Source organism: Miscanthus floridulus, chromosome 2 (genome assembly GCF_019320115.1).
Source record: "Miscanthus floridulus cultivar M001 chromosome 2, ASM1932011v1, whole genome shotgun sequence".
Lineage (NCBI taxonomy): Eukaryota > Viridiplantae > Streptophyta > Magnoliopsida > Poales > Poaceae > Miscanthus > Miscanthus floridulus.
In genome coordinates this window covers 166,656,396-166,727,492 of record NC_089581.1, presented here as the reverse complement: position 1 = coordinate 166,727,492, position 71,097 = coordinate 166,656,396, and the positions used below count along the sequence as shown (strand labels likewise).

Sequence of the window (71,097 nt, the reverse complement as noted above, 5' to 3'; positions counted from 1 at the left end):
TAAAACTTTGTAGTGGATAACTTTTTCATTTGAATTAGTTTAGGGCCTCAAACAATCAATTTATGCTCAGTTTTGTATACTATGTGGGGAACCGAAATGAATTGTAAGCACAAGTGATCGTGATGTGCAGTGGTAGAGAATTTACGCGCGAGCGAGAGATTGCGGGTTTAAAACCCGACCGACGCAAGGTGTGCAAAAATCGTGAAAAAATGATGCAACGATAGAGTGGGTGTGTGTGGCTGTCGGTGGGGTCCTCCTCGGATTAAAAAAAAATTGCTACTTTTTTCCTTTTTTCGTGATTTTTAGAAATTGATTTGTAGGGGCGGCTGATAACACCAGCCACCCCTACAAATCAATTTATAGGGGTGGTCTGGGAACCGCCCCTACAAATCAACGATTTGTAGCCACCCTTTCGTAGGGGAGGCTGGCAAGACCACCCCTACAAAGGGTTACGAGCCGCCCCTACAAAGCATATTTCACCTAGTGGCGACCACATCCGCGCCCATGTCGACATGGCTGTGTCGTTCGAGGAGATGGTGAAGGCCGACCCACGCTTGGAAGTGATGGCAACGAGGCAGTTCGCACTCGTGTTTCAAGTAGGATTCGAGTCACCATGTTTTATATCCCGACATGTTTTGCAAAGAATATAGATGATTTGGAGCACAAATGGAGGGTCAACAACAACCCTTAAGCCCAAGGATCATGGGTAGACCAATAAGGGCTTATCTCTACATTTTGACATGATTTCAAGCGAGGAACAAAAGGTGGCTTTGGGCATGGTGAAATACTTGATTGACTCCCCCATATCGAGCACACAGGGTAGTGACGGCTCATGGACACATGGAGAAGCAAGAGTGGTGAGCATAAGTCAAAGAAATATCTACTACTCTCTCCATCTAAAAAAAGAACAATTCTACAATAATACCATGTCAATTCATTTTAACTTTGACCAAGTACATTTATCAATATTTATGATATTAAATAATTATTAATATTTTTATAAATATAATCAAAATTTAGATAATTTATTTAAGGACAGAATTAGAATTGCATTTTTTATGGTGGCATTTTATGTTTTCCCTTTCTCCTGTTATGTTGATACAAGAAGGCCGTAACTGTTGGGTCCAAACGCTGGGCTGTAACTTAGGCCTTTAGGACAGCCTGCCCGGCCCATATGGGCACCCCTCCCCCAGATCCCAATCGTGCGTGTTGTTCCACACTTCCACTCCTTAGCTCCGACCTCCACGGGCCCACGGGACCCGACGCCCAGCGGCTTTGCCCCAGTGCGCCATGGCCTTCTCTTCGTCACTGGCGCCCTTCTTCGCACCTTCTGGAACCTTCGGAGCCCATCCCGCCAAGAGGCTCCGGGCCGATGCACCCGGGAGGTTCGTGGCGTCCTCCTCGCCCCCTCCTGACGTCGTGGTGACGCGGGAGCAGGGAAAGAACGCCAGGCTCATCGCCGCACTGGTGAGTCTCCCAATGGGAAATTCGTCCATTGTGCTTTCTTGTGGAAATCAGCTGTTAGAGGTCCGGAGGGGTGGCAGGACGAACGGCTTGGTCGCTGTTGGTGCTGTGGTGTCGTTACTACTGACCAATTTTGATCAGTTTGGTGGATGACCTTCGGTGAATGTGTGCACAAGGACCAAATCGGTGGTTAGTTATACTATTTTCCATATACCATACCATTGGCGCTAGATTGGGGGACAATACTGATTTCCTGCACGAATCAGGAGTTTATATTAAGTTAGCATTTCCGAATTCCTGTGATTGAAAGGTGGCGCTCTTTCTTGGAAAGTTTTTTTTTTCCTTCGGTTCCATGTGATTCCTTCCCCTTTCATCGGTTTTGTGCGAAGCCTGATGGCCATACTACATTGCTGATTCTGATTAATTTTGGTTTCGAAATTTTCTCGAGATGACTTCAATCATGGTATTTACTCTTTATTAATTGATGATAACAAATCTTGTAGTTTAATAAAAAATTCTCAGAGTAACTTGAGCATGAATCTACTGGGTTTTCTGACAACAGTTAAGTTTGTGGGCTAGCCAAGTAGATAATAATCTAATATTTTTCAAATACTTTGGCTGATTGATGCCTTGCATTTACATCGATTTTCTAATTGGATTCTGTAGGAAAAGCATAATATACACTCTCTGGAACTTCCTCTTATTAAGCATGTTGAGGGCCCTGATACAGATAGGCTTTCAGATGTCCTACGTAGTAAGTGTTACAGTTTTTCCTTTTTGTGATCTGAACACCGCTCATCTGCTGAACTTCATTTACAGAGTTACATTCTTTGGATATGCAGCGTTCAACATTTTTGTTTTTTCACATTTGTTTCTTGTTTCATTTTCTCCTGCGGATATTATAGTTGTCCATTTCATATATACTCCTCTTCACACTTGCTGCATATAACTGCAAGGAAAATTCATGATGTAGTCAATGCTATTCTGCACTTACAGATGACAAGTTCGACTGGATTACTATAACCTCTCCTGAGGCAGCTGCAGTGTTCCTTAAGGGATGGAAGTAAGCATCAAGCATATATTGCAGTTATGTGCACAATCTTGTTATACAAGTAGTAATTATGCCTCAACTTACACTTCATTCCTTATAACTTTTCATGACATAGATTTTTGTTTTATTGGCTAACAAAATGCATGGTGTATGTTGGTTCTAGAGTTTTTTTACAGGCATATAATCCTTGATTTTATATTATTGGTGCATAGCATCACCAGCTGAAACATAATCTAAGGGTGCCATTTTACCACTCAAGTTACACAATGATTCAATGCCAGGGCTGCTGGAAGTCCTAAGGTGCGAGTAGCTGTTGTTGGAGCAGGAACTGCAAGGGTTTTTCATGAAGTATCAGAATCTGGTGATCAATCTCTTGAGGTTGCATTTTCACCTTCCAAAGGTATCTTACCTTGTAGTTTCAAGACTTGGTGCATGTGTATTTTCAAGACTTTATGCTCTTCCATTCATCTTCAATTATTTATCAGTGTTAATCAATCTGTTCCATTTCTTTGTTCATCAGCTTTAGGTAAAGTCTTGGCTTCAGAGCTTCCAAGGAGCAATGAGAATTCATGTAAAGTATTGTATCCTGCATCTGCAAAGGCTGGCCATGAAATTCGTGAGTCATTTTGGTGTTACAATGAGCATTTGTCTCTTTACTGTTGTTTTTTCTGCTTTCACTAAGACCACATGTTTCTCGTATTCAGTTTATCCCTAATGGTATGTTTTCTTGAGGATGTTTTGAATTAATTCTGATTTCTGAACCACGGTCAATTTTTAGGTTTCTAGTTGAACTATTATGGTTTTGAACTCTTAACTTGTTTTCTTTCTTTTTTATTTAATGGCTCTAGGCTTCATGATACTAAATTATTTGCAATGCAGAGGATGGGCTATCAGAACGGGGATTTGACGTGACACGACTGAATACATATACAACTGTAGGTTTTGTTTCACTTGTGCAGGTTTTTTTTTTTTTACTTTATCACCACATACACAGACAAACTCGTCATCTGCATCTTGTTGTGCTGCTTCCGGTAGTCTGTAGTGCCTGTTTTGAGTACGAGTATTTATATTACTAGCTTTTGCAATATTTATTTCAATTCTATGTTAGACATTGATCTTCATATGAAAAGTTTTTCAACAGTGTAGGTTAAAATTCCTGTAGTGAGCTCTAGAACTCAGTAGTTTTCAACAGTTTAATTATTCCTGTAGGTTAAAATTTTAGTGAGCTCTTGAACACAATGCCACTCTTGATCATCTATTCATTTTCTCGATGCTTAACCTCATGAATCATGTACTTCGAGCCTGACACATGATATTGATATATTCACAGCTTGCCTTTTTTTTCCTTTGGTAGTGGCATTTAGTTTTGTAAGTTGATTGTGACATACTTGACCAGAGTAGAGATTTTGCATTGAGAATCAGAAAATATTGACCATCGGTTTCATATTATTTTTGACAGTTTCTGTACAGGAATATTAGTCTTCTGCTAACATAGTAACATATGAAGGTATTATGTGTGTATGCAGATTCCTGTAGAAGATGTGGAACCACTAACATTAAATCTTGCTATATCAGCTCCAGTTGTCGCGGTAGCTTCTCCTTCTGCACTGAGGTAATTATACACTGATATTTGGATATTCTTTTTTACAAATTGTGTTCATGAATACTGCAAGGTAAAGCTGTTGTGCAATAGATCTGGAGGTATTAGTATGTAAGCATCAAATACTTTTGGTGGAGCATAGTTTCACACTATAAAATAGATGCAACCGACATTCCTTAATTAAATATTCCTTGGATCGCTTTCCATTTTGCCACTGTTAGTTTTTATGTGTGGTTCCAATGGTTCCATTGTTCAGTTTTTTTTTTGGTTATCACAGGGCATGGTTAAATCTTATTTCAAAAGTTGATAACTGGAACAACTCCATCGCTTGCATTGGTGAGACCACTGCATCAGCAGCGAAGAAATTGGGCCTGAAGAGCATATATTATCCAACAACCCCTGGACTTGAGGGGTATGCATACATCACGATGCCCTTTGAGTAACATTATCCAATTGCCATGTCCACGTCACGGATATTGAACATTGAGAACTGGTGTACACACCATATTGTACATCCCTTGACTACTACCTAATCTGCATGCATCTTGTCATTGCACTTCACAGGTGGGTTGACAGCATTCTTGAGGCGCTCAGAGTCCACAGGACATCAAAAGAGGTTCTGCTCTTTCCCTTGCGGTCAGTGAGTACACTTTCGTGTTTTTTCCTTGGTTTCTATCGTCATGGCATTCCCTCTTTCTGCTGTAGGCCCCAAAATGTTGAAAACGGGCAGCCCCTTGTACCGGACGTCGGAGCTGCTTCTTGACGTTGGTATAGCCGGCTGTATGTCGAAGAATTCGTCGCTTCTTTGACTACAATCACCCCTGTTGTTGTATTGTCAGTGAAACCGTGTCGTCAGCTGATGTAGATGAAACTACTTGTAATGTGAGGTGTTCAGTGTAGCATTCAACAAGTGCTGAATCGCGGCTCCATGATGTGGCGAGACACAAGTTTTGTTGACCTGTACATGTATAGTACAGTAATTTCTTTTGTCAGAAGAAAATCAGATAAGCTTGTGCATGCGGAGCAAAATCAGTCCGTACTCCGTAGGGAGGCGGTGTTGTCAACGCATGGCTTTTCCGTTGGCCCAAGTTGTAATTGTTTCCCGGGCCGAAAGGCCCATCTCTGTAGTCTGCACTTGTAACTCACTTCCTGAGGTTGCACCATCCTAATTGCATGACTCCATTTCATGTAGGTTAGCAGTGCCGTCTCCGTTTCCTAAAAAAAGAAGCAGCAGTGCCGTCTCTGTTTCGCTAATTGCGTCTTGTCGTCACGCTAAGGGCGGCCTCGTTCCGTCGTTCGTTGTACTTGTGGGTGTTGACGCAGACGATCGGATTCTTTTGCGGTTTGATTGAGTAACGCTAGGAGATTCAGAATATCGGCGAGGCTATCTGGCTATGGAATCTCCGGCCTGCGCCCTCCACCAAAGATTCCCTGTCGTCTTTGAATTTTAACACATGGTGACCAATCACAGTTCGCAAGAAAACTCTCCGGCATGAAATTGTTAGCCCACACGTTAGTGGCAGTTGGCGACGATAAGAATAGCGATATTTACCCGTACTTATCATGTTAGATTATTATTTTTCTTTTCTTTTATTTACCCTTGCGGATCCGGCACATATGGGTGTCAGCGTCACGAGTCATCGCTCTACAGTACTCTTTTTTTTTTTGCTAATAATATATAAAAAAAAAGTCTACGGTAGTGCATATTTTTACTGCAGCCGGTAGTAGTTAGCAGTCCCATTGGTTGGAGAAAGTTCCAAGTCCAACAACGGGGCCAATCGCCATCAACGTCCCTGTTGCAGGTTGCAGGTCCAAGCAAACTTACCCTCTGCTATGCGTGGCTAATTAATTACTAATTAACTAGCATACTAATCAAGTAATCAGTATAATCACGGCTGGTCAAAAGCTGCCTGACGACGGCGAACGCTTTGTGTAATGCACGGGCGGGCGGGCGGGCAAGGTCACCGTCGCCGACGCGAACGAGCGGCCGGCGCCGAGGCCGAGCCGAGAGCACCCCCCTGGGCCCAGGGCGGCAGGGCCCCTACCCACCCACACCCACTCTAGAAAAACCCCAGGACTGCGAATATGCGCGCCTCGAAATCTATGGCGAATTTTGCCATCTCGTCCTTTGCTCCATCGGGAAAAAAGCGTTCGCCGTGGAATGCTTGTTGGTGTTGTTACCTCCATCGGGAAAAAAGCGGGAGAGAGGATTAACAAAGGCTTTTGCAACTTGTTGTTGTTGTTAAAACTGCGTATACGGAGTATTAAGCTACTGGTACCACGTGGAATGCTTAATAATTAGTTAATTAAGAATGGTGGTAGATTCTACTAAATTACTAGTGGTGGAAAAAGTAGTACGAGTACTTTGTACTGGGATGCTAGCCTGCTACATAGATTAGCACGGCCTGACCAATGCAAAAAATAAATAAATGAATGAAAGAAATACTAGTAGTGTTTTTTTTTACAAGAGCTAATCAAGCTGGATCGAGAAGAGTGAGGCGACGAGATTCTCTAGACTAGTGATGATCACTCTTCCTGTTGTTGGTGGTTCACACGTCGCGCGTATGGTGGAGACTGCCAGGCCAGCCGCTGCTACCTGACGCTGGTTGGAAATTGGCCAGATCTCAAGGAGTTGGAGTTGGAGTTGGGGACATCGATGAGCTGCCTGCTTCATGCCTGCCTGCCTGCCGTTTCTTCGCGTAGCCCGAAGATACATAGGAGTGTCTTTCTTGCCCGACGACCTACCCGCGGTTGTTTGATTGTTGTTGTTGTTGGCAGTTTCTGTGCACTTGGCAACGAGGACCCTCGGAGTGTGAGAGCAGTAGCTAGCTCAGAACATGAGCTGTTGGCGGAACAAGCAGGCAGCGATGGAATTGAAGCCGATCGAGTCCGGAAAAGCTGGCCCAAGCAGGAGTTGTGTTGTGTGCACTGTCCAGTACGTACAGCACAGCAGGCTACTACACTACCGAGCTGAGTACTCCTAGTACTTGCAGAGGTGCCGTGTCGCCATGCCAAAACGCTGGAGATGGACGGACAGCCCATCCTAAAGAGTAAGATGACCAACTTTAATGATTGCATGGCTTTCGTAGTAGTAGATATCTATCTTTCTAGCTGTATGTACGTATATGTATACGTGTTGTACCGTCATCTTCCAATGCAACGTGCACGGTGAGAAACTGAGGGTCCCGGAGAGCCGCCAGCAGCTGCACGTCCAATGTACGGGTACAGTATCCGTTCGTCGTATGCATATGGAGGCTGAGCTGAAACCTATCCATCCCATCTCCAGGGAGAGGGACCACCGGGCGCAAGCAGCACGACGAGGAAATTAAGGCTTCATTTGGCACATCACAGCTTCATAGTGAAGTAATTTTTTAAAAAAACTTCACGAGCAGCTTGTAGCCGTGCCCCCGGCGACCGTGTCCCTTGTAGCCGTGCCCCCGGCGACCGTGCACGCGCCCTCCCCGAGCAGGGGCAAATCAGTCTTCGTCCATACTGGGTCCATATGTGGAAAGATAAAATTATAAAAAGCTAGTACTATTTTCAGCTTTACCTTACTTCAGCATGTTTCTAGGAGGAGCTTCGCCCATAAAGCTGTTTGCTAAAAGGATTTTCGGGGAAAAAAAAGCCCAAAAAAGTTCACGAAATTGTTCCCTGATTTGGCTTGGGATCGGATGCCATGCGTGCTAGCTCCCGGTTTATCCTATCGCTACACTCTCGTGCTATACACAAGTAACACAACTTGTGTTTGTGTACGTGCGTATGAGGAAGTGCGCGTAGCTACTAGCTAGGTTGACACTTGTTGCATAATGCATTGACTAATGACTACTACAAGCAGTACTCTAATACTAGCTAGTGCGTGCTACGATTTAGTGGTATATAACCACTCCATCTTTTCAATCTTATTAAGAGCAGCATGTCACCCGAGCTGATGATCCGAAGAGGAAAAGATAGATTATTACAGTAGTTGATGTAACAGAGAGCTACCTTGGCTCTTACTGCCGACTGCTAGCGTTAGCAGTAGCCTTTGCCTTGCAAACAATCTGTCTAGGCCGCGACGACTTGCTTGTCGCCTGTTGGTTGGTTCTATCTATTAATCTATTAATTAATCCTGTGCATTTAGCTGTTGTGGTCACTGGGATTGCGTACAAATATCGCAAAGCCTCCCCATTGGATCGGTAGCTCTAGTAGTAGGAGTATGTTTGTTCTGCTCTTGCGCTGGCAACGAGCCAACAAGTACTCTCTTGCATGCTACTATGGTGTGTGCCTGTGTATCAGTGATAAGCGCGGGCGCTCTTCAACTGTATGATCGTATCAACCATATTTATCAATTATAATATAATATTTTTTTCTCATAACAAAACAGCATCAGTCGATATATAAGACTCAGGCGGTAAACGCAGATGTAGAGTTTGGAGCAGCGTGGCAGCGGCGCCGGCCCCTCCTGGTCCATGCTGCTGGTTGGTGACTGGTCACGCCTGATCCTCGGTAGTCAAAAAGGTCGTTCGACCGAAGAAACACATGATCCCCGTCTGTGTGATGCTTTGGCTGTGTTTAGTTGGGTAAAATTTAGGAATTTGGCTACTGTAGTACTTTCGTTTTTATTAAGTAATTAGTGTTCAATCATAGACTAATTAGGCTCAAAACGTTCGTATCGCGATTTCCAACCAAACTGTGCAATTAGTTTTTTTAGTCTACATTTAATGCTCCATGCACGTATCGTAAGATTCGATGTGATGGCTACTGTAGCACTTTTTAGGAAAACTTTTTGAGCGCGTGTTTAGTTCCTACCCCAAATTCCCAAAAAGTGCTACCGTACCCATCACATCGAATCTTGCGATACGTGCATGGAGCATTAAATGTAGATGAAAAAAAAAACTAATTGCACAGTTTGGTTGAAAATTACGAGACGAACGTTTTGAGCCTAATTGGTCCATGATTGAACACTAATTGCCAAATAAAAACGAAAGTGCTATAGTACCTAAATTCCTAAATTCACCCAACTAAACACGCGAACTAAACAAAGCCTTTGCTTCTTTGGTGACGACAGCAAGGGCCCCTTCGGCACGGATTCATCCGGCTCTGGCTCCTGCCTGCCATTTTCCTGCACAACACTGTTTATTGGAGCCATATTTGTCTCTCACAGAGTTAGTAGGAGCCGGTTGATGCAGCTCTAAAGTCTAACACACGTTACTACTACCGCTCAAACTTTCTTGTCAGATGTCGTCATTCTAAGTGTAATAATTTCAGTAATCCAATATTCAACTCTTCAGTTGGCACTCGCACGGGCTCCTGCATGCACTCCGAGTCCCTGAGAGCATGACTGCAGCCTGAGTGATCTGAATATCTGATGGACGAGGAGGGAGTTCAAACAATGGCAAACCGGTGATTATGCTCCGTCTATAAGCCCTGTTTACAGGATACCCCTCGGACCCAGACCGAAAACGACACGGCACCGCCGAAGGAGGAGACGCCCGTGCGGCCCGCCGTCAGATTCCGCGGGCCCGACCTCATGGGCCCACAGGCACTATCCTCACCGGAATCTTTCTCCCACCTGCTCGCCCGAGGGCGCACGGAGGGAGGCGCACACAGGACACAGCCACCCCGCGGCGCGCCACGGAGGTGGGTAAGGAACGGACCGGGTGCGGAATCCGCCTGGACGGCGACAGCGCCGCCGCGCTCGGGCGTGGAGATTCCTGCCGTTAGATCGACCGTTAGGTGGACGCGTGTCGACCCCTCGCCCTCAGGGGACTGCCGCTACAGACGTGGTGCAAGTGCAGTTGCTTTCTCCACCGCTTTCGCCTGGGATTTTTTTTTTCCATTCCGGAGTTCCTGTTTTGGGCGCCTGAATCGGCACGATTGCAGCTTGGGACTTGAGCTAGCATCATGCAAATTATGGGAGACTGGAATTCCATTCTCTCCCTCCAAAGCTAGGTAGGTAATCATGAGCAACATTCGATCGAACTACACAAACTCAGGGCTTGTTTAGTTTCCAAAAATTTTTACGCAGTATCCATCACATCGAATCTTGCGGTACATGCATGAAGTACTAAATGTAGACGAAAAAAAACTAATTACACAGTTGGGTGAGAAATCGCGAGACGAAACTTTCGAACCTAAGTAATCCATAATTAGACACTAATTACCAAATACAAACGAAAATGCTACAGTAGTCAAAATTCAAAATTTTTTGCATCTAAACACGCCCTCAATCTCAGAGGCTCTTGAATCCGGGGGAGGCCGCGTTGGTGAAAAAGAGGGAGACAGAAGCGGTGTCATAAATACAAAGAAACTCTAAGGAAAATAAATGGACCGACGGACAGATTAGACTCCCAGCCTATTCGGTTAGGCTGGTTCATATCCTTGTTGGTTCGTGAAAAAGTACTGCTGGCTAGTTTATGTGAGAGAAAAATACTGTTTCTGGTTGAAAATTTACGATCATTTACGACAAGCCACAGTCAAATGAACAGGCTACTAGAAATCGATGATTTGTTTTTCTAAGAATCTATTTATTCTGTGACAGAGAGAGTATGTGTCATTCATCAGCATATTCGTTTGCTCGTATACGATCGTGAATTATAAGCTGGAATAGTATTTTTCTCTCACATCAAACCAGCCAGCAGTAAATAATCCACGATCGTTTACGACCAAACGAACAGGCCGCATATGGGCCTATAAATGATGTGCCTAGGGAACTCTTATCTAGTTTTCACTCCCGATCACTTTTTTCTTGAGAAATTTTTCTATTTGACACTAGAAACACTTTTCCTTTTCCATTTGACACCTAAACTTGAAATCCTTCCTATTCATCACTCCTTTTATTTTTATTTTTCTATTTGACACTTCCAAGTTTCGTCAACTCCATCAGCTAGCACCGTTAACTCTCCTCGTATGCCAATTGAAAAAGACTAAAATGCCCTTAAGCCAATAGACCAAAACGCTCCACCTTAGAAATTTATTCTGAGATCACTAGCTACTGCACATTTTGACAATCACTGACTTATACATGGAGCTAACCGGTTTCAACTGGGATAAAATTTGATTTCAACCGGCATCCTTGCACAGGAGGAGAGCCACCTGTGATGTGCGCGGAGCACGAGCTGACTTTTGTTTATGATAAACATGATGACGTTGCTTGGCTGGTCGATGCGCTTATATTTTTCAAAGATGGAAATCTTCTAGTGAAATATTGGCCCCGCAAGACACGCATGATCCAGACATCTTTTGCCAGTGCAGTTCGGTCCCAGGCTTCCCCAGGAAGTTGACGTGAGAGATTAACAAAACAGCCAACACAGATTTAAGGCTTTTTCAGGCCTTGTTTAGTTCCAAAAAGTGCTACAGTATTCATCACATCGAATCTTGCGATACGTGTATGAAGCATTAAATATAGACGAAAAAAACTAATTGCACAGTTTGGTTGGAAATCGCGAGACAAACGTTTTAAGCCTAATTAGTCAATGATTGAATACTAATTGCTAAATAAAAACGAAAGTGCTACAGTAGCCAAATTCCCAAATTTTGCCCAACTAAACAAGGCCTCAATTCCTTCTCCCAACCAATAATGGCAGATTTGGGAACCTTTTTTAAAAAGTGGAACCTTTTCAAATGGGGTTATTCTAACACAAAAGACTAGTTCAACCAATGTGTTTAGGAGGCGCTGTCAGTAAGCAAGCTGACATTAGTGGCGGGCACGATGCAGGCCAACCACGACCAGCAGCTGTGCCTTTTTCTTCGCTTCCTTTTCCAGGATCAATCAGCTAGCTCCTGCCGAAAAAAGGCGTTCTGGTCCCCAGGACGAAGAAATGGAGGCCTGGTGAAAACTGATTTCGACGTATATAGATAGTTCTTTTTTTTTAACGTATATAGACAGTTCTTAGACCATGGGATCCTTGGATTTTCACCTAACCAGCAACTAGAAATCTTTAGAGCATGACTAATAATTTACTCGGTTGATGACGTTTAGTTGGTTGAGTTTCTTACGATGAAACATGTCCACCTGAGTTCAATTCATCGACAACGCTATTCTTTGAGTAGTAGGCTGACATTTATCGCTCCAACTCGGTCCTTCAAAGGTGTTCATAGTCCAAGAGCACTCGTGTATACGAGTGTCTGCTTCTGTAAGTGGGTTGATATCTTATTCTAGTGCCATATCGCATATAGACAGTATGATTAGTGTATAGTTGCCCTCTCTATAATAGTTAGATATTGATACCTACATCATTAATACATGGTCCACACTATTCTCTCATAAAGTTTCTTGATGGAGTTGATCTTCTCTCTTCTCTCCCCTCTCTTCCTTCTTACCTAGGCTCCGTTCGTTTGAGCTTATAAGGCTGTATCAGCCCTACTTTTTTAGTCATGGAACATTATTTTTCTCTCACAATAATCAACCCTACAAATCAGCCGCAGCAACAATAAGTTCTGCCGAACATCGCCCTAGCTAACATGGCAACTCATAGTTTATTTATCTTCTCAGTCCTCTCTCTTTTTCCCTCTGTTTCGTCTCAACACAGTCGACACTGCCGTAGATTCCTTCGTAGATCCGAATTGACAAAATGAACAACAATGCTTCAATGTGCAGCATACATAAAGAACACACTGCCACGTCAACAGCAGCCTGGAATTGTGTCTGGGCCACTCGTATACGATTTGAAAAAGTCTTTCCATACAAATATGCTCTCGCACAATATGTGATATACCTTTCAACTGCAATAATAATAAGTCATATAAAATATAGATTTATTGGTGTATCTTTTAGAGCAAGTATAATAGCAGGCTGTAAGCCGACTAAATGCTGATATGGAGGAGAGAGGGGAGGAGAGAGAGGAGAAGCAGGCTGTAAGCTTACAGCCGGCTTGAGCACAAGAATCAAAAAAATCTGTGAGAGAGACAAGTGAGTCATATATTAACTGTAAAGAGCTAACTATTATATAAATGGGCTAAGAAAAGGCTGTAAGGAACCTCACAGCCAACAAGCCAACTGTATTATTAGGCTTTCTCTTATTCACGGAGCAATCCAATACTACACGGCACGTATTATACCAGCAACCAAAAAGCAGTTGTAGGTCGTCACATTCACCAACCAAGTTTGTCTCTAGCCGCTCTTCAAAGCGGGCCTACAGTCCTAACGACACACCTCTGCCTTGACACCTAGCTCGCGCCGCCTAGCTACGACAGGTCACCTGTCGTCCCCTCCCCGGCTGGCCATGCTTATTCTTAGGCCCCCTCTCCGACGTGCAACTCTCCATTGACGATGCTGGATCACGGCCGTCTGACAAAGAGCCGTCACCGAGCATAGAGAAGGGAGGAAACGGCGTGTCGCGAGAGGAGAAGTGTGACGGCGCGGTTCTAAAAGAAAGGGATCGCTACGTCCCGAATCTTACAGAATATTCCCATATAGATGCTCCTGGGTCTCCAAACCAAACACTAAAAAATCATCCGATCCCATCTTCCGAACCAAACGCCACCTTATACCCAAAATGTGTATAACGTGCTAATGTAGAAAAAAAAAAGACAAGATAATTTTGTGTCTAGGTCACTAATATAATGTGATTTAATTTGGAAAAAGGTGAATTGGCTGTTCGTGTGAATCACGCCGCAAAGAACCCTGCTAAATCGTGGCCTGTGAAATATTTAGCATTCGTTTCCAAATTGTTTGGCATTCTTTTCCACCGCCTTAATTGGCATGGAAGAAAAAGCGCTTACAGCTTAGCTACGGATAGACACGTCAAAGCCACACCACGGCTACAACGCATTGTCATCGTCGGGTTTGTGTGTGTGTGTGTGTGTGTGTGTGTGTTGGGCCTGACTGCTTATAGGCTATAGCCAAAATAGATTGAAACTAAAAACTGAATTTAACGTTGTTCTGCAGTTTTTTATGACCGCGCTCCTTTCCATAGTCCCATTTACACTAAAACGCTTCTTTGACTGATTTGTTATGGTTGTATTTTTTCCCCCTATCCGTACAACTTCTCATAGAACCGTGTTTTTTATGGAGCTGTACCAAACAGGGGTCGATCAAAATAGAGCCCAAATATTCGGGATTAAAGCCTGAGGAAAGCATCGTTTTTTTTTGTACCTATACGTCATTTTTAGTAATAAGTGGTTTACACATTTTTTTTCCTAACTTATGTGTCATTCCAGAGCAAGTGTGGTCGAGACATAACTCTAACTAGTTGTGTGACCACATTCTTCTACTGTGAGCAGCCATCAATCAAGGACAAAAATTTCCAAAACAGTTCAAACAACACTTGTTTTTGTGAGTCTAAAGTGTACTAGGGGAGACACAGGTGTAGAACAGGGGATAGATGGACCAGCAGTGCTAGCATCCGGACGTTCGAACGGACGCCTGCGCCTGCACTCTGCGTACGGCCCTGACCCTACGCATCGCCTGTGCTCCACCCGATCTCACGCGTCGTCTGTGACTCCGCCCGACCCCATGCGGTGTTTGCGCCCACCTGACCACGTCTACGGTAATACTATGTGCAGGGCGTCCGTTCGTTCGAACGCCCCTTCCTAGTCCGACGGACCAGCCCAATAGTGCGTCCCTTTTTTTATTACAGTGCCCACGTCCATCCCTTCCACTGCGCTGGCCGGATAAGGAAATGAGAAGACGAGACCTTCCATGCTCATTGTCCATGGCGTTTCCTTCCTCTCCTTCCCCAAAAACCTATCGTTGCCACCTCCACTGCTTGAGGCCCCACGCCGAGTGGGGCCCTGGCTTCTCGTTCGCGGGGGTCCAACATGGGTCAGCTGGTGACCGATTCTAGCTTCTTAGTGGTCAATCCATATAGTTCTCGGGTCCGTTCGACCGGTCCCAAGGGCTCGTTACCTTTCTTCAAGGAAAAACCATGGACTGAGAACCGACCAAGACTGAGAACCGACCAAGTCTTCAACATGAGCTGGGATGACCACGGCGCTCGTGCGCCCGGGTACTAGCCGCTAGTGCGCAGAGGTGCAGTGGACCAGCACAGACGCGACGACGATGTGACGGCAGCGGCAGCATCACGACGCTAGGAGCAGTGGCGGACGCGTCGGCAGCACAGCGCGGGACGGGGCAGGTGGCAGCAGCAGCGGCTCCGCACGACGGGCCAACGGCAGCCGAGCCATGGCCAAGCCAGAGGCAGCCACGGCTGGCCACGCGTGGCAGCGCATGACCAGTGCAACGACGCTGAGAGCCCGAGCGCGGTGATCGTGGCCACGCGACCAACCAACCTGAAACCGGTAACGCGCACAAATTTTAAAGCGTTCAACATGACCAAACGGCTGCTTTAGGACCTAAGCCATCTCCACCATGCTCAAGATGGCACATGAGACTACCAATTCGAGCTATAACACTACACCACTCCTTAACCCAATCTCTCGTTTAACTGTTGACAGACTCAAAAATTCCTAGGTTTTTTAGCTGAATTTGATTTCCATTTACGATTTCTAAGCTAATGGAAATATTAGCTAGTAATATCATTTTTCGACCACAAGTATTTCATTGTCATCTACAAAGTTTGTACTTCAAACTTTATTTAAGTAGCACATACATGTTCTATATCATTTTTGCTTAATAAAAATATGTTTTAAACCCTAAGTGATACAACATGACTATTGAATCAACTTTCGTTTTGCATTTTAGTTGATCGTTTCGAGTTATAGAAATTGATCTACACACTTTATCACATGCATTAACACATAGACATGATGCTCATGACATGTTTTAGTAAATGATTTATGGTGTAACACCGAGGGTGTTACATCCGTGGCGCTCGATCTCTCGCTCGAGCTCCGCGTGTTCCAGCTCGAGCTGGAGTCGTGCTTCTTCAGGCTCCTGGTGCCGCGCCCTCAGCTGCTCTACCCACAGGCGAGGTGGGGCCCCTGCTGTGGCAGAAACCACCCGAAATAGCATACTTACGGAGGTGCTCGTCTTCCACCAGACCCTAAGCACTCCAAAAGTAACTACAACGAGCGGTATCCGTCGGGCACACCCCGAGGGAGAACCCGAAAGGACCACATTTATCCTAAGGATCCAATAATGAAAACGAGTTACAACACAAGTCCATCTCATACATTAGAGTTTCTTAAAAGTACATTATTACAATACCAAATACAGAGTGCGGAATGATAAACAGCGGAATATTAAAAGATAACATCTAGCGATAAGATAACGAGGAGTCCGTCTGAGCCCACCAGATGGATCCTCCACACAAGACACTCCTCAAGCGTCACCTGCCACAGGGGTAAGTAAACCCTGAGTACACAATGTACTCGCAAGACTTATCCGATAGTGGGAATACTTTCCCGACTCCAAGAAATATGCTAGGCTTTATGATTGCTGGTTCTCTTTTAGCAAAAAGCAATATTAATAGTGAGTCCTTATTGATACATTATTATCATCAGCCGGATTAAGTTTTCATCTAGTCAATCTATATAAGCACCTGTTCTACTTTCAAGCAAGGGTTGAGCAATCGATATGGTTCCTTCTCCTTTTTCACTTCCAGTTCTTACTACGGTGCTAAACCGCAGACAAGCCGTACCGGATAACCCGGCGATTCGTGAATCAATGTACCCAGCTGGGTGCCCCGAAGACACACGCCCCGCTTGTACCCCAGGCACAAGCAGGACTAACCCACCACTCTCCTGTCCCGGGTGTCCAGGTCCCCGTCCAAACTTGGACTCCAAGCCCCCGCCTCTGAATCCCGGACTCAGTGCGGCGCAAGGACCTCCACCACCTCCTCTTCCCATCAGTCGGTCCGGAAAGAGCCGGATCCGCGACAAGAGAGCAGCAAGTCTTCCCTGCGCCCATACCCAAGTATGTGCTCGGGACAATAGTCTGTGACTTGCCTAGAGTCATATGCAACGACCGGTCCTTAATCGACATAGACAGGGAAAAAGTGTAACCGAGCTATGCCCTGTTGGCCGCAGGACACAACCCCTCACACCCACCAGTACCAACATCCACATCCCTGTCCGGTCACTATTTTTCCTTTCCATTATTCCATCATGATATCATAGTGTAATCACCTATTTGTGAGTAACGGCAGGTTACTCACGCTACCGACATCCTGAGCATAGCAGCTACTCGACCTGCACTAGTATGACTCATGGTGGATATATCTATGCATGTAGTTTCCATAAAATGCCTGTAACATAAATGCATATCATATAATATATTCAGTGATCATTTAAAAATAGGGGTTATGCACCGGGGCTTGCCTTGGGCAGGCGCTGGGTCAGCAAAGTCAGCACCAACAGGCTCCTGGGCTCCCTCCTGTACGGGGATCTCCTCCTCGTACTCCTCGATCACCTCGTCGTACTCCGGCTCGTTAGCGGGCACGAAGTCTATCAGTTCGTGATCTACGAAACAATGATGCAATGTTTAACAATATGACAACATCAACTCTTAAACTAAAAGTGCATCAATTTAATTACTAAGCTAATGCTACCGACCACGGTGCTAAGTTGTCTATTGTTATCGTCAACAAGTATGAAGTATGTCATTCATCATTATAGCAACTACCGGTATTTTTACTCCTAACGCTAATTTACGCTATATACAATAAAACAAGGGCAATAGCTATTTTATTTCGCAATACCTCCTAATGCTACAAAATTTACAGCAAGCACCTAATACCCTGGTGAGCCTACTGTAAAATTTTTAAAGCTAAAACTATTACCGATTTGCCACAATAATTCCTACCAATATTAATCTATATAAAGCTAAGCTTTCTAATTAAAATTTATGAGCCTATCATCATAACTGCTAACTGCAATCTAACTGTACTAATAAGTAGATGGTATTTTTGTGAACCTAATAAACTTGGTTTCACTATTTTTGGACATCTACACCATTTACTATCATTTATCAAAGTTGGATTCATAACTAAAATAACTAAGCATTTCTATTCTCAGGAAATAAAGAAACCGAAACATGCTTCGCAGCCCAAGGCTCGGCTCGGCAGCGGCGGCGCAGCGCAGGCCCAGCGCGGCGCAGCAGTGGCGCGGCCCAGCGGCGCGGCGCAGGCCCAGCAGCGCAGACGCCAGCGCGGCCCAGCGGCGCGGCGCAGGCCCAGCAGCGCAGACGCCAGCGCGGCCCAGCAGCGAGTGGCAGCGGGCGCGTGCGCGCGCAGGCGCGGCAGCGGCAGCGGCTCAGCAGCGTGGCAGCGGGCCAAGCGCGGCGCAAGCGCAGCAAGCGCAGGCAGGCCGCAGCGGGCGCGGCCCAGCAGCGCGCGGCGCAGGCGCCAGCAGCGGTTGGCAGGCCGGCAGCAGGTGGCCAGCGCGGCCCAGCGCGAGCAGCAGGTGGCCAGCGCGGCCCAGCGCGAGCAGCAGCCCACAGTGGCGTATTTCAACGTATTACGACTTTATTTTCCTACATGAAAGCGGCCACAAAACACGTGTGACATGGGGGTGACGTCATGGTGACGTCAACAAGCTAATAACAGCAGCGCACCATGCTTGCTCTGCTCTGCTCTGCTCGGCGATGTTCCGCCAGCCACGGAGAGGATACTACTGGGCGGTGGAGCTTCGAATGAGTGGGCAGAGCGATGCACAGCTGAAGAAGAAGCTAGCAGTGCGGTGGATTGAAATGGCAAGCTATGGATCAGTGGCTGGACGACGGCACAGACCACTATGGTCTTATGGAGCCGGCGGAGCTGCGCTTCCAAAATTGAAGCACAGTGAGGCGCTACAATCGGCGAGGTGTTGTCAATCGAGCTGCGGGCTGACTCACGGAGCCAAGGATGCGACGAATTTCATTAACGCGCTACGGTCACGTCGAATTGAAAGCGAGAGGTTCCGTCGGCCATGGCTTCAATTAAGACATGGACTCTGTGCGGCATGGTTAGGCACCGCCATGGTCGTCAACGTACGCACCCGTGCACAAAACGACGGACACAACGAGGCGATCGTTCCGCGTGCGTGCAGCCAGAGCGAGTAAATGACAGCAGTACCAGCGCGGTGACGGCGGCGTATAGCGCGACCAAGGCACCGCGCGACGCGACGGCGAGGCAGAGCTGACATGACTCGTGCGCAGAGCTTGCGTGCGGTGGTAGGCAACCGAGGCACAGAGGTGACCGTGGTCAGTGATGGCTTGTCCGAAGCAGGTGACGTGCACGGGTTTTTCTACAAATTACCAAAAGTGGCTTCGTCGACCCATTTATAGCTTACGCGAAATGACTTAAACTTCGAACGGTTTCGCGTCGAATTCCAATTCCGAGCTACCTGTTTCATTGTCGACTACTGAGTTCGTACTACAAATTTTATTAAAGTTCACATACACGATCTACATCATTTTTATTTAATAAAAATCCATTTAAAATACTGAACAATATAAAGCGACATGAAACTTAACATTTATTTCCCGTTTCAGATAAACGTTTCAAATGTCATATATTGATTTATACTTCAATTTACACACATATGCACAAATACATGATGCTCCTGCGATGTTTTAGCAAAACATTACAATATAACACCGGGGTGTTACAAACCTACCCCCCTAAAAGAAAATCTCGACCCGAGATTTATGTGCCTAGTGTGAGAAAGGGACAGGGAAATATATTTGGCGCAACACTAACTATCCGACCCAGAGAGGAGATGGGGGTAATGCTTTGTTAAGTAGCTCTCTTGCTCCCAGGTGGCTTCGTCCTCTGAATGGTTTTGCCATTGCACCTTGTAAAACTTTATCACCCTGTTCCTGGTCACTCTCTCCTTCTCATCCAAGATTTTTATAGGATGCTCCACATAAGACAGATCAGGTTGGAGCGGAAGTCCTTCTATTTCCACAGATTCTTCAGGAACTCGTAGGCATTTCTTCAGTTGCGAGACGTGAAATACATTGTGAACTGCCGAGAGAATTTCCGGGAGTTGGAGACGATAAGCAACGGGTCCACACTGCTGCAACACCTTGTATGGACCCACATACCGAGGGGCTAACTTGCCATGGACACCAAACCGATGTACCCCTCTCATAGGAGATACCTTGAGATACACAAAATCTCCAGCTGCAAATTCCAAAGGTCTTCTTCGCTTGTCTGCGTAAGCCTTCTGTCGACTCTGAGCTGCCTTCAAGTGTTCACGAATTATATTTACTTTCTCTCGGGCCTCCTTTATGAAATCAGGCCTGAAGTACCCACGGTCTCCTACTTCAACCCAGTTTAGTGGCGTCCTACACTTTTGTCCATATAAAGCTTCAAATGGCGCCATGCGAATACTCTCCTGATAACTGTTATTATAAGAAAATTCTGCCAGCTTTAAACAATGATCCCACTTCTCAGGAAAAGAGATGGTACAAGCCCGCAGCATATCCTCGAGCACCTGGTTCACCCTTTCAGTTTGACCATCAGTCTGTGGGTGGTATGCCGAGCTTCTGAGAAGACGAGTACCCAAACACTCCTGGAGTTTCTCCCAGAAACGAGAGACAAAAACTGACCCTCTATCAGAGATGATGGTGAGAGGAACTCCATGTAGGGTCACAATCCGATCAAAGTATAACTCCGCATACTTCTTTGCATTGTATCTAGTGTCCACCAGAAGGAAGTGGGCAGACTTGGTGAGACGGTCCACAATGACCCAAATAGAATCAAAGCCAGAGGAGGTGCGGGGTAAACCCACAATGAAATCCAGGGAAATATCCTCCCATTTCCAAACAGGAATGGGCAAGGGCTGCAGATATCCAGGAGTACGCATATGATCTGCCTTGATTCTACCACAAGTGTCACACTCTGCAACAAACTGGGTGATATCTTGCTTCATATAAGACCACCAGTACAGTTGGCGTAGATCATGGTACATCTTGTTGCTACCAGGGTGGATAGATAGCTTGGAATGATGGGCTTCTTTTAGAATCTTCCTTTTTAGCTCCTCATTAGACGGAACCACCAATCTATTCTTGTATCTCACGACTCCCATCTCATCAATGCTAAAATGAGGTCCACGTCCTTCAGCTAGCAACTTCTTGATGTGAGGAATCTCCTCGGGGTCTTCCTTCTGCTCCCGAATAATTTGCTCCAGCAATTCTGATGTTAATGCAATATGAGCTAGCACCTCTGTGTGGTGAAGTGACAAGGGTATTTCCTCAACCTGATGCGACTTACGACTTAAGGCATCAGCTACCACATTGGCTTTTCCTGGATGGTAGTGGACTTCCAAATTATAGTCCTTGATCAACTCTAACCATCTCCTTTGTCTCATGTTCAACTCAGACTGAGTGAAAATATACTTAAGGCTCTTGTGGTCAGTGAAGATGTGCACTTTGTTGCCCAACAAATAATGCCTCCAAATCTTCAGAGAGTGAACTACAGCAGCAAGCTCTAAATCATGGGTAGGGTAGTTCACCTCGTGCTTCTTCAGTTGGCGTGAAGCATAAGCTATCACACGCCCCTCTTGCATAAGCACACACCCCAAACCCGTCTTCGAGGCATCACAGTAAACATCAAAGGGCCTCTCAATATCAGGTTGAGCCAATACAGGAGCAGTGGTTAGAAAAGTCTTCAGGGACTGAAAAGCTTCTTCACAAGCTGGACTCCAAACAAACTTAGCTTCTTTCTGGAGCAGCTTAGTCATGGGCTGGGCTATCTTGGAGAAATCAGGGATGAAACGTCGATAGTATCCAGCTAGCCCAAGGAACTGATGGATCTGGTGTACAGACCTAGGAGACTTCCAATCCAATACATCTTGCACCTTGCTGGGATCCACAGAAACGCCCTCAGGTGTCAACACATGTCCCAAAAAACTGCACTCGATCAAGCCAAAACTCGCACTTGCTGAATTTAGCATACAGCTGGTGCTCTCTGAGTCGAGTCAGTATTATCCGGAGGTGACGGGCATGCTCTTCCTCATTCTTGGAATAGATTAAGATGTCATCAATGAAAACTACCACAAACTTATCCAGCTCCGGCATGAAAACTGAGTTCATCAGGTACATGAAGAAAGCCGGGGCATTGGTGAGACCGAAAGACATCACTAGGTACTCATACAACCCATACCTAGTAGAGAAAGCTGTCCTTGGTATATCCTGTGGCCTGATCTTGATCTGATGGTAGCCCGATCGGAGATCTATCTTCGAGAACACCATGGCACCAGCTAACTGATCAAACAAAGTATCTATGCGGGGCAAGGGATACTTGTTCTTAACTGTTACCGCATTGAGAGGGCGGTAATCCACACACATCCGCAGAGTACCATCCTTCTTCTTCACGAAAATTGCAGGGCAACCCCATGGTGAAGAACTTGGGCGGATGAAACCCTTGTCCATCAACTCCTCCAGTTGTTTCTTCATTTCTGCCAGTTCTCTCGGAGCCATGCGGTACGGACGCCTGGAGATAGGAGCAGTACCAGGCTCAAGCTCAATGGAGAATTCTACCTCACGGTCCGGTGGCAATCCAGGAAGATCTTCAGGGAAAACATCTGGGAACTCACATACTACTGGAATGGAGGTAAGATCAGGAACGGCTTCAACATGGGCAGCAACAGGTAAGACCGGTACTGAGGGTATGATGAGAGACATCCTATCCTCAGAAGACGGAAGCCGTAACTCTACACTTCTTCTCTTCATATCCAATACTACCCCATACGCCCGTAACCAGTTCATTCCAAGAATAACATCAATGCCTTGCCCAGGCATTATCATGAACTGTAGACGGTAAGTGTGGGTGGCTAATACCAAACTTACTGTATCCGTGCGGGTATTGATGAACATCTGAGAACCCGCAGTACGGATCTTATAGGCATACGGTATAGCCATAAGTGATAGGTTGTGCCGCTCTACAAACCCCATGCTCATAAAGGAATGTGATGCACCAGAATCAAACAACACCAAAGCTGGATGAGATTCGATGGTGAACATACCAGCCATGACTGTCTCCTGCTGCACAACTTGCTGAGCATCCGTGAAGTGCACCTGACCAGATCTGCTGGGCACCTTCCTCTTGATGAAAGTCCTCTTAATCAGCCTAGAATTTGCAGATGGCTGAGACGGCTGAGCTGTCTGCTGCTGAGGACACTCCCTGGCATAGTGGCCCTCCTTGCCACACTTGAAACAAGCACCAGGCTTGTTCCCGAATCCCTGACGAGGTGGGACCTGCTGTCCCTGAGTCTGCTGGGGCTGCACCTGCTGCTGAGGTGCCTTGTACTGAGTAGCAGAAGTATGTGATGTCTGCTGGGGTGACCGGAACGGAGGCCCGCCGGATGGTTGATAGGGCCCCCGCCTAACAATTTGCACCTTCTGAGTATGAGGGTGGCTGGAGGATCCAGCTGCCACCCTCCTCCGCTTCCAATCCGCCTGAGATGCCCGCTGAAAACCCTCAAGAGCAATGGCGGCGTTCATCAGAGCCCCAAAGGTCTGATAGTTCCCCAGGTATAGTTTCTCCTGAAGAGCAGGAGTGAGACCGCGAAAGAAGCGATCCTTCTTCTTGTCATCCGTGTCCACCTGACTACCAGCATACTGAGCCAAGTGGTTAAACTGGGTCACATACTCCATTACCGTCCTGCTCCCCTGACGCAGCTCCATGAACTCGGTCACCTTCTGGTGGATAACACCAGCAGGTATGAAGAACTCGCGGAAGGCGGTGGAGAACTCCTGCCACGTTGCCGGGTGATCCGGCAGCTCCGCGGCCAGGAAAGTCTCCCACCAGGCACCTGCGGACCCCAAAAGCTGCTGGGACGCAAAGTGCACCTTCTGCTCGTTGGCCACTCCGAGCAGCCGAAACTTCTGCTCCAGCGTGCGAAGCCAGTGCTCCGCCTCCAAAGGATCGTCCGACGGCGTGAACGTGGGTGGGTGGGTCTTGAGGAAGTCCTGGTAAGAGGACTGTCCCTCAGGACGGCGAGCACCACCCCCATTCCCACCGTTGCCCCCGGGGCCTCCACGGGCGAGACCCGCGACGGCCTGTGCCATAATCTCCATGGCACGAGCCGTCTCCTGACGAGCAGCCAACAACTCCACCATGACCTCCGCGGCGGACAACGGCGGAGGCGGTGGCGGCGGCGGGAAAGGATGAGGAACCAAAGGTGGAACCTCCCGAGCTCCCTCGTCGTCACGCTCAAAAGCCCGACCACTGTCACCATGGCCCTCGTTGGCCGCTCCCGAACTAGTGCTCCCACGTCCGGACCTCAGATTCATCTGTAAGAGAGGCGAACCAACCATTAGGACACCTTCCTGATTAGGATCCAGGGATTAAAGAAATGGCAGCACATTTATTAAAGCATTCATTAAGTTAGTTCTACCAATTTACTACTTTCATTATACGTGCAGGGGGATTTCTGGATCAAGTAAGATGCTACTATATGATGCATGCTTCGACCTATACGTTCACTCAAGCCGGAATATAGCGGCATTCGTAACATTTTTGGCACATCGCACACTCACTTTCCGTATACTAAGCGATTTCTTACGCCACGTAAGTCAGTGTACCTGCAGAAAACTGATTAGATAAAACCAGTGCCGCTATCCTAGATACACCATATAGCTAGGGCTTATACTTATATAACTTAACTTAATCGCATCCTACTTTTCGCAAAACTTTTGTTGGTCAAACTTTTAGTTTTGTAAAAGAGTGAGGAACTCATGACCATTATTGGCTCTGGTACCAACTGTGGCAGAAACCACCCGAAATAGCATACTTACGGAGGTGCTCGTCTTCCACCAGACCCTAAGCACTCCAAAAGTAACTACGACGAGCGGTATCCGTCGGGCACACCCCGAGGGAGAACCCGAAAGGACCACATTTATCCCAAGGATCCAATAATGAAAACGAGTTACAACACAAGTCCATCTCATACATTAGAGTTTCTTAAAAGTACATTATTACAATACCAAATACAGAGTGCGGAATGATAAACAGCGGAATATTAAAAGATAACATCTAGCGATAAGATAACGAGGAGTCCGTCTGAGCCCACCAGATGGATCCTCCACACAAGACACTCCTCAAGCGTCACCTGCCACAGGGGTAAGTAAACCCTGAGTACACAATGTACTCGCAAGACTTATCCGATAGTGGGAATACTTTCCCGACTCCAAGAAATATGCTAGGCTTTATGATTGCTGGTTCTCTTTTAGCAAAAAGCAATATTAATAGTGAGTCCTTATTGATACATTATTATCATCAGCCGGATTAAGTTTTCATCTAGTCAATCTATATAAGCACCTGTTCTACTTTCAAGCAAGGGTTGAGCAATCGATATGGTTCCTTCTCCTTTTTCACTTCCAGTTCTTACTACGGTGCTAAACCGCAGACAAGCCGTACCGGATAACCCGGCGATTCGCGAATCAATGTACCCAGCTGGGTGCCCCGAAGACACACGCCCCGCTTGTACCCCAGGCACAAGCAGGACTAACCCACCACTCTCCTGTCCCGGGTGTCCAGGTCCCCGTCCAAACTTGGACTCCAAGCCCCCGCCTCTGAATCCCGGACTCAGTGCGGCGCAAGGACCTCCACCACCTCCTCTTCCCATCAGTCGGTCCGGAAAGAGCCGGATCCGCGACAAGAGAGCAGCAAGTCTTCCCTGCGCCCATACCCAAGTATGTGCTCGGGACAATAGTCTGTGACTTGCCTAGAGTCATATGCAACGACCGGTCCTTAATCGACATAGACAGGGAAAAAGTGTAACCGAGCTATGCCCTGTTGGCCGCAGGACACAACCCCTCACACCCACCAGTACCAACATCCACATCCCTGTCCGGTCACTATTTTTCCTTTCCATTATTCCATCATGATATCATAGTGTAATCACCTATTTGTGAGTAACGGCAGGTTACTCACGCTACCGACATCCTGAGCATAGCAGCTACTCGACCTGCACTAGTATGACTCATGGTGGATATATCTATGCATGTAGTTTCCATAAAATGCCTGTAACATAAATGCATATCATATAATATATTCAGTGATCATTTAAAAATAGGGGTTATGCACCGGGGCTTGCCTTGGGCAGGCGCTGGGTCAGCAAAGTCAGCACCAACAGGCTCCTGGGCTCCCTCCTGTACGGGGATCTCCTCCTCGTACTCCTCGATCACCTCGTCGTACTCCGGCTCGTTAGCGGGCACGAAGTCTATCAGTTCGTGATCTACATGAAACAATGATGCAATGTTTAACAATATGACAACATCAACTCTTAAACTAAAAGTGCATCAATTTAATTACTAAGCTAATGCTACCGACCACGGTGCTAAGTTGTCTATTGTTATCGTCAACAAGTATGAAGTATGTCATTCATCATTATAGCAACTACCGGTATTTTTACTCCTAACGCTAATTTACGCTATATACAATAAAACAAGGGCAATAGCTATTTTATTTCGCAATACCTCCTAATGCTACAAAATTTACAGCAAGCACCTAATACCCTGGTGAGCCTACTGTAAAATTTTTAAAGCTAAAACTATTACCGATTTGCCACAATAATTCCTACCAATATTAATCTATATAAAGCTAAGCTTTCTAATTAAAATTTATGAGCCTATCATCATAACTGCTAACTGCAATCTAACTGTACTAATAAGTAGATGGTATTTTTGTGAACCTAATAAACTTGGTTTCACTATTTTTGGACATCTACACCATTTACTATCATTTATTAAAGTTGGATTCATAACTAAAATAACTAAGCATTTCTATTCTCAGGAAATAAAGAAACCGAAACATGCTTCGCAGCCCAAGGCTCGGCTCGGCAGCGGCGGCGCAGCGCAGGCCCAGCGCGGCGCAGCAGTGGCGCGGCCCAGCGGCGCGGCGCAGGCCCAGCAGCGCAGACGCCAGCGCGGCCCAGCGGCGCGGCGCAGGCCCAGCAGCGCAGACGCCAGCGCGGCCCAGCAGCGAGTGGCAGCGGGCGCGTGCGCGCGCAGGCGCGGCAGCGGCAGCGGCTCAGCAGCGTGGCAGCGGGCCAAGCGCGGCGCAAGCGCAGCAAGCGCAGGCAGGCCGGCAGCGGGCGCGGCCCAGCAGCGCGCGGCGCAGGCGCCAGCAGCGGCTGGCAGGCCGGCAGCAGGTGGCCAGCGCGGCCCAGCGCGAGCAGCAGGTGGCCAGCGCGGCCCAGCGCGAGCAGCAGCCCACAGTGGCGTATTTCAACGTATTACGACTTTATTTTCCTACATGAAAGCGGCCACAAAACACGTGTGACATGGGGGTGACGTCATGGTGACGTCAACAAGCTAATAACAGCAGCGCACCATGCTTGCTCTGCTCTGCTCTGCTCGGCGATGTTCCGCCAGCCACGGAGAGGATACTACTGGGCGGTGGAGCTTCGAATGAGTGGGCAGAGCGATGCACAGCTGAAGAAGAAGCTAGCAGTGCGGTGGATTGAAATGGCAAGCTATGGATCAGTGGCTGGACGACGGCACAGACCACTATGGTCTTATGGAGCCGGCGGAGCTGCGCTTCCAAAATTGAAGCACAGTGAGGCGCTACAATCGGTGAGGTGTTGTCAATCGAGCTGCGGGCTGACTCACGGAGCCAAGGATGCGACGAATTTCATTAACGCGCTACGGTCACGTCGAATTGAAAGCGAGAGGTTCCGTCGGCCATGGCTTCAATTAAGACATGGACTCTGTGCGGCATGGTTAGGCACCGCCATGGTCGTCAACGTACGCACCCGTGCACAAAACGACGGACACAACGAGGCGATCGTTCCGCGTGCGTGCAGCCAGAGCGAGTAAATGACAGCAGTACCAGCGCGGTGACGGCGGCGTATAGCGCGACCAAGGCACCGCGCGACGCGACGGCGAGGCAGAGCTGACATGACTCGTGCGCAGAGCTTGCGTGCGGTGGCAGGCAACCGAGGCACAGAGGTGACCGTGGTCAGTGATGGCTTGTCCGAAGCAGGTGACGTGCACGGGTTTTTCTACAAATTACCAAAAGTGGCTTCGTCGACCCATTTATAGCTTACGCGAAATGACTTAAACTTCGAACGGTTTCGCGTCGAATTCCAATTCCGAGCTACCTGTTTCATTGTCGACTACTGAGTTCGTACTACAAATTTTATTAAAGTTCACATACACGATCTACATCATTTTTATTTAATAAAAATCCATTTAAAATACTGAACAATATAAAGCGACATGAAACTTAACATTTATTTCCCGTTTCAGATAAACGTTTCAAATGTCATATATTGATTTATACTTCAATTTACACACATATGCACAAATACATGATGCTCCTGCGATGTTTTAGCAAAACATTACAATATAACACCGGGGTGTTACACCTGCATCCCCCTCGACCTTATCATCGAGGTCGTCTATTGGGGTAGACCCTCCCTCGTGTATGCTTTCGATGTATTCCTCGGAGGTACCTGCCATGAAACATTATCATGAGAGGTGATGGCTCCCCCTGCTAGAGTCAGAGTCAGAGGGCGACTCCGATTCTCCCGCGAGAAGGTCATGGAAAGATTCCGTGACGTATTTGATCATCCCCATGAACTCATAATTCGTAGGGGATGGCGGTGTGCGCTGCGCCACAAAGTGGCCAACGAACGAGAGCGCTGTCGGGGCGCTTCGGATGAGGTATTCCAGAGAGAGCGGCTCTCCCCCAACAAGCTACGTCATGACATTGGCAAACAAGAAAGTGAGGCGGCGCATGTCCTCCCGGGACGCTCGAGGTCCCAGGAAGGCGCTGAGCTGGCACTCTAGCCTCTGGTATTTGAAGCCAAGGAGCTAGTCGCTCCTAGGGGCATGGGCCTCTGGTGCGTGCAGCTGCAGCTCCTCAAGCGTCTTGGTGATCGTGTTGAGGCCGCCAGAGTGGAGAGGCTGGACGACGACTGGTGCCTACGCCAACTCTCCCTCCGTCGTAATGATGAAGTCCAGGTTCCTAAAGCGCACGTGCGCACCTAGGACCTAGCTGACGCTGTGATTAGCCATCTGAGGCCTAATGTGGATGTCGAGACGCGCAAAAAGCCCTTACCTGGCATGCTAACTGTCGGTGTTTTTAAACCACCAACGAGTAAATTTGTATTTGCGCGTCTGGCTCAGATGGTGCGCTCAGAGGACATAAGGGTTTATATTGGTTCGGGCGGAACATCCCTATGTCCAGTTCGTTGTTGCTCATGTTAACGTCACTTGGTTTACAGTATGGGTTACAAACAGGCGAGAGAGGGAGAGGATCCCAAGTCTCTAGTGGAAGGAGTGAACGGGTGTTGAGAGCTTGCTTGCCACTCAGCTGTGTGCTCGTGTTGTGCTCTTGTGTTCAGATCTCTGTGTCGATATCTCGATCCCCTTTCACGGGACGCCATGCTTCCCCTTTTATAGGCGAAGGGAAAGCGTAGGTTACAGAGGAGGAAAATGAGAAGAACGAGAAAGAGAAGAATGCTTCCAGGGCTGTCGGGTCTTTCTTCTCCTTCATGCGGGTCCCACCGATCCTGTAGATGTCAACAGGGGCGGCTCCATGTCGTGGCCCTGTTCGTCACTGGCGCCATGCGCAGGCGTCATCTGCCGGCCATGGCATTCCACTCCGTCCCAACGAATGTCGTGGTGAACTGATGCGTCTATCAGCGTTTGTACGATGATTAGGCAGAACAACACCAGTACGCCTGATACTGTTCTTGATGTGAATCACCAGGTATGGCCCGTCATGGCCACGGGTTACATCGAGGCGTGCCAGCCTCTTCCCTGGCGTCAGAGTTTTGACCCAGGCCCATACGCTTGGACCTAGAGTGGTTGGCGGCGGTATGAGTCCCCGTCGGACGAGACGGAACCCGCGTCCTCGAGGTCAGGTGAGATGGAGCCCGCAACCTTGGGCGAGATGGAAACCGCGTCCTTGGGTTGGGTGAGACGGAGCCCGCGGCTTCGAGGTTGGGCGAGACGGAGCTCGCGGCCTCGAGGTCGGGCGAGACGGAGCCCGCGACCTTGTGGTCGACCGAGACGGAGCCCACGACCTTGCGGTCGGGCGAGATGGAGCCCGCGGCCTCGAGGTCGGACGAGACGGAGCCCGCGGCCTTGGGGTCGGGCGAGATCTTTTAATACGTCTCAAGCCATTTGGAGAAGTCAGCGTGGGCGCTAACTTTCTTGCTTTGGGTATTCCTGATATCGATATCCGACAGTAGGCTTGACTGCTTATAGGCTAGTTCAGAGAAACATGTTTTCTAGTGGAGCTGTACCAAACAGGCATCAATTAAAATAGAACCTAAATATTTAGGATTAAATTTATCAAAAAAAATTCAGGATTAAAGGCCGAGAAAGCATCGTTTTTGGTACCTATACGCCACTTTTTTTTAGTAATAAGTGGTTTCTACAATTTTTTTTCCTAATAACTGAACTTATGTGTCATTCCAACGCAAGTGTGGTCAAGACAATAACTCTAACTAGTTGTGTGACCACATTCTACCATGAGAGAGCAGCAAGGACACAAAATTTCCAAAAAGTTGAAACAACACTTGCTTTCATGCTTTGTGACTCTAAAGCGTACTAGCGGGGAACACAGGTGTAGAATTAACGGGGGATGGACGAGTGCGCGGAGCTGCGGCCAGTGGTTTCTTTTTTTTTTTTCCTCCACAAAGTCGATCATGATGATGCATGGATCTCGCACATCACAACATGCGCGGTCAATTGTCTTTATAGTTGAAACATTCTTATTCTCGGTCCTCGGCTGGTCAGAACTCAGGTTCCCCTGCCGCCGCCGGGTCACGCTGCCATTCATTTTCTTTGTTCTTTTTCAGTCCAAAAAGACGGCTTCCACGTCCAGATTCATCATCGGGCGTCCAGGTTCACAAATCACAGGCGCTGCCCTCTTCCCAACACGTCTCTCCGTTCCAATTCCAACTCGCGGTCGACTTCCAACAGAACCAAGGAAAGCAAGCAGCCAGCCGTTCCTTTGTTGACCAGACCAATCAGATACGCCTATCATATATTTGTTCTGTTCTGTCAAATAAACAAAGAACACATGGAGAAACATCCCTGCCACGACGATACCGCAGGCTGGGAATGGCCGAATGGGACTGTGTCGTGTGCCTGGGCCACTCGTATCATCTACTGTAGGAGTAGTATATATAGCCAATCATGATGTGCACTGCATGCATATAAAACGTACACAACCGTCCTATCGAGGACGTGCAGGGGACGACGGAGCCACGGGTTCACGTCACGGTACGTCATTGGCCGGGGCCCCTCCAGATACGTGCAGGGAGGGAACCTGCAGCCAGCCCGGCCAGCTGCAGGAGCGTGATCTCGACTCCTGGAGCTTCCTCAGCCGTCAGAATCGGATCCCGATTCCCATCCCATCCCAGCTACTGCATGGACTGGCTTATTTTCTCCGATGTCCGATCCTCCTCCCATCATTTGCCGGCCGCCCGGATTGCAGTGTGCCTCATCGATCGTCGTACGTGGCCGCGACGAACGAACTCGGCATGGTATGCATGCGTGATGTGCCTGGGACACACACACCGTACCAGGGGCGGCGCCGACGGCCGCCGCCATCCACATGAGGGTGGGAGACGAGCGAGACCGAGACCGATGTCAATTAGAGGTGACTGCCAATCCCGAGTCGTCGTTTCCGTGGTTTTCTTTCTTCCGTTTTTTTGCTTGAGTGTTTGTTCCGTTAATCCTTCTCTTTCCTCCTCGAGAAAGGATTGTACGAGATGAGAGCGCTGACTTTATATGAGATTTGGTCATCTCACCTGGCTCGTTTATTTCAACCACATTCATTCTTCTCCAATCTCATCCAACCAAACAAGGTCTGTGAGACGGGAATTTCGAGACTTGGCACGGCAACATGGAGAAAGGAATAAATAAATAAACATGCTATACTTGGAGAAGAATGAATGTGGTTCATTTTCTATGTAAATAAACGTCCCTTCTAAAACACTATTGAAGAAGAGACCATTTCCTATTTACGACACAGAAGGAGAACACACGTCTGAATTCTCTAAGGTGGTGTTTGGATAAGGGTTGGGATAGGGATATGGAAATATAGTTGGGGTAAGAATGAGGGGGTATGGGTTTTGGATGTGATGTTTTATACCCATACTCATGTTTGGGTTGTCCATGGTTTGGGTTAGGGGAAATGCTGTGGGGCAAAAAAAAAAGAAAGAAAAAAAGGCGATACCTCCTCGCTTGTGGTCCTAATCTTCTCGTTGTCCCTTTCATTTTTCTCCTCCCTACCATCGACTTTGGCCCCCCTGCCTGGTGGACAACGCGGCTACTGTGGAGCGGCGACCTCGCCGCTACTCCGGCAGTGCGGACGACGAGGCCAGCTCCACCCGTGGGGGCGGTTGCTGCTCCGGCAACGCGCACGGCGAGGGCGGCTCGGCCTCCTACGCCATGAGCGATGGAGGCGGCTGCAGCTCTGGTGGACGTTCTCCACATCCTCCTCCCTATCGACGACAATGGCATGTGTAGCCTTCCTCGATCCAGCACGTCCACACTCCGCAGCCTTCCTCGATCCAGCAGGCGGCGATCGGCCGGTGTTTGGTTCTCCCCTGGTGGACGTAGTCAAGGCAGTCGATGAGGGTGGCGGTCTAGGATACGCAGTCCACCGCAGGCGCCGAGGTAGGGGAGTGGGAGCCCGCACTCATGGCGGAGGTAGCGAGCGCCAGGAGGATGCACGCCACAGCGGCGACGACGACACGGGAGGTGAGGGCCATGAATCAGCACCAGCGCTTGGAGCTTCTATCCCGGCCACAACCCACCCCTCACTGTGGGATAGGATTGGTGGGATAGAAGCACCTTATTTCCCTTTTCATACCCTCCCTATTCCCTTTTACTGATACCAAACGTATTTTCCTATCCCACCTACCATAACCCACAATCCAAACGTCACCTACATGTGCACGTAGAGTGCGCGTGTGTGAGACACTTATTAGATGACCGCAAGTTACTAGTGTTAACCTCCCCCCCCCACACCAATCGTCGCTCTTCTTCATTTGCTTATTTGTCCACATCCCTAGCCTGTCTCACCACCACCGTCTCCTAACTCGTGTTAGTGCATTGTTGAAAAGCGTGACAATACGCATCGAACATAATTCGAGTGTGCGTGGTGCGTGCGAGGTGTAAATATAGTTGTACTCAACAAAGAGGGGAAAACCACATTCTAAGTGTTCAACACCATTGATGGAGAACATTTTCTATTTATGACAATGAAGGAGAACACACATGCCGAGTTCTCTAGATGTGCGCATAAGGCATGTGTGTGTGATGTTTATTAGACAACTGCACGTTACTAGTCGTACCACCCCCAATCATAGTTGTTCTTCCTTTCCTTCTTTGTCCGCATCCTAGCCACTTCACCACCACACCCCCTCCCAACTCATGTGAGTGTGTTGTTGAAAAACGTGACAACATGCGTCAGAATTTAGGTATGTGGTGCGTACAACACATAAATGTAGTTGTACCCAATAAAAAGGACCTAATAAAAAGGAGAAAAACAAATTAGGGGCATGTGTGAGGCGCTTATCAGACGATCATCCGTTACTAGCTGTATCACCCATAACTGTATCTCGTCTTCCCTTTTTCGCTCCCTTCTTTCTCTACAACCCATCTACCCCACTGCCACCTGGCCCTCCCCTAACTCATGTGCGTGCCATCAGATATCGTGACAAAGTGTGTCAAACAAGAATTTAGGTATGTGTGATGTCCACATGAAGGCGCGTCAAACAAGAATTTGGGTGCATAGGAAGCATGTGGTGCGTGCAAGGCGTGACTACGATTGTATCTAGTAAAGGCGTAAAAAAACCCTCAGTCTAGGTGTGAGCATAGCATATGTGTATGAGACATTCATTCTATGATTGTGCGTTGTTAGTCTTACAACTCTTCAATGTCTCTTCTTCACTTCCTTTTCCTCTGCGCCTTCAGCCGCCCTAGCGTCTCCTGTACACTTCTGTAGGTGTGCTTGGATGTCTAGTTTTAGCCCCAACCAAATCCATTATAATGTAGCCCACACATGATTGCATGACTGAACTAGCTACAAGTCTGTCCTGCTAACTGCAAAACCATCGTCCGCTAATTGGTTTTCGTATCATGGTACCCTGGCTCTCATTGCACACTGGCCAGGTCTTGCACATGCAGCCTTTTGTTTGGTTGCCCACGCCCAGGCAAACAGGGCAGATGCGGAGCCTGTTTGGTTGCTTGTGCCCTGCCATTAGTCAACTTGTTTTTCCGACTGCACACCTGATCCCCTGCGCTTGCCTGCACAAAGAGAGCTTGTATCACCAAAATGTAGAATTTTCGCACAGAGCGAGCCCGCCCGGAGGACGGCTTTTGCACGGAGGTGCCATGGCTGAAACCATAGACTAGGAAACTAACCGTGTGAAGGTTACATCTGGTGGGTTGGGTTGAGCCTCGTACAACCAACCAATCACGCCCTTAAGTCATGCTTGTGTACTGTTAAAAAGCATGACGATAGACGTCATACAATGTTTTGGATCTATATGGGAGCAATTGGTTTCCTTCTCGGCGTGGCCTGGCTCTCATCTGCCATGCAGGCTCCTGCCGGCCAGGTTGTTTAGCTACGACGACCGTTTGTTTGGTTTATGTGCTGACGAGGCTCTTGACGGCCAAGTTGTTCAGCTATGACAACCATTTGTTTGGTTTATGTGTGGACGCAGCCAGAATGCATGGAGAATATGTTTGGTTGCACGTCTTCCATGGTTCTCACTCTCACAACCACTCTCCGCACACGTGCCGTCTGCACCCATTCTATGATTGTGCGTTGTTAGTCTTACAACTCTTCAATGTCTCTTCTTCACTTCCTTTTCCTCTGCGCCTTCAGTCGCCCTAGCGTCTCCTGTACACTTCTGTAGGTGTGCTTGGATGTCTAGTTTTAGCCCCAACCAAATCCATTATAATGTAGCCCACACATGATTGCATGACTGAACTAGCTACAAGTCTGTCCTGCCAACTGCAAAACCATCGTCCGCTAATTGGTTTTCGTATCATGGTACCCTGGCTCTCACTGCACACTGCCAAGTCTTGCACATGTAGCCTTTTGTTTGGTTGCCCACGCCCAGGCAAACAGGGCAGATGCGGAGCCTGTTTGGTTGCTTGTGCCCTGCCATTAGTCAACTTGTTTTTCCGACTGCACACCTGGTCCCCTGCGCTTGCCTGCACAAAGAGAGCTTGTATCACCAAAATGTAGAATTTTCGCACAGAGCGAGCCCGCCTGGAGGACGGCTTTTGCACGGAGGTGCCATGGCTGAAACCATAGACTAGGAAACTAACCACGTGAAGGTTACATCTGGTGGGTTGGGTTGAGCCTCGTACAACCAACCAATCACGCCCTTAAGTCATGCTTGTGTACTGTTAAAAAGCATGACGATAGACGTCATACAATGTTTTGGATCTATATGGGAGCAATTGTTTTCCTTCTCGGCGTGGCCTGGCTCTCATCTGCCATGCAGGCTCCTGCCGGCCAGGTTGTTTAGCTACGACAACCGTTTGTTTGGTTTATGTGCTGACGAGGCTCTTGATGGCAAGGTTGTTCAGCTATGACAACCATTTGTTTGGTTTATGTGTGGCCAGAATGCATGGAGAATATGTTTGGTTGCACGTCTTCCATGGTTCTCACTCTCACAACCACTCTCCGCACACACGCCGTCTGCACCCAGCGAGCCAGGCTCACCAGAAACGAACCTCAATTTCGTTTCCAGGATGCTAGGTTGTGCGGGCCATTTTGCATCGTTAGGCCCTGGCAAGTCTACAACCTGGCAACCAATCACATATGAACTGCATCGGATCAATCAGGCTCGGACAAATACGTGACATGGACACGGTTATACCAGGGGATAACATCTATATAAGAAATTTCTGCAATTTCACTGCTTTTCCTACTTGTTGACGATTATATAGTATGAAAAAATTAGATACGGTGTTATCTTTACAGAAATGAGCCCCGGAATCGAATTTTCTGGTTACGGGTTTCATCCCTACTTCCAGTGTTCCACCCACTCAGGAGACCAAAAAAAGGAAACAGGGACAAAACGGTCAATTCCAACTGCAAAGTCTCAGATTTTCTTTCGGGACCAAAACCAACCTACACCCAACGCATTGTTGTTTTCCTCCTTTTCTTTTCGCCTTCCTTCTTTTTCATTCCCCCCGCTGCGGCGCTGCCTGCCTCTGTCCGTCCCCTCCTCTCCTTTTTCTATTTTTTTTCGTTTTTCCATTTTACGCTGTGGATTCCCATGGTCACCACAGTGAAGTCTCGACCGCCGCATGCTTCCTTCGCCATGAGCGGCCGCCGCCGCCGCTCTTCGCCGGCGGCGCCTTCCTGCTCCTCCGTATCCGGGTGAGTTCCACTCCTCCCGTTGTCATCCTTTTTCTGTCTGTTTCTTGCAATCCTGAAGCGAACGAACTGTTATTTGTTTTTTTTTCTCTGTGAAGTTGTGTTGGGTAGTTTAAGCTTGATCCGTGCTTCAACCGCTCAAAAGCATCTATTTTTTCTCTCTAGGTTTTTGTATGCTTTATTTTATACTGAGGTTTTGTTTGGCGATGAGCTGCTTGCTATTCGTTATATCACTTTCCCTATTCGGCGATAAACTGCAGCCATGTGCTAATTCTTTTGCGGCCGCGGCGTGTTGGGTATCTTTTGCAGGGGTTCGTTGGTTGCGCTATGCTGCTTGACCTTGATGCTCCTTGCTTTCTCCGTGTCGGCCGCGGCGGCGGAGGATTGCGCTGACGAGAGTGACGGCGCTGATGGCGACGGTCGCTGTCTCAGCTTCCGGGATGGCTGCGCAGACCGGAGCTCCTTCTGCTTCTCGTCCTCGGTGGCTCAGATGCTGCTTGCAAGCGAGGATGGCACCAAGGCGCCGGATTTGGAGATGTCAAGGGACCGGGGACCGACCTCTCTGCCATTGTCCTTCCCGATGTCCGGCGGCGGAGGCATGGTAACTTGCTCTTCTGTTGACTCGTCGCTCACACGGGCGCGCAATGGATTGGGGAAAGACAACGATGCTAGAGCGAGGTATAATGTCGCGTCGTGCCAGGCGCCGCTTGTGCCTGACAATTGGATGCGGGCATCAGCTGGGGTGGCCATGGAGGTGGATGGCACGGCCACAGATGCCGACCCGAGTGGTCTTCAAAGTCCCTTGTCGATGAATGTGGAAATTAGCCCCCCGGTTCTGGATTGGGGCAGGAGCGACTTGTATGCCGCAACCAAGGCCAACTTGACCGTGGTGAATCTGAACAACAACAGTGTCCTGCGTTTGTATGAGCCATTCAGCACTGATCCCCAGTTTTATGTGTATGGTTATGAGGATCTGGAGCTGCAGCCTGGGGATAATGCTACAGTCACCTTCGTTTTCTTGCCAAAGTTGTTGGGCTCTTCATCAGCACATCTAGTTGTGCAGACAAATTTTGGTGGATTTATTATACATGCAAAGGGCATGGCTGTCAGTTCGTCCTATCAGATACTGCCATTGACAGGGATAGATGTTGTGATTGGTGGACAGCTAGAGAGGAACTTATCGGTATACAACCCATATGATGATACTCTCTATGTTGAGGAAGTGGCTGTTTGGATGTCTTCATTGGAGAGCACAAGGTATTCTTCTCACCTTGTTTGCCAGCTAGACCCCTTCGATGGAGCATTGGAGCTATCTTCTTCAGGTAGCAACTGGTATACAGCAAGCAGTGAGGAATTTGGATGGCCAATGGTCTATATCAGGCCTAGTGAGCAATGGGAGGTGCTTCCTTCAAAGAACAACACTTTAATAGAGTTAAAACTGCAAGCTGTTTCTGAAGGCAAGGTGTTTGGTGCTATCTGCTTGAAACTGCGTAATAGTACTCCTAGTACAGTTCATACTTTTGTGATACCTATTGAGCTAGAGGTGCATACGCGAACTTACTATGATTCCAGTGGCTTAATTGCTGTCACATTTGAGCATATATCGACTTGTGATGAAACTGGGCCAATATTTTCACTTTCCTTACGGAATGATGGACCAAAGTTACTGAGGATTATAGGTGTTACTGAGGATGACATAAATGGCCCAATGATCTTTCAGGTTAAGTACCTGAATGGATTGATACTCTTACCTGATACTGTAACAGATATAGCTTTAGTAAGACATACTTCTTCAGTTCCAGAGGACATTTCATCTGACAGCTGCAATATAGTTGTAGAAACAAACAGTACCCTTGGTAGTTCAATCATAATACCGTGCAAAGATTTAGTGCGTGCATCTCTTTTCTATATTAGCAATGCTATTGTTGCTGAATCCGATGGACTGTTTGCTAGATCATTATATGATGAAGAAATCTCTGCTAATGCAAGGACGAGAACATTGGGCAGCATGCTGCAAGTAGAAGACTCATATGATGTGAAGGTATTCCTCCTTACACTTTTCTTTTCACCAAGAAATAGAACCTTCATTGATTACATTGATATTAAATGCCTTTTCTTGTTGAAGTGCTAAATGCTTACTAGGAGTTGTACTTGACATATGGCCTGTTTGATATGGAGTAGTTATATCTAGCCCACTGTATTGTTCTTTTTTCTTTCACGTCACTCCCACATAATCCATCGCGTGTAGCTTCAATTTCCCTTCGATGTCTTCATCCCTTAGCATGAAACTGCATGGTGTTGAGTCTATGCTTAACTGGCAAGTAATTGGTATGCTAGGTTTACTCACCTGGAGCTTGCTCTATAATTATTATTGAAGAGAATATGTTCAATACCTAAACCTGAGTCTTTAACTTTATCTGATCCTAAAATGGCTTGATGTTCTAGAGAGAGAAAAATGTTTTTAGTAATCCTTAATTTTATCTGATCCTGCTACTAGTAATAGATTATTCTGGTCTTGAGATTGATGCCTATAGCTGTGTATAAGCAGAGTACCTTGGTAACTTGATTCCTGTTATAGTAGTTAAAATCGTTCTTCTAAATAGAACTTTACCTTCCAATTGTCTACATTTTTTTGTTATCCTTGTGCTTAAGTGCTGGCACCTGTTTGATTGCTTATTTCAGTTGGATAATACATCAGTCTATATCCTTTTGCTTGTAAGTCTGCTGATGTAATATCATAAAATTATTTGCAGCCAATGGTCATGAGAGCAGTCAAAGCTGATGATAGAATACTTAGACAATGGAAATCTCATGGAACAAGTGACGGGATTTCTGTTCTTATGGATCATGAAATGTTGTTTCCCGTTGTGCAAATTGGTTCACAGTTTTCTAAATGGATAAAGGTCCATAACCCAAGCCTGGAGCGTGCAGCCATGCAGCTGATAGTGAACTCTGAGGAGATCATTGACCAATGCAAAACTGTAACCGATGTATGTGAACTCACATTCTCAAGCAAATCTCCAGAGATTAACTCAACTGAGACTAGATTTGGTTTCTCATTAGGTGAAGCAGCAATCACTGAGGCCTATGTTGATCCTTCAGAGACTGCTTTGCTTGGTCCTGTTGTCTTCCGTCCCTCGAATCACTGCATGTGGTCAAGCATGGTTTTGATCAGAAACAACCTGTCAGGCGTGGAGATGCTGCCTCTCCGGGCATATGGCGGACGGCAATCTATTGTCCTTCTAGAGGAATCTGAACCTGCTTGGAAGCTAGAGCTTAGCCTTGGATCCAATGTTCAGAATAAATCAACAATGGCCAAACAAGAGGTCCCAAGCTCTTTGTGCAGTCAACAGTTAACCAAAGAGATACATGTTAAAAACAGCGGTGACCTTCCTCTCCAAGTGACAAAGGTTAAAGTTTCAGGAGCTGATTGTGGTGTGGATGGATTTACTGTGGACAACTGCAAGGGATTTAGCTTAGCGCCAAGTGAATCAATAAGAATGCTCATTTCTTTTCAAGCTGACTTCTCTTCAGCTATGGTTCAGAGAGATCTTGAGTTGGTCATGACTACTGGCATCTTTCCGATCCCTATGACTGCAACTATTCCTGTCTGCATGCTTAACCAGTGCAGAAAATCTTATCTCAGATCTGCCCACTGGAAGCTGTTGGTAGTCTTCTTTGGAGCTTTAACACTGCTTATTCTGGTCTTTGTCCGATATGTCCCAGATTCTTTGACAGTGGGCTCTCAAGATTACATCAAGATCGATGACCAGAAAAGTACCTTTGAGAACAAGAAAAGTACCATTAGCAAGACTCTTAAGCCTTCTTTCCTTCACCAAAGCAGCAAAAAGTCCAGGTAAGTTTTGACCAGTGCCTCTACTTTTTCCCAAGTCCACTTCATTTTTTTTCACATTTATTAAAGTTTGATCATTTGTGGTTTGTGTGCACAGGACAAATAAGGAACACAAAAGAACTGAAGAGGCTCTTGCTGAGAAATACGCTGCCAGTGTTATTGATAGCTCAAAGAGTACAGATGACAAGAATAATCCTGATGAACAACTGCATACGACTTCAACTGTATCCGTGTCCCGAGCTAATCCAGTGGAAGACAAGGCCTCAAGAGAAGCTCCACAGACTAGTGAAAATCTCACCATCAGGATTGCCCGAGACAAAGGGAAACGAAGGAAGCGGAGAGTTGGTGCAGGACTGGCAGGTAAGTTTGAGGTTTCTAGCAGCCACAGTGGGAACTCAACACCGTCTTCACCATTGTCACAAAGTTCAACCCCAAAACAAGGTTGGTCTTTTTCCGGAGCACCATCAGACTCGAAGCATGGAAATAAACTCGAGACTGGGTTCGATGTCGAGGCAACCACATCATCAACTGGCACTAAGCATGAGAAGAAAACTTGGTCGCAAGTCGCTAAGGGGCAGCCTCGCTCGCGTTCAGCCTCGCCTGGAACTGGAATCACATCACCTCCATCTCCTGCACTGACCACCACCCCATGGCGCTCGCCGCCATTGGCCACATCTTCCCCGATCACTCCACACTGTCGTGCTCCTGGCTCCAACCTGATGAAAGACAAGGCTGTGAAGAGAGACGGGGGTGCTGCACCTGTGCCGAAGAAAGACTTCACCTACGACATATGGGGAGACCATTTCCCAGGAAACCTGCTGGTGATCGCAAGGGAGGCCGCGCCATGCAAGATGCCTGACGCTTCTGAAGGCGCCTCCTATAGCTTGTTTGCTAGAGAGCCCCAGACCCTCATGATGAAGCCATCATCTGCACCGCCGCCCATGTCTCGCGGCCGTGGCTCGCCGCCGTCTGATATAGCATCTGGTTATGGAATAAAATGATCCTGAAAGCTGAAATAATTTGACCAGGGTTTGCCGTTGCGTCTCCCATGCATCCATGCGCTGCTCTCCGTTTCTAGTACTAACCATGCATCCATGCGCTGCTCTCCGTTTCTAGTACTAACCATGCATCCTAACATGATTACATGAGGCAGGCTGACAGCGCACATGTAAAAACTTATATAAAAGCAAAAGAAAGTGAAGCAGGTTAAAACTGACGTTTTTCTTCACCACTGACAGTTAAACTGTGTAGCTTAAAGCATGTAAATCGAGCAGTAAAGATCTGATTGCAACGTTAGTGAAACCAAAGGTCTGATTGCATTTTTGCTTCAGGCGAACGCGATTCAGAGGACATAAACGACCCCACATGATTAGTCTCCAGGCTTCAGCTAATAAAGATTCTAAAGTGCCATCATGTCTCACCTCGCTATCATCTGCAGATATGAGGGCAATTATGTTCCTGTATAAAGTAGGACAGGTGCTTGAAAGGCTTCATGCATGTTAGTGGTTCTCATTCGTTAAAGCCAAAATGCGAACCATGAGTAGGTGAAACACGTTCGAATTAAGCAGAAAGTTCAAAGAAATCGCTCCCTGTGGATGCCAAGAACGCCCTCTTTAGCTTGGAGTATCTTTTGTTTATCAAATTCCATTGCTACTTTGCTGCAAGTTCACCTGCTCTGTATGCTACATTCGCATCGAAGTTCCTACTACAAAGAATGATCAGAGTCCAAATCCTCAATACTAACAGCGTGACATGTTTGATATTGTGAAGAGCAGAAGTACTGGAAGTTATTTGCAGGGACTGGAATAACTTCTAACGATGATCATGCTGTATAACAAAAGCACGAGCTGCAGGTAACATGGTTTGCAGGGGGATTATACGAGTACTAAAAACAGAGGACAGAACACGGACTGCAGGTAGCATCCTAACGGGTACCCGTTATGTTCACTTTCAGAATACACACATCATACAGCACTCGAATGCCTTATTTTGATGCGACGCGTTGGTCACTAATCCAGCAATCCTGCTCCTCAATTCAGAAGAGAGAGGGCAAGTAATCGGCACCGCTCCGCTACCGAACATGTCAAATTTCCTGATTTCCATCACTTCGAGCTGAAGAATGGTAGCCTACAGTATGCAGATTCATATGTTTAGTGCTATTTCCATATGCGTTATCTCACGAGTCACCAGCATATTTACATGGAATTTCTGATGTGCGTTGGCTTGAGATGAACACGTTATCTGATGTGAGGTCTGCTGGGGAAGAACTCTGGACTCACCCGAGCCTGAGCGATGTATCGGAGCAGTCGTCAGTGTCTGTTGATGGGCGCTGATAGGATGTGTTTGTCACAGATTCAGATGACTGCCCTTCCTCATACACAATTTCTGAATCGACGCCAAGCTGCGTCTCCATCCTTGCCATCCGGGTCACCTGCAGCTTCAGATCGCCATAGCTTAAGCACCGAGACATCGCTCGAAACAAATGAAGAGCAGAATGGAAAACTCAGCAGGGGAGAGCAGGAATTTACTTGCTCCTTCAGCCTTGAATTCTCCTCGATCAGTTCCATTCTCTGTTCAACAACACAACTGACGCTGTCAGAAGGCAGGAAACGGGATCTGGCTGAACGTAATGTGAAAGATTTCAGTTGCATCTTTTATCAGGTGGTGAGGTGCTGAAATTTCTCTGAAGTTTTCCACACAGTTGATTAAGCTGCAGCGCTAGCCTAGGTCTGAAGCATCTTGTTTAGAAATAAATTAACTAAAGCAGTTTGAAAAGGGAGTTATGCTTGCCTTTCTTTCCAGACCGCTGATCTCGTCAAGGATTTTTTGGCTCTACAATTTTGACAGGGAAAGAGATGATTATGCTATGCAGCATTACTGTACAGTCTGATGCTGTCACAACTCACGAGTATCAGATACCTTGGTTTTGAGTACAGAGCCGAGGCCGGATTCAAGGGTCTTCTCAAGCTCTTGCAGCTGTTGGACGCTCAGCCTTTGGAGCTCCTCTCCTCTCATCTGCCTGAAGAGAATTAACGGTTACTTTTACAACATGATGATCACCTATTTTATCAAAAAACAGTCGTTTCCACACATTTCTTTAAATTTTTTTTGTAATTTTTACAACGACTAAACAAAAATAATAGAAAGAAAGGTAAGCAATAGTCCAATAAGTGACTTACTATCTTAAAGGCGATCAAGGAGGAACCAAAACATACATCATAAAACGACCGAACTACCAAACAAGAAAAACAAAGGCTACAGCCAAAAACTCTCACACAAGACAAAAGAAACCCTACAACCTAGACCTCCAACAAATACAATAAAACAAGCATGTGAGAGGCGGCGATGAGACAACCAAGCAGCAAGTGAATATACCGCAACAAGAGAACAACCACCAGCACGAGTCCGGTCCTCTGCCACCTTCGCTCCACGAGCAAAGACGGAGCCACCAAAAACTCCGCAACAGGAGAGCAACCGCCTCAGCCCATAAGGATGACCAAGCAACAACAGTAACCATAACTAATAAGCAGACACAAAAACACCACAAGCGTTACCAAGCAATAACCAGAAAGTAGCCTTCATAGCACCACAACAACGACCAAGCAACATCTAGAGAGCCCATCGCAAGAGAGCAGCTAGCTCCACAAGCGACAACCAAGGAACAAACACCGAACTAAATAGAGACGACCACACAACAAGGAGTCCACAATAGTGACTAAGTAGTAACCAGAGCCCACGGTGAGAGAGCAGCCGCTTTAGGTCCACAAGTGATTACCAAGCAACAATTACCAGCGAGTAGTGGGGAAGACGACGACCTCGTACCTAAGCTACTAGCAATGGTAGAGTGGAGTAGTTCTCAAGATAATGCTTCTTAGAAGGACATAACCCACAAGGCGGTGTCATTGTTCATCCGACAAAAGTGAACTAGGTTTTCACCTAGGGAACATAGGTGGAATGCGGTTTCATAACAATGCCCCCAACAAGGTGAATGATGCCTGAGAGTGTCATCATTGTCGGCCTCATCCAGAGCTAGGTAGGGCTTTCATGACTATCCTCTAACCTATGCACCAAACAACCCTAGGGCACAAAACTACATCGGCGACCAAAATCTGGCTAGGGTTTTCACCATACACCCCCCATGACATATCCTCTACCCTAAGCACCAAACAACACTAGGGCACATAATTTCAGCAATGGCCACATCCCAAGGCTAAGCAAAGAAAGGATGAACAACCAACGCAACAACCCCTTGGTGGACTCTTCACCTAACAGAACCAAAGGGTGTATGTAAGGATGGCAATGGGTAAATCCCCATTGGGTATGGCCACCTCAGACCCATCCCCGCCATAAAAATTTGGTACCGCCAGAATACCCATACCCGCCATGGGTGGGGAGTTTTTCCCAGACCCATACCCGGCCGGGTAAATCATACCCAGCGGGTCACCCGTACCCGCCAACAATTTATTCACGCACATGAAAATCAACAATTCAACAGCAGACCGGTCCACCCTAGCTATCACGGCTAGTACTCATTTTTTTCAATCTGTATGACATAATAAGAATGAATGTTAATAAAAAAAGATGCTATAAAAAATATCAAACATAACAGGTATGGTAGGACATGGGAAACAAGCAAAATCTGTCAATTTGTTCTATTTGAACTGCGTACATATGGCAATAGGGGAATTGGTAATTGCACAACACGGCAGTACAACTGAGGAGCTAGGATAGCTATGTCACTAAAAATAGGAAAAAATAAAGTTATTTTAGCGGTATACTAACTGGATGCAATGCTATATTGCCTATGTGCATGCATCGTCATGATGTCCATAGTAAAATGTTTCTGTATGTCAAGATGAAATAAAAAATTTAGGTATGCCAATAAACAAAACCTGAAAGTAAAGACATGGTGATATGGTGGGTTTGACAGACATGGCAGGATATGCTTTGGTTCATTTAAACTAGAAGAAGCATATACTCAAAATAAATACAATCTGGCACTAGCACTATTGTTCTTGAGTTTACTTACATCAGTGGCTGCAGCAACTTGCGGCTAGTACTAGGAAGCCGAGTATTAGTTACTGCACCACCTCCACCCGAAGATGTGGCTGCAGAAGAGGAGCGACGGCCAAAAGGAGCAGCAACACCTTCCCGAGATGAAGCCAGAGAAAGAGGGGGTCAGCCGTCCTTTTGCTTCATCTTCTCCACGGCCGCAGTAACCCCGGTCCTTTTCTTCTCCTTGGTGGTGGTGTTCTTGGACTTGGATGTATGAGCGGCGCCGTTCTTCGGATCCGCTGCAGGAGCGTCGGCGGCGACTTCAACTTGGACCTCCGGATCTTGCAGCTTCAGAGTGTTCACGGCGTCGACGAGCTCGAGATCTAGGCGGCTTCAGGTGGACACCATCTTCCAGGACCTCCACGAAATCCCTTGACGCCGGAGTGAAGGAGTTGGTTAGTGCGGGGGGAAAGAGGCAAAGGAGCGCAGAGGGCCGAGCGCCTCTGCAGTGCTGCGCTTGCAAGTGCAAAGAATATGATATGAAGGGGATTAGGGGAAGGGGAACAGGGCAATCACCGTTCTTGCTCGAGTTGCTCCGTCGCCTGCATGGCGTGGCGAGTTCCTGGCGCTTCGATGCGATGCGAATACGCGAGACGCCGAGACGAGGTCACGAGGGGCGAGCGGGCAGCGTAGTTTTTTTTCGGCGGCGGCGGCGTTTTTTTTGGTGAGTGGTGATTGCGGTGCCAGGCTGCCAGCGCCGAGACGAGGTAACGACGCGCTTTACTCACGCGCCTATTTTTTTCGGCGGCGGGAGGCCAGGTGTCAAGCCTCCCTCGAGCGGTCGAGGGCTCCAGCGGCCAAGTCGCCAAGCGGGACTGGCGGGTGAACCTAGGGTTTTACATGGGCTAGTGGGCTTATTTTGTTTTTGGCCGGGTATTTTTCACCCATGGGTAAATGGGTACGGGGATTGCTGGAACATACCCATACCCACGTACCCGATGGGTGAAGGGTTTGGTCCATTTACGTACCCGTGGGTAGTGTGTTTAGTCCATATTTAGATCCTAATGGAGTAAATACCCGTCGGGTATCGGGTCGCGGGTCCCCATTGCCATCTTTAGGTGTATGGTGACCAAGATAGCCCCTGACCCCCCAAGAACGTGAACTATGCCTACGGGCACAATAACTAGCGACGCTGGCAAAAACTTGCTAGAGCTTTCGCTTGTGACCTCTGTAACACGGATAAGTCAATGAGGGGCCGTATCGTGTATCGGATACGTATCCGATACGGATACGCCCCCGATACGTCTCCGATACGTATCCTCCAAGTATCTCATTTTTTAAAATTTTTGGAATATTGAGTACGTGACCGGATACGTATCCACCTCTGGGATACGGCCCAGCCCAACAAACGTTCCTGATCTCCCCGAGTCCCCGTCACGACGCCTCGCACGGTCGCAACTCGCACCGCCGCCTGCGCACACGCGCGCCGCCACCTGCACAGGGGTTGCGCCCCACTCGCCGACCGCCGGCGACGAGCCTCCACCCCCTCCGTGCCATCAATCAACTTCTTCACCTCCAAACTGTCGCGCTGATGAGCACCTACCAGTCCGCCATAGCCACGGCCAGCATCGCCGCCTCCTATGCAAGGATGCACCACCGCTCGCCGGCCGCCGGCGACGAGCCTCCGCTCCGTCCGAGGCATCATTTGACTTCTCCCCTCCTCCAAACTGCCGCACTGGGGAGCACCCACCAGTCCACCATGGCCGCAGCCAGCTCCCTCAATGCAGGGGAGAGATGCAGGGGAGAGGACAATTCAACAACAAAGCAAGCTCCTGGCGACATCCCATGAGTACATCCCCTTCCCCATTCTTGATCTACTCTGCTGCAGTTCTTGTTGCTTGGTTTTGTTTGTACCCTCCCTGATTAGTATTGGCCATACTTGATTGCTTGCATGCAGTAGATGACCTCTCCAAATTTGGGTCCTAGCATCGGGTCTATGGCCACCGGCCACAACCACAACATACGATAGGGGGGCTCTCTGTTCCTGACTTCTCGTGTTCTAGAATTTTAGTAATTGCGGATTCATCCAGTAAGGTTGGACTTGGATCATCTGTGAAAACAAGAAACCTACAAGGTAATCTGGTGATGTATATATCACGTATGATTGCATGTAGAGTACTGAACTAATGATTAATTGATTAGTGATTACTCAAGTTATAGACTTTCAGAATTTTAATTCACATTATTACTTATTTATTAAAAAAATTGTAAAACGTATCCAGTATCCGTATCCTTCCGATACCGATACGCGTATCCATATCCGTGCTGCATAGCTTGTGACACCCCAAACCTTACCATGCGCAAGACCAACATGACCACAGGCACCATAACGACAGGGAATCCACAATGAATATGAGTTCACACAGGGTAGAAAGAACAACCAAGAGGACCCACATTGCCAGCTTCGCACCAACGCAAGAGGAGAACCACGAAGGGGTGTAGCCCTCCCTACAATGGTACTAGCGTACAATGGATGGCACAGGCCCACAACCATAGTAAGGAGATAGTAGTGTGGAAGCTTAGGCTCTATCAACGGCAAACGAACACAGCCATGACCAAAGCGTTATGGATAAAAAACGACCACAACCAAAGTGACTTGGAGCTACGAGGAACATGCAAGGAGCAAGACGGGGATGTTGGAGGCTCATTGCATGATAGCAACAGAGACATCTATGGAAGACGACCACCACCACAAGAAGAGCGTGACCAAGGACACAACCATTTACCAGCATGAACCACCCAAGGATACATCCCAACACAACATCGAAACTCGGCCGGTGACTAATAGCGCGACCACCCTATGAGATGAAGTGACATATTCGAATGTGGACATGCCTTCCTAGTGCAAAACTGCAATGACCAACAACCAAATAGGCGCCATAGCTCCATCCCACCACAGAACCACAAAAAGGAGATGCTGACAACAACCAAACACGAGCACATAGCTCCACTCCATTGTAGAACCATGCAAGGACATAACGGATCCAGACAGAATCATGCCACCTACGCAGGCACTGCTGACTAACTGTACAACAAGGCTAGCCCAGCATTTTTTGGCCTCATGGTCGCCGTGATGGTCCGCATGGAGGTCCCCCATGCCGACCGCACCCCCCGGGCCATCCTTGTGTTGAGGACCCTGAGGTTCCATAATAACACTCCCGGAACTAGGAGGGCAAGTGACAACAACGACATATCCAGGCTAGAGTCGCCCATGTCTGATCATCTAGACCCGACGACAACAAATCTTGCATTGGCCAGCATGGGCCTAGGGCCAAGGGGAAGTGGGAGTGAAGGAGAAGGAAAGGGGAAAGCACATGCAATGGTGGACCAGAGGAGGAAGTGAGGAGGGACGAGAGTGTGCGATGACTGGCTACCACCAGTGGCGACGGGCGAAGACATAGGGTTAGCTGGTGAGGCTCGATCGATTGGGGCAGGCAAGAGAGACATTGTGGAGAGGATTACGGTGAGAAAAATAATAACCATAATTTAGCAAATAATTATATTCAAGAATGGTTATTTGTTTGTTGTGGGTTGATTCAGGTTGGAAGTTTAGGGTGTTGTACTTTGGTCTTGCTGGTGTCCCTATATCCATATGTATGGTTCTTAGGCCAAGTTTTTGCTTTGTAAATTGAACCAACTCTTTTTCTACCTACGGTGAACAACTTGATACTACTACAGAAACAATTTGTCACTGAGGTCAAATGGATTTGTTGAGGTGAAATCTGCGCATGCCTCTATGAAAAGGTCTTTAGAAATCAAGCATTTGTAGGGTTGCGCCATCTTAGTCCCTAGAAATTGATTTCCATGCTCGGTGGCCCCTAGAAATATTTTCCATAGAATCACACAAAGGAAAACAACACAAATAAGGAAAATAATTTTCTCATGCCCAAGCAACTACCTCATAAGCCAGTACTATTTTTTTTTTCAAGAAATGCACGTACATGCATCCTCGAGGATTTGAATCCATATGACCTCAAGTCCTCTGTAACCCCTTCACTTGTGACTAGATATCAGGAGCTATTATTAGGATTTGAATCCATGATCTCAAGTCCCTATGATCCCTTCACTTGTGACTACATATCAGGAGCTATTCTTTTGTATTAACTTGTCTGGATCTTTTTGGAATATTTATGCCCTTAGGCAATATCAAATGAAAAAAATTGTCGGCTCTTATCAAGCACTACAACTTTAGTTTAAAGCGTGCCTCCATTCGAGGCCATTTGAAATATTAAAAACATGAAATTAAGTTTTTTTTTAAAAAAAATGAATATTTGGGTCTAGCAATTTCAAATGAAAATAAATATTTGGGTCCCCTAAATAATTTCAAATGAAAAAGTTGCCGACTACAAATTTTATGTCTTTTCAAGTTGTACAATTTTGATATAAAATTTGTCTTCATCCAACTTTTTTGAAAAACATATGATTTATTTGCGCGTTAACTATTTCTAGAAAGAACCACCTTATCAATGGGCGTTGAAAAATCTAAAAAAGCCAATTAGTCATTAGCATTTTGCGGGGCAGGCCGAAAAAGGCCAGATTCATTTTGGGCGAAAAATCCATGGGCAGGTCCGAGCCCGAGCTTAGGCAGGCCGCTTGGTAATTTTTAGTAGAAAGATCGACAATTGAAATTCATACCTTTTTTGGGGATTGTGCTTTGTTGTCTAGGCCCTGTCCAATAAGAGATGCGGGTTGAGCTAAGCCTAACGGGCTCGGGCCTGATCTTGGACTGAAATGCTCGGGTCTAACCGTTCCTAGAAATGTCTATTTTCAAAGGCAGTCGGTGAGTTACCAATCACCCCTAGAGTTTCTAAGGCGGTCTACATATTAGCTGAGCCACTCTATTGGATTTTCAGGGGCGTCTGAAAATCATCACAATAATCTCTATGAAACAATGGGACTGTTCTAAATCATTTGTATAGTAGAGAGAACTCTGTGTCCTTCTTGAGGTTGCTAAAATAAAAAAGAAGGGTTTTGTCCCAAAAGATAAAACTGGCAGGTGCATGTAGATTATAGTCCTGCTTTTGAACTACATGCGTATGTGTAAATTAAATTGTAGGATAGATGTGCACCTGAGCTTAAGGCTGGTTTCAGCAAGCTCCTCCTTTAGCCTTGCACAAGTGCCGTCATCAATCTGTAACACACACATCACAGAAACGAAAGCTGTTAGTACACACATCATTGTACCCATTCTGCCATTGAGTTTGTGTCCGCAAATTGGAGTAATAAACGTTAACAATTACAGGATGAATTCTAGCTCACATGTGACTGCAGCTGAGACGGCGCTTCGGACTTCTGGAGATTCTTGGAATGGGAGTCGTACCGATCGATTACCTGCTTCATGCTGCACAAATATTGAGCAGATCAACTGATCAGCTGACTGCACAGTTTAGTAAAGATTAAATAATACGACTAACTGACGTACTTCAGATAAAGATGATGGCTTCAATACCAAGGCAATTTGTTTCAGCAACTAGATGTAAGTACTGTTTTTCTAGAAACCCATATTAAGTAGGCCATGCTTCTGGGCATGGAGATATCGTCAGGTCTACACGCGAAATCTGGGAGGCTAGTACTGATAGGATTCCTGATCCTACCAGCAACGTTGCGTAGCTTGTATGGGTGTGAGGGAGGAGCAGGCCTGGAGCCTCGCTGCCGGCGGCTGAGCGCCGTCGCGAGGTTTGCAGGCGTGGGAAGATGACAGGGGGTGGCTAGGGCAAATCCCGGCTCCCTGGGGAAGCCGGAAACAATTAAGATTGTTTCTGCTTAATTCTCAATAATCCCAATTACAATAATTTATACTCTAAAATATCCTTTTACGAAATAACCCTCAAGCTAATAGGTAAATATTAATTTACTGTAAACAATAACTAAACGGGCCTATTCAGCCACTATTGGACCGGTTGCGCCTCTTATACTGTATACCGGTCATAACATCTCTTCCCTCCTCGGCAAACAGCTCGTCCTCGAGCTGGACCTCAGGATATTGCTCCTTGAATTCTTCCAGCGGCTCCCATGTCGCATCATCCACTAGAAGCCCTTGCCACTGGACAAGAACGCGCCACTCGCCGCGACGGAGTTGAGCGCGCAGCACCCGCTCAGGCGCTTGAAGAAGGCGGCCATCCTGCACCGGCGGAAGAGGAACTGGAGCAGCCGGGGGAGCTCCCGTGTAGGCCTTGAGCTGACTGACATGGAATACGTCATGAAGGCGAGCGCCGGCAGGAAGTTGTAGACGGTAGGCCACCGGCCCGATGCGCTCGAGCACCATGAACGGCCCAGCGTATCGTGGCCGGAGCTTGCCCTTGGAGTGTGCGACGAGGACCTGCATAGGACGGTGGAGGCGGCGCAGCAGCACCCAGGCGCCCACCGCGAAGGACACGTCGCGATGATGCTCGTCATAGTACCGCTTGGCGTACTGCTGTGCCTGAAGGAGACGCTCCCGGACCTCCTCTAGGAACGCGTCGCGATCACGAAGCATCGTGTCAGCCGCCTGAGTCTGAGCCGCCCCATGCTGGAGCGGAAGGAGAGGCGGTGGGGGGCGGCCATAGACCACCTCGAACGGCGTTGCCCGGAGCGCCGTCTGGAAGGACGTGTTGTAGCAGTACTCCACCCAAGAAAGCCAGTCGACCCAGGAGCGAGGACGATCCCCGGTGACGCAGCGTAGGTACATCACGATGATCTGGTTGACCACCTCGGACTGCCCATCTGTCTGTGGATGGAAAGTCGTACTCAAGCGCTGCTTCACGCCTGAAAGCTTAAAGAGATCACGCCACAAATTGCTGGTGAAGACGGGGTCGCGATCGCTGACGATGGAGGTGGGGAAGTCGTGGAGGCGCACAATGCCATCGAAGAATGCACGCGCCACTGACGCAGCCGTGTAGGGGTGGCTGAGGGCGATGAAGTGCGCGTACTTGGAGAACCGATCAACCACCGTTAGGATGACCGATTTGCCATGCACCTTGGGGAGGCCATCGACGAAGTCCATAGAGATGTCCGCCCACACCTGCGATGGAACAGCCAGGGGCTGGAGCAACCCCGCTGGGTGCGTTGTTGGCGTCTTGTTCCGCTGGCACGTGTCGCAAGAGCGGACACAGTCCTGCACCAGTACGCGGTCACCTGGGAAGTAGAAGTCTTGGCGGAGACGAACAAGGGTCTTCTGTATGCCCTCATGGCCGGCCTTGTGTGCCAGCGCCACCACCTGGGGACGTAGGTCGCCATGTGCCGGGATGAAGACACGCTTGCCGTGGAGCAGCAGACCGTCCTCGGCGCGCCACGGAGCATCCAGCGCCCCGCTGGTCAGCTGCTGGAGGAGTTCACCGACCTCCTGGTCCAGCGCCAATGCTGCCCTGATGTCGTAGAGACGGAAGGAGGGCCCGGACACAGCCATCGCCGTGGGGCCGTCCTCGTCACGGCGGGAGAGCGCATCGGCGGCGGTGTTGAGGCGCCCCGGCCGGTACTCGACGTGAAGTCGAACCCGAATAACTTGCTGAGCCACTGATGTTGAGGAACAGTGGACAACCATTGATCGAGGAGGAACTTCAAGCTGTAGTGGTCGGTGCGGACGAGGAAGCGGCGGCCCCAGAGGTACGACCGCCAATGGCGCACAGCCTGGACCAAGCCGATGAGCTCGCGCTCGTAAGCCGCCAGCTTGATGTGACGGGCAGCGAACGGCCGACTAAAGAAGGCCAGGGGACCCGCCCCCTAGTGCAGCACCGCGCCGAAGCCGGTGTCGGAGGCGTCGCAGTCGACCACGAACTGGCGATCAAAGTCCGGCATCTGCAACACAAGCGCCGATGATAAAGCGCGCTTGAGGCTGGAGAACGCCTCGTCAGCCGCCTCATCCCAAGCGAACGCCTCCTTGCGCAGGAGACGTGTGAGGGGCGCAGCGATGGAACCGAAATCTTTAATGAACTTTCTGTAGTAGCCGGCCAGCCCCAAGAAGCCCCGTACGCCGCGGGGTGAGCGGGGGGCCGGCCAAGCTGCGACCGCCTCCACCTTGTCGCTGTCCATGGCGATGCCGTCTTTGGAGATGACGTGGCCCAAGTAGGCCACGGAGGAGGCGGCGAAGGAGCACTTGGACCTCTTTAGAAAGATACCATGCGCGCGAAGGGCGCTGAGGACGAGGCCGACGTGCTGGAGATGTGCTGCCCACGATGTGCTGTAGATGAGGATGTCGTCAAAGAAAACCAGCACAAACCTGCGGAGGAATGGGCGAAGGACGTCGTTCATCAGCGCCTGGAAGGTTGCCGGCGCATTGCAAAGGCCAAACGGCATGACCAGGAACTCGAAGTGCCCCTGGTGAGTGCGGAACGCTGTCTTGGCGATGTCCTCAGGGTCCATGCGCACCTGATGATAGCCCAAACGGAGGTCAAGCTTGGTGAAGTACTTGGCGCCGTGGAGTTCATCGAGAAGCTCATCGACCACCGGAATCGGGAACTTGTCCTTTGATGTTTTATCGTTGAGAGCCCTGTAGTCGATGCAGAAGCGCCAGGAGGCATCCGCCTTCCTGACCAGAAGGACAGGGGCAGAGAATGGGGACGTAGAGGGCCGGATGATGCCCTGTTCCAGCATGATGGCGCATTGACGAGCTCATCCTTCTGCAGCTGTGGATACCGGTACGGCCTGACCGCCACAGGTGCCGTGCCAGGAAGGAGATGGATCCGATGGTCGTATGGCCGCCCGGGCGGCAAGCCGTGCGGCTCCTCAAAGACGGCGCCGTGCTGCTGTAGTAGTCTGTCCAACAAGGGCCGAGGCTGGTCGGCTGCGTCCGCGACCAGCAGGTGTTGAGGCATCGGTGGAGAGCCCTCGCACTGCCAAGTAATGCGTCGGTTGTCCCGCTGGAAGGACACTGTGTGGGCGTCGAAGTCCCAGGTGAGGGGCCCCAAGGTGCGCAAGAAGTCAACGCCGAGGATGAAGTCGAAGCAGCCCAACGCAAGGCCGACGCAGGTGACAGGGTACGACGCGCCACCGATGGAGAGTGGAATGTCACGGCCGATCCCCTCGCACGGCAGGCGCTCCCCGCTGGCGACGGTGACATGGAGGTGCGCGGCACCCGAGGAAGAGAGCCCCAAACGGCGCATCACGTGGCCCTGGAGGAACGTATGCGTGGACCCGGTGTCCAGCAAGGCGAGGAGTCGTTCGTCCTTCAGCGACACAGGCAGGAGCATTGTGTTTTCCGTTCGAATGCCTGCGAGAGCATACATCGAGACAAGGGCATTAGCTGTAGGCTCCTCTGTCGGAGTAGCCGAATCCTCCGGTGGCACAGCCCCTTCGTCTTCTGCGGTCGCGTATTCGTCGACGGTCTCGAGGTAGAAAAGGCGCTTGCACACGTGTCCCCGCGCATACTGCTCGTCCCAATTGAAGCAGAGACCCTGGCGTCGCCGCTCCAATTGTTCCGCCGGAGTCAGACGCCGAAAGCGTGGCTGACCGGTGGCCGCAGGAGACAGGGCCGGCGGCTGGGTGGCAGGGGCCCCTCCCGTTGCTGGTGCAGCAATGGACGGCCGTGGTGGTGGTCGCCCACCCCGCTGCTGTGGCGGCTGCGCCGGCATGAAGGCCGCCGCGCGGTGCTCGAAGGCCCGCGCGAGGTACATCGCGGTCTGCAGGTCAGGCGGGTGCTGCAGCTCGACGTCCACCTGGATGTGCTCCGAAAGACCGCCGACGTAGAGCTCGGCCTTCTGCCGTGGGTTCAGATCACGCGCGTGGCAGAGAACCGCGTTGTAGCGGTTGGAGTACTCCTGTACCGAGGAAGTGAAGGGCAGCCGCGCGAGTTGAGCGAGTCGTGTGCCCTGCGTTGGGGGCCCGAAGCGGAGTTGGCACAAGGCGCGAAAACGATCCCAAGCTGGCATGCCTTCATCCTGCTCCAGCGCGTAGTACCACGTCTGGGCGTCTCCGCGGAGGTGGTACAAGACGAGCCAGGTTCGGTCTGAGTCCAGGGTTCGCTGTCCGCGGAAGAATTGATCGCAGTGGTTCAACCAATTGAGTGGGTCGGCGCTACCATGAAACGTCGGAAACTCCAGCTTGTAGAAACGCGGGGGCGCGTGTGCTCCTTGGACAGCTGCGGCGGCGGGAGCGCCACCCTCCATGGCGATAGCCACTGCTGCGTCGTTCCCCGAGGGCAGCGCAGCCGAGGATGGGGCGCCTCTGTAGTAGAGGTTACCCGCAGCGTCACCGTAGAATACGCCGGGGGTGAGAGGCAGGGACACATCCCCACCCGCAAAGGCATGCGGTGGTGGCGCCGTCGACGTTGAAGTGGCCATGGTGTAGATCGGAGCGGCTGCGGAGCCCGCCATCGCCCATGACGGGATTGGTGACGGCGATGGCGGCCACGGGAGCATGTGGAGGGGGAGTCCCGTGCTCGGAAGCACCGGCAGACTCACGGGCGGCACCGCCGCGGAGTGATCTGCGGTTGCGGCGGCCGGCGCGGGAAGGGTGGGTTGCGGCGGGGGCGGTGGAGGCAATGACACTGGCGGAGGATGTTGCTGCGTGAGCCCCGTCCACGCGGCCTGCATCGCCGCGATACTCCGGTTCATCACGACCATATTCGCCGACATCTCGGAGACAACCTCGGCGAGGGAGTCCAGCGTAAGGGGCCGGGCACCTGAGGACGCGGGGGAGGCGGCCGCAGAGGATACCGCCGACACGGCGGCGGAAGAGGACTGCGGTAGCGGAGGGGTTGGGGGAAAACTGGACTGCGGCAGCGGAGGGAGTGGAGAACCTGACATCTCTGATACCAGGTTGATAGGATTCCTGATCCTACCAGCAACGTTGCGTAGCTTGTATGGGTGTGAGGGAGGAGGAGCAGGCCTGGAGCCTTGCGGCCGGTGGCTGGGCGCCGTCGCGAGGTTTGCAGGCGTGGGAAGATGACGGGGCGGCTAGGGCAAATCCCGGCTCCCTGGGAAGCCGGAAACAATTAAGATTGTTTCTGCTTAATTCTCATTAATCCCAATTACAATAATTTATACTCTAAAATATCCTTTTACAAAATAACCCTCAAGCTAATAGGTAAATATTAATTTACTGTAAACAATAACTAAACGGGCCTATTCAGCCACTATTGGACCGGTTGCGCCTCTTATACTGTATACCGGTCATAACAAGTACTGTTGCGTAACTATTGATATTTCATGCACTGAACCGGGGATTTTATTCAGGCCTACTTCGTCCAGCTTACATGCATCACAGCAAAAAGCCTCATAACTTGTAGTATTAATCAGGAGAAAATATGTAGCAATGGTGTTCCTAGTGTTAAACGTTAAGAAAATCTTAACTACCTGCTTAAACTTTATGCACTGCAACGGTCAGCAGACACTTTGCATTTTCGTTAGCAGATTGGTGATTCTAAATTTTTCGGTTAATAGTGTTTGGCTGAAAATATTTTTTAAAACAAAAACATCATCCATGCCACAACAAAATTGTATGCCTATTATAAAATGCTTCGCCTGAATATTGAAGGTATAGACACCTACAGTGAAATGGCGTGTAACAAAAGCAAATGACGAGTTGTGTTCATCCTATCTTCACATCAGACTGCCCAGGCGGGGCCAGTAATGCTAACCTTTATATCGTGTTAGTAAATGCCCACTGCCTTTTGACACCCACTCTCCGGGCAAACGTGGAACGAAGTACGATGCACAAATTCCTTCAGATAGGATTGGTCAATCTTTTTCACTAGCCCTCCTGATGAATGATGTCATCATGCACAGGCAGCTAGTGCCAGTGATTTAAAATCACACTGTTTGACACGAAATGACTAGACTAATGTAACACCCTAAAAATTTCATGTTTTTAAAATAGGTTAAAATGATTTAATTTGGTATTTTTGTTCATAAAAATAATAGGAAAAATAATATTTTTCATTAAATTAAAATCTATCATAAGGCTTAGCAAATTTTTTGTGCATTCATGCTGACACATATGTTTTATTGTACTGTGTGGATTTGACCAAAGTTCAAATCATTTCAAACTAAGTTTGAAAATGAATTTGAAAATAGAATTCAGAAAAAGAAAAGAAATAAAAAGAAAAAACTCTCACTCTCACTCCCTCTCACTGGTTTTTGGCCTGCTGGTCCAGCCACAAAGCCCATCTCCCTTCTCTTTGCAGGCCGGCCCAGCTCCCCATTTTTCTCTTCCCCGCGGCATTTCCCCGTTCTCCTCCCGTAGCGGCCCATCGCGCACGCCGGCCCAACTGCCCTGCACCGCGTCTCCCCGCGCGTTCCCCTCTCCTCTCTCTTTGCCAGACCGGGCCCACGCGTCAGCAGGAGTCCTCTTCCTCCCCGAGTCGTCGTCGACCCGAAGTCTGCTCCGCCGTCGCCGAGAGCCCCACGCCGCCACGCCTCCATGCCTTGTCGTGCGCGCCAAGCTCCCTGGCCTTAAATAGTAGACCTACGACCACCGCCTCCCTACCAAGCCCTAGAGCAAGCCGCATCGCCTCCACCTGAGTCGTCGCGCCGTTAGCCGCTTCGCTGCCACTGTAAGCCGATCCCACGATTCGCGTCGAGTTTGCGAAGCCGCCGAGCCCCTTATTTCTTCTTTTCTCGCTCTAGCTCGCTCGCGCCGCGTCGCCGAACCTTCACCGGAGCTCGCCGTCCGCCCTGCCGCGCTGCCCGACGCTGTAGACCCGCCTTCGACCACAAGAAGGCCCTAGGTGAGTTCACCTTTTTCTCCTCTTGTTCCCTGTGCTCTCGACTCGTCAAACTGTGGCCTCTAGGGCCCAAACCGAGCGCTCCGGCAAGCTTCTTGTCGCCGGTAATGGAGCTCCGTCGCGTCGGCTTTCTTCTCCGGCCGGTGACTCTCTCCCTCGATTCTAATCTGAGCCGTCCATCTTAGATCTAACGGCCGTGATCGTACCATACCGGTTCGGCCGACAGTTTTTCAAAAGAGCCCTTGCATTTTTGTAGATTAGAACCCACCGTCCCTGTACTTTTGCTAAAGAGACCCTCGACTTTTGAATAATCTAACCCACAGTCCATGATGCACTTCCTGAATATGTTTTCCTATTCTGAAAGCATAGTTTCTTTCTAGTAGATTCAAAATACGTTTTCATCTATTTACAGTTTTGCCACTATTTTCTCTAAGCCATAACTTCTCCGTTTTAACTCCGATTTGATCCGTTCAAGTTGCGTTACATTCGTAATTGAGTAATCTACATATTTATACTACTGTTAAATATGTTTTCAACTTTTAAAATTCGAGGTTAGATTTAATCTATTGTTTTATTAAAGGAAATCTTGTTTAATTCATACCTTTTTCGTTATAGCTCCGATTAGAGTGTTTTTCGCGTCTGTGTGATCGTAGTAACGTGTAGAACATCATTAAAACCTTTTTACTTGTTGTTTATTATGTTTGGTGTATTATTCTAATTTAGTTCTATTGTTTGCTTCGTGTATGATTGCATGGATGCTTGTGTGGTGTTCTATGATCATGTCCAGTCGGTGAGCTTTGCGTTGGTGATATAGAAAAAGTTGGTGATACACAAGAAGTCTTTTTGAGGTTACAATTCAATAGAAGAAGATCAGAGTTTTAAGGCAAGTATAGCATGTGATCTTCCTTGTTGTCCTATACACCTTTAATCATTTAATTCATGCTGCATGTGTCTACCTTGATTACCACTAAGGATTTCCTAATACTTTGTACTTTGTGCCTTGATTCCTATGGGGTATTGCATTTGGTAGTATGATGCTAGTGCTCAAAGTAAAGCCATGATCTTGTAACTTGACTAATGGTATATTCAATAAACACTACAAGATGCTTTTTAGCAACATGGAACAAGGGGGCTAGAGCATTAGGCTATTTAATGGCGCTCTAGATTCCTCTCCCTAAGGACTTATTTGTAAGCGAACATTCGGGACTTACAGTACAGCTGTGAGGGCTACATGGCTCTAGCTTTAGCTCAATATGAGGACTGGATTGTTAGTGGTTACCTTTATTGGCATAAGAATGGATTGACGAATCGGGTATAGTGCGGCTTCTGTCCCCTTGTATATAGGCTACGCGTCATTGTGCCATCGGGAAGGGAGGCTCGACATCTGTTTGCCGAGTGAATCTAATGGCCATAACTTGTTAGACGATCCTTTAAAAAGCTTTATAGTGAACCCTGCCGACCTTCCTTGGTAGTGGATCAAGAGGTTGGCCGCCTCGGACGAAAGGGTAAATTACGACTCACAGTAAAAGTGTACTACCTCTGTAGAGTGTAAAACTGGTATATCAGCTGTGCTCACAGTCACGAGCGACCTTGGACTCTTACGAAATAGATGATAAACACTGATAATACTAATGATAAAGATGATCACTAATGATTACTGTTTATGCTATTCATTATTCATGTTAACCTGACCATGTGTTTATATGGGCTTATGAATAAACTTGTTGCCACCCAATTGTTAAAAGATGATTCATTATAAGCTAATCGCAATTAAACCAGTGTTAGCCTTTTGAGCCTCATGAACCCCATGTTATATTTGTTGAGTACGACATGTACTTACGCTTGCTTTACTTTTTAAATCTTTAAAAAAATCTCGGATGGGTACCAGATTGCTAGAGTTTGGAGGAAATAGGCTTATGATCAACCAGTCAATTGCCCCTGTGTAATTGGAGTCTTCACCCAAAGATCGGAGTTGTATTTATGTTGTTTGCTGTTTAAGGTTATATCTCTTCTAATAATACGTTATATTAAGTATTGTCTTTTGATATTACCCTTATTTATAGCTATATGTGAGATTTGACTTCCTGGGCTCACATATGGTGTGTATCTGGTTTTGTTCTTAAAACCGGGTGCTACAACTAATTTCTCTGTGCATGAATTTCTATGGATATAAAAAACAAATGTTAACGGTTGTAACAAATGCAATTCGCTCAATTTTAAATTTGATCAAATCTATATAAAAATATATACCAATATTTATATATCAACTAAGTATTAATAAATTAATTATAGAATATATTTTTATAGTAAACATATTTAGGGGCATAAATGTTGATACTATTTTATATAAATGTATAATTAAATTTTAAAAATTGTCTTGATTCATATAAAAAATATTATTTTTTAGACCGAGTACACAGTACATGCTTGGCCACCATATCTAAAATTAAACTGTCGTATTTCCTCAGCAAGTATTTAATCCCCCACCCCCCTGGTTTAGATCAATTCATGACACTCAGATCTGAGTAGTCGTCATGGTATAGTGATAGTTAAGGCTCCAAAAAGGCTGACTTCAACGCTTACTGCTGTAATATAATATAATATAAATTGAATATTAGGGCAGTCCTAATGAGATGACTAGAATATAGTTTCTATAGGATTAGCTAGGATGCCAAGGAAGTAAAATGGTGTTGTAGTATTGGAATTAAAACAAGGTGAGCGAAGGGAAATGGTTTCTTATACAAGAAAGTCTACACGGAAAACTAGATTAAATATGGGCCTGTTCGGCTGGTATTAAAACCAGCTGATAAACCGGCTGAAGCTGATTTGTTGTGAGAGAAAAATATTATAGATTCTAGCTGATAAGCCGACTGATAAGTTCAAGCGAACAGGCGGGTGGATGATAGCAGAGAAAAGATAGTGGATTGGCTGAAAAAATATTTTGTAGAATTATATATTGGAAATACAGTTTCTATGTATAGAGTCTATATAATGTAAATATAAAAACATTTTTTTTATTGGGATTGCCTTTACTCAACATTTTTAGCGTCAAGGACATGCTTCATTCATTGTCAAACACTTGCCATGTTATACTTCAATCATCACAATTCTTAGGCAATGTTTGGCTGTGGTGCGACACACAATTTCTTAGCACCTTTGTCTCGCATGTCATTTACTTATTTTTTTATCAAGTTTATCACAATATAATGCATGATATGAGATTGTGTTACTGGTAAAAAAAACTATTTATACATTGGTTCAGAACTTTTTTTGTAACCATGTGTTGTGAAAAAACCTTACAGCTAGCCTCTTCGCTACCTGCAGCGTTTCACAGCTCTAGCTACAGACATGACAGCGAATTTAAGTTGCTACACAGTTGCAGCGGCTGCAAGCTACACTGAACTAAAACCAGGCTGCAGGTAGCTTGCATATAACAAAAATAGAAACAAAAAATTACACCAAAGGCTGCTAGTGCTAGGTGGCCACCACTACTAATGAGTGACACCATTTTATATATGGTTTGTAGCACTTGAACTTGCAAGGCCCACACCACTCGTGTTACGCGAACCAACAGAGGAAATGCACATGTCTTATATAAAGATGTCTATAATGGTAATGGGATTATGAACATTATGATAAAATATCAAACTAGATGCCAAAACAAGATGAACTATTTATATGGCTTATTTTGGAACCAGAAAAGGTCCAAATTACTTCCATCAATAAGTTCAGCCAATGTCCAGACAATCTACTAAACTAATGTTTGATTTTATTTACTTCCTCCAACTATTTCAGCTGGTGCAGTTACCCACAAGATTTTTTATCCAAAGTTGAGAGCATTTTACTACCATATATGTTATCGAGACTTAAGTGATGAGAAAAGCTCAACTGAAGATAGCTTACGTGTGCCCAAACTCATCATTGTAAAAAGACAGTTTTAAATTTGAGTAAGCAGAAGCCCACAGTTAATCGTTTATGTTATGATACATAAACAACATGCAATTTAAGCTCTATTTCATTGGAAAATATGGACAACATAAACCTTAACTACTACTTCATCTGTCCTAGAACATAAGAGGTTTCCATATGTCCTAAGTCAAATCATCTAAAATTTGACCTAGACAAAAGTATTAATATTTAAGACATCAAGGAGGTAAATTATGAAAATGTTTTTATAGTAGTATATAAAATGAAACTCATTTGATATTGTAAATATTGTTATACTTATTTTTTATGGACTTAGTAAATCTCTAATATTTCAAAACTGAGGGAGTGGAAGTTAAAACAAAATGGCAGGTACCTCGGATTAGGTGTTAAGTACGAAATGAAGTATCACATTTTTCCCTTTTTTTTCTTAGGGTGAAAACGATATCAATCATGTAAGTCGCATGAACATTCCGAGGCATTTCCTGGCAAGCCCGGGATACATGTGGAGAAAGCTCTGACCAGCTAGAAAGCATTTCTAAGTAGGATGTCCGGGTTATTTGCACGATCCACATCGACGGTGAAGTCAAAAGAAATGTAAACGTGCATTAAAAAATGGAAATGGAAACGTGGTAGACGAACAAGAGCAATAGAAGAAACATGGAAATCGAAGCAGCTTGTACAAAAGGTGCAGAAAAAATTTAGTTGCAGATCAGAACGAAGGCTTGTGGCATCTACCTTTTCTCAAAGAGCATCTGTTTTTTACTGGTCACACTGCCAAAAGAGAGAACCCTCCCCTCCATCTGTCTACTCTCTTCCACACATTCCAAGTTCTTTTAGTATTATATACTCCCTCCGTTAAAAGAAAATACACACTTTTTAGGGTCATTTTTTATTTTTAACTAGATTTATAAAAATATATCTCTTAATATATTTGTTATATTATAAGAATATATGATCTATTATTATCTGGTAGTTATTACACATCATATATATTAGTATATTTTTATATATATGCTCAAACTTAAAAAGTTTGACTCCTAAAAAAATAAGAGTGCATTCTTTAGGGACGGCAAGAGTAGGAGAAGAGCAGTGAAAAAAGGTCATTGCAATGTTGAAAGCATATCGTATATTCTATCTCAATTCACATCAATAGATGAAACCTTGATAAGAAATTAGATATGATGAAATCACACTGACTGATCAACATGCCCTTTTTTGGGGTGGGTTACTGAAAGTATTGCCTAATTACTTGAAAGTATCATTACCTTGAAAGCAATTAATCAGGTGAATTTACCACTAACCTTGAAGTATATCATTATGCGGATAGAAAAAAGAATAACACTAATTAATATTAATAAAAGAGTGAAATACACTGGCGGCCCTTTAACTTGTCGGCCTGTGCCAGTCCGGTCCACGAACTTGCAAACGCAGAAAATGGGCCCCTGAACTTATCAAGTTGTTCACTGCAGGTCCATTTCCCATCCGGCGCGGCCTCCAGGCGACGTGGCAGCGCCAGCGTGGCGGACGAAGCACGTGAGCCGCACGTTTCAATACCGAACACAGCGGGGTGGCGCTGCATCCACACTGTTTGGTGGACCGGGAGGCGCGAGACGCAGCGGCGCCCATGGCCGGCAACGGCGAGCTCGGCGGGGTGGCGCTGTGGAGCGCTAGCGCCTGTGCGGGTTACACGGGGGTGATGAGCGTGACGAGGCGAACTCGCCTAGGACATTCCCGCGGTGGAGGACGTTCGGAAGCGGCAGTACGTGCGGTAAGGCGGCTCGGCCGCGGCGGCGCAGCTCCGGCGAGCCAGAGTGACGCGCAGAGAGGGAGAGGAAGAGCGCGGGAGCACTGGAGGGTGCCTTAGCACGCCCCAAAGCTCGTCGACAAGCTCGCGTCTACTGGAAAGCGGCAAAGGAGAACGACGTTGCTGCTAGCTCGAGATGAGGCGGCGGCGCCTGTAGAGCGAGAGAGGGAGCACGAGGAGAAGCGAAGTGAGTGCGGAGTGCTCACGCGACACTCTGGGCACCATTTTAGAGGGAGAGATAGACCGCGGGAGGAGAGGAAAGGCCGGTCAAGGAGCTCGGCTCCATGCCGACAATGGGGGATCTCTGACTCGGCGCTGCGGGATGAGCGACTCGTGGCGAGAGGCTACGGCGCGTAGAAAGGGTCCGCGCGGGATGCTCGGTCGTGCAGGGGACGTGGGAGAAGGGCGCGGCCAGGTGTGGTCCAAGCGCTGTCGGCGACGGCGTTCGTCCCGTGAGGAGCGGGAGGTAGGGGGCAACCTTGATGTGAGGGGCCTACATTGAAACGTGCGGCTCACGTGCTTCATCCGCCACGCTGGCGCTGCCACGTCGCCTAGAGGCCGCGCCGGATGGAAAATGGACCTGCGGTGAACAAGTTGACAAATTCATGGGTCCATTTTCCGCGTTTGCAACTTCGTGGACCGGACTGGCACATGCCGAAAGTTAAAAGGCCACCAGTGTATTTCACTCTTAATAAAATCTGAATCTGTTAGGCAGCGACAGGATAAATCCAGGGACAATGGTTTTTTTCCCCAATCCTAGCTTAGAACAGGCGAGCACCACGAAGCAAGCATATGAGAATCTCTGGAAAATGGGGGTAAAACATGACACCCCAAAGACACATAATCGATATCGAAACGACAGTGGGGAAAAGAACTTATTGGCGAATAAGCAAGAACTTTCTCCTTTGATCAACAGAACGACCGGCAGGAGTTGCTTAATCATACAATGAAATATCGACCATCAAATATCAATCCACATGTGACATGTCGTAGACAAGCTTGGTTCCAGAAAAGGCACAGCGGATCAGCCGCATACCCAAGTTGTTGGAGACAGGGAGACAAGAATCCCCGATCTCAAGAAATAGAGAAATCAGGTTTCTAATTGCGAAATTAACCGATCAATCAATTAAGACGTCCAATTAAAGAAGAACAAATACGGAATAGAAATTAGGGCATCCAGTACTAAGATGTAGGTCTAAGCCCCAGACGAGATGGAAGAACGAAATTAAAATCCAAGAGCTAGCGGAGTCCCAAACGCATCGATCAATAAACCAAGAACAATCGCAGCGCAGGAGGAAGATGACCGGCCGGATGGCAGCCGTGGCACGGCGCAAGGTCTATATATATATCCATAGATAGGTACCTGGAGCTTGCAAAGTGGAAGAGTTTGCCGGTGGCGGAGAAGACGACGAGGCCGACCTCGGCGTCGCAGAGGATGGAGAGCTCCTCGGCCTTCTTAAACAGCCCCCGCCGCCTCTTGGAGAAGGTCACCTGCCTCGCCGCCAGGTTGTCGATCCTCCGTATCGCTATCCGCTCCCGCTTCCCGGCCATCGTGCCTCTCTTGCTCTCCTCCACCGGCGGCGGCGCCGCTGCAGCTGCCAACAATCACAAGAAGACGAGAGAGCACAGGAAGAGATGAGGTGGTAATTTGACCAAGCAAAAGAAAAGAAGAGGAAGGACGAAAAGCAAGCGGAGCGAGGGAGATGAACCCTAGCTAGCTGCCGGAAAAGCCACGGCGACAGCAATCCTTACAGGTGTTGGAGTAGATCTGCGGCGCGCTTCGGGAGCAGTCCAGAGGCTGGTAGTGGTAGGAGTATCTTGCGCAAAGGACCAGTGAGCAACTGCCTACTACTCCTATTTATGGAACAGACGCATAAACTAGCCAATGGCGACGAGAGAGAAGCGAGAGTGAGGATGGATGAGGACGGCCGCGTTGGCGCAGCGGCAGCATGAACAGAAGCCTAGCCAGGCAGCAAGCGCTCAGTATAGGATGAGGGTGTAGGACAGCGTCGTACGAAGGAGCAGTAGCTTTTTATGGCAAAGGCCACGGTGGTGCCTGCTACGGTGCCGCTCCGATCCCCCAGGCCGATGGAGCCAGGTGTCTGCCACGAGGTGGTCAGGGGAGAGTGGCCCCCTACCCTCCGCGCCATTGGTCAGCGCGTCACCTCATCCCTGCTCCGTTGTTGCCTGTCGCGTCCAGCTGTTGCTTCAGCTTGTGAGAGAGCGAGAGGATGCTGGTGCTGAAATTGAAAGGTCACCGTATCCGCTCTACACCGTGTTGCTGCTCCTGTATGTACGCCGGACGCCGCCTCTGCGTCTGGCGGTCTGATCTCTTGAAGCCTTTGGTACTCCACTGTAGGCATCCTTTTTTTACTCTCCTCCGAAGATACTGTTTTGGGGTGTTTTTCTCGGTAGGGAGGAAGGCCGAAGAGGTTGCGCTGCCAATGTGCCCGTGCCTACCACAGTACCACCTGTGCCTTGGCTTTTGCCATCACGGCTAGTCGTAGCTATCTCTCCGGCCGTCCGGTGGTAGGACACGCAGCGGCGGATCCAAAGGGGGCTGGCCCCCAGTCCTCTAATTTTTTTTTTATTTCAAGCCTAATCACTATAATAAAAATTTAATTTCACCATTAAATTTTCATGTAAATTAACATCTTTATTGTTTTAGCCCTTTCTTATCCCCCATCGTGCATCCGCCACTGAGGACACGCTTATCATATATCTCTCCAAACGTGTCTCCTTGCTAGGAGTACTAGTAGGTTACACCACACCGAAGAGTCAAAAAAAAAAAAAAGCAAAAAAAAAAAACTTCGCTAGAGCATCTTATTAACTAGATTGATTAAAGTCCTGTTAGGCACGATTCCAGCTGTGGCAAGCAGCTTCAGCGAAAAAGCTAGAGGAGCCATATTAAACGCTTTAGGAGTGGAAGCCGTTTTCTGATGAACAGTAGATGAGTCTTTTCTGATGAACGTTTTAAGATTAGAAGCGGTAGTCACAAAAAAGTAAGGACTTGTTTGGCCGGGCTCCCGGTAGCTCCGGCTCTGGCTGACACCCTACGACGAACACTGTAGCAGCGGAGCTGCTTTTCACTCCCCCACCTTTTTTCTCTTACTGCAGCACGGTTACTGTTCACGGAGCCAGTGAAGCTCCAATTCCTGGCTCCTCCGGCTCCGGTTCTGACACGCTACAGTGCGTGAACAGTGTAGAAGCCGAAGCCTCTTGGAGCCGTACCAAACAAGTCCTAACTTCTCAAGTGATATGACTCTTTCATAGAAGCCCTGTCAAACCAGGCGTGCTCCGACTCCTCTATTATAGCGTCATTGGACAACTATTGTAGCAAAGCTAGAGGAGCCACCTATCGAGTATCAGTATCAGGGATACCTAGAAGAAAGAAGATAATGGCCACGAACGCTAACTTCCTCGTATGGTCAAGAGCGTATCTTGGTCTCTTCCGGCTCCGAGGACACGGGCCCCGAGGACGCGGGACCCAGGTCACCCGACTCCAAGGGCGCAGGCTCCGTCTCGCCCGACCTCTCGGGCGAGAGCCCCGTCACGTTTGACCCCGAGGGTGCGGGCTTCACCTCGCTCGACTCCTCGGACGCGGGCTTCACCTCGCCCGATCCTTCGAACGGGGATTCCGCCTCGCCCGACGGAGGTCCGTACCACCCCCAACCACTACGGATCTAAGAGTACAAGTCTAGGATCAAACTTCTGACGCCAGAAGGGGAGCAGGCGTGTCTTGACGTGACCCACGGGCACGACGGACCACGTTTGAGGACGCACGTCGCCAACAGCACCGGGCGTGCCGGTGCTGTGCTACCTACTTCCCGTACAGCCTCCAGCGAAGGCGTCAGCTAGCCATACCATCCGCTGGGATGGAATAGAGCGCCACGACTAGCTGGTGACGCCCGCGTACGACGCCAGTGACGAACAGGACCACGACGTGGAGCCATCCCCGTCGTCATCCACGTAAAGGAGATGGAGGACGCCTCAATCCCGAAAGCCTTCTTCTCTCCGTCTCTCTCTCTAATGTAACATGCGTCTTCCCCTTCATCTATAAAAGGGGAAGCAGGGCATCCCATGGAGGGGGGGTCTGCATTCCTACATCTCTAACATGTCTGAGCGGCTGAAGGTTTAGGCGCCCGACAGTAGAGCAGGACGCAATCCCACTTGACCTTTTCATCGGAGACTTGGGTCCTTCTCCCTCTCACGCCTGTTTGTAACCCCTACTACAAACCAAGTGCCGGTAACACGAGCAGCAGCAAACTGGACATAGGAATATTCCGTCCGAACCAGTATAAATCCTTGTGTCATCTAAGCACAGTCATTCGAGTCAGACTTGCAAACTAAAAATTTACTAATCGATGACTCAAAACATCGACAGTTGGCACGCTAGGTAGGAGCCTTTTGTACGTCTCGTCATCCACAGCAGGCTACGGATGGCTAGCCACAACGTCAGCTAAGTCCCAGGCGCGCACATGCGCTTTAGGAGCCTAGACTTCATTGTCACGGTAGAGAAAGAGCTGGCGTGGGCTCCCATCCCCGCCCGACCTCTTCATTCTGTCGGCCTCGACACGATCATCGAGGCCCTCAGGGAGCTGCAGTTGCGCGCACCAGAGGCCTATGTCCCCGGGAGCGACCGGCTCCTCAACTTCAACAACAGGAGGCTAGAGCGTCAGCTTGATGACTTCCTAGGACCTCAACCGTCCTAGGAGGATGTGTGTTGCTTCACCTTCTCCTTCACCAACGTCATGATGCAGCTTGCTGGAGGAGAGCCACTCTTCTCAGAATATCTCACCCAGGACGCCCCAACAGCGTTCCCATTCGGTCTGCGTAATGCCGCGAGGACCGTTGGTCACCTCATGGTACAGCGCATGCACCCACCTCCCACGGATGATGAATTTGTGGGAATGGCTGATTACGTCACGGAGTCTTTCCACGACCTTCTCGTGGGAGATTCAGAGTCGATCTCCAACTCTGACTCTAGTAGGGGGAGACATCACCCCTCACAAGAATGTTTTATGGTAGACACCCCTAAGGGGTGCGTCGAAAGCATCCATAAGGGAGGGGCTGCTCCTACGAACGACCCCGACGATGATGTTGAGGGAGATGTAGGGGCCCCGCCTCGTCTACGAGTAGAGCAGTTGAGTGCGCAACATAAGGAGATCGAGGATGCACGACTCTAGCTGAAGTAGGAGCGTGTGGAGCTTGAGCGCGAGCTCGAGCGCCATGGAGACGGTGGCTGTGAGTGCGCCATCGCCCGTGACGTAAACCATAGGATCATCGACCATGATGGAGGTCTCACATACTTCGCCTGGGTAAGCCAGTACATAGCTACCACAACGGCCCTACTCCGAAGGCTCTCGGAGCCCATGACATCCGAAGACCATCGGGCCCACCACGAGATCCACACGCTACTCGAGCGTGTAGTGGTGCAACAAGCGGGAAGCTCATTGTCTCGGCGACACGAGCTCGATGCCAGTCAGCGCATGTTTTTAGGATGATATGGCTGGGATGTATCTGTCCACTAGGCGCCACATGACGGTGGGGGACTTGCCATGGTCCTGGTGCATGAGCATCTTGGCCCCAACCGTGACACATGCAACACCCTAGACGCCCGCAGGCATAGACAGGGTGACAAGAGAGAGCAGGCCGACTACGGCTACCATCCTCGTCACGGTGGACGCTATGACAGCGGTGAAGACCGGAGCCCGAGCCCTGACCTGTCGGGGCCCTAGGCTTTTGGCCGGCACATCCTCAACGTGGCTTTCTCACCGCGGTATCGACAACTGACCAACATCTCGAAGTACTCCGAGGAAACAAACCCCAGCTTGTGGCACAAGGATTATCGGCTTGCTTATCAAGCCGGCGGCATGAATAGTGATTATTTTGTTATCCACAATCTCCCCTTGTTCCTGTTCAATTCGACATGAACATGGCTGGAGCACCTTTCGCCCAACTGGATTCAAAGTTGGGTGGACTTGAAGAAGATCTTTGTGGGAAACTTCTAGAGCACCTACACACACCATAGGAACCCCTAAGATCTGAAAAAATGCCAATAGATGTCCGGAGAGACTCTCCGTAAGTACATCTAACGCTTCTCTAGGCAATGCAATGAGTTGCCTGATGTCGCCAATGTCGATGTCTTCAGAGCCTTCCTATCCGGGATCACCTGTGAGTCCTTGGACATAAGGGCCCTCAAACCACCAAGGAGCTCCTCAACATCGCGACTAGCCATGCCTCAGGCAAGGAGGCGGTTGAAGCAATTTTTTATCACTCTAATGGCAAAGCGAGGCAGGACGAGGATGCTAGCGAGGCCCCCTCTAACCGTCCAAACAAGAAGAAGAACAAGCAACAGCATGGGGGCTCGCTCGTGGCCGCTGCCGAGCGAAAAGGTAGCCGAGCGGCCACCGAGAATGCTCCTGACCACTTCAAGAAGCTGCTCGAGGGGCCATGCCTGAACCACGCCTTCCCCATCAAGCATCTGTACAAGGACGGCGCCCTCATGAAGTGGTTCCTATCCAGTGGCTCCGACAAGGAGAACTAGAGAAAGAAGCCTGAGCCGACGGTAGACAATGCCAAGGGGAAGGATGGTGGATTTTCAACCCTAGACGGTTGCCTCATGATCTTCGGTGGGATGGCAGCCTATGACTCCAAGTGTCGCCAAAACATCGCACGCCATGAGGTCTATGCGACCGAGCCAGCCATGCCATCTTTCCTCCAGTGGTCGAAGTCCACCATCACCTTCGACCGATCCGACCACCCAGATAGCATCCCATAGCCAGGGAGGTATCTGCTCATGGTTGACGTGATCGTCGACACGAAGCGCCGCACCAAGGTGCTGATGGATGGAGGCAGCGGCCTTAACATCATGTACACCAAGATACTTGATGCCATGGGCATCAAGCGATCACGCGTCTAACCGACCAGAGCGCCTTTCCACGGCATCGTCCTGGGAAAGCAAGCCGTACCGCTTAGGTAGATCGACCTGTGCATCACTTTTGGGGATCAGCCAACTACAGAATGGAGACCCACACCTTCAAGGTGGTTGGATTCCATGGGACCTACCACGCTATCCTAAGACAACCATGCTACGCGAAGTTTATGGCCGTCCCCAACTACACCTCCTAAAGCTCACGATGCTAGGCCTACATTGGGTCATCATCGTCGGGGCCTCCTTCTAGCATGCTTATGAGTATGAGGTTGAGTGCTGCGAGCATGCCTCGGTAATCATCGCCTCCGAGGAGCTCGCGGTCATCAAGGAAAGGACTACCGAGGAGGCACCCGACTCTAAGCGGTCGGCTGGATGTTTTGAGCCCACGGAGGGCATCAAGGAGGTCCTCGTAGACCACGGTGCTAAATTATATACCAGTACATCGATTTATGCTAAGCTAGTGCTATCGACCACTGTGCTAAATTATCTATTGCTATCAACAACAAGTATCAAGTAAGGCATTCATCGCTATTCCAGCAACTATCGGTATTTTCACTCCTAATGCCGATTTACGCTATATACCAGTAAACAA

General features: G+C 48.2%; 3 protein-coding genes and 1 pseudogene across 4 annotated transcripts; 3 read left to right on the top strand and 1 right to left on the bottom strand.

The window, feature by feature from the left end:
- Positions 1-796, top strand: part of LOC136537394 (tyrosine decarboxylase-like) — a 3,468-nt pseudogene extending 2,672 nt beyond the window's left edge.
- Positions 797-1,201: 405 nt separating this feature from the next.
- On the top strand, positions 1,202-5,250 carry LOC136540518 (uroporphyrinogen-III synthase, chloroplastic-like). The gene is made up of 10 exons (XM_066532520.1): positions 1,202-1,467; positions 2,131-2,218; positions 2,461-2,527; positions 2,797-2,915; positions 3,036-3,131; positions 3,395-3,450; positions 4,042-4,127; positions 4,393-4,527; positions 4,680-4,731; positions 4,821-5,250. The coding sequence occupies exons 1-10, from the start codon at positions 1,291-1,293 to the stop codon at positions 4,833-4,835; spliced, it is 891 nt and encodes a 296-aa protein (XP_066388617.1). The 5' UTR covers positions 1,202-1,290; the 3' UTR covers positions 4,836-5,250.
- Positions 5,251-35,892: 30,642 nt separating this feature from the next.
- Positions 35,893-41,192, top strand: LOC136535595 (uncharacterized). The gene is made up of 4 exons (XM_066527907.1): positions 35,893-36,298; positions 36,605-38,336; positions 39,049-40,151; positions 40,246-41,192. The coding sequence occupies exons 1-4, from the start codon at positions 36,195-36,197 to the stop codon at positions 41,147-41,149; spliced, it is 3,843 nt and encodes a 1,280-aa protein (XP_066384004.1). The 5' UTR covers positions 35,893-36,194; the 3' UTR covers positions 41,150-41,192.
- Positions 41,193-41,946: 754 nt separating this feature from the next.
- On the bottom strand, positions 41,947-65,561 carry LOC136535596 (MADS-box transcription factor 47-like). Of its 2 annotated transcripts, none has more exons than XM_066527908.1 (9): positions 65,324-65,561; positions 64,935-65,166; positions 50,463-50,544; positions 50,273-50,334; positions 43,068-43,167; positions 42,939-42,980; positions 42,677-42,718; positions 42,428-42,585; positions 41,947-42,275 (listed from the first exon to the last, which is right to left on the bottom strand). In XM_066527908.1, the coding sequence occupies exons 2-9, from the start codon at positions 65,120-65,122 to the stop codon at positions 42,251-42,253; spliced, it is 699 nt and encodes a 232-aa protein (XP_066384005.1). In that variant the 5' UTR covers positions 65,123-65,166; positions 65,324-65,561; the 3' UTR covers positions 41,947-42,250. The 2 variants fall into 2 exon arrangements, with proteins under 2 accessions (XP_066384005.1, XP_066384006.1); XM_066527909.1 differs by having other exon boundaries at positions 42,428-42,579; positions 65,324-65,559.
- Between the last annotated feature and the right edge of the window lie 5,536 nt (positions 65,562-71,097).

What these genes read in the sequence shown, in the direction of transcription:
- LOC136535596 (XM_066527908.1), bottom strand. Translation starts at nt 65,122, where the DNA reads ATGGCCGGGAAGCGGGAGCGGATAGCGATACGGAGGATCGACAACCTG. An exon ending in TTCCACTTTGCAAGCTCCAG is followed by an intron (nt 50,545 to 64,934) that starts GTACCTATCTAT and finishes ATATTTGTGCAG; the next exon opens with CATGAAGCAGGTAATCGATC. An exon ending in ATTCAAGGCTGAAGGAGCAA is followed by an intron (nt 42,586 to 42,676) that starts GTAAATTCCTGC and finishes GGCGATCTGAAG; the next exon opens with CTGCAGGTGACCCGGATGGC.
- LOC136540518 (XM_066532520.1), top strand. Translation starts at nt 1,291, where the DNA reads ATGGCCTTCTCTTCGTCACTGGCGCCCTTCTTCGCACCTTCTGGAACC. An exon ending in CCAGGCTCATCGCCGCACTG is followed by an intron (nt 1,468 to 2,130) that starts GTGAGTCTCCCA and finishes TGGATTCTGTAG; the next exon opens with GAAAAGCATAATATACACTC. An exon ending in ACAACCCCTGGACTTGAGGG is followed by an intron (nt 4,528 to 4,679) that starts GTATGCATACAT and finishes TGCACTTCACAG; the next exon opens with GTGGGTTGACAGCATTCTTG.
- LOC136535595 (XM_066527907.1), top strand. Translation starts at nt 36,195, where the DNA reads ATGGTCACCACAGTGAAGTCTCGACCGCCGCATGCTTCCTTCGCCATG. An exon ending in TCCTGCTCCTCCGTATCCGG is followed by an intron (nt 36,299 to 36,604) that starts GTGAGTTCCACT and finishes TATCTTTTGCAG; the next exon opens with GGGTTCGTTGGTTGCGCTAT. An exon ending in CAAAGCAGCAAAAAGTCCAG is followed by an intron (nt 40,152 to 40,245) that starts GTAAGTTTTGAC and finishes TTGTGTGCACAG; the next exon opens with GACAAATAAGGAACACAAAA.